The sequence below is a fragment of the Phocoena sinus genome, chromosome 15, assembly GCF_008692025.1.
Source record: "Phocoena sinus isolate mPhoSin1 chromosome 15, mPhoSin1.pri, whole genome shotgun sequence".
In the NCBI taxonomy this organism is placed as follows: Eukaryota; Metazoa; Chordata; class Mammalia; order Artiodactyla; family Phocoenidae; genus Phocoena; species Phocoena sinus.
The window spans coordinates 71,362,418-71,432,700 of record NC_045777.1 but is presented as its reverse complement, the minus strand read 5'-3'; the positions used below and the strand labels follow the sequence as shown (position 1 = coordinate 71,432,700).

General features: G+C 51.8%; 2 protein-coding genes across 3 annotated transcripts; both read right to left on the bottom strand.

Annotated features, from left to right (window-relative positions):
• Nucleotides 1–24,721: 24,721 nt before the first annotated feature.
• Nucleotides 24,722–49,395, bottom strand: SBK1 (SH3 domain binding kinase 1). 2 transcript variants are annotated; one of them, XM_032606777.1, is made up of 5 exons: nt 48,568–49,395; nt 42,967–43,157; nt 30,682–30,914; nt 29,039–29,241; nt 24,722–28,297 (listed from the first exon to the last, which is right to left on the bottom strand). In XM_032606777.1, the coding sequence occupies exons 3-5, from the start codon at nt 30,905–30,907 to the stop codon at nt 27,464–27,466; spliced, it is 1,263 nt and encodes a 420-aa protein (XP_032462668.1). In that variant the 5' UTR covers nt 30,908–30,914; nt 42,967–43,157; nt 48,568–49,395; the 3' UTR covers nt 24,722–27,463. The 2 variants fall into 2 exon arrangements, with proteins under 2 accessions (XP_032462668.1, XP_032462670.1); XM_032606779.1 differs by lacking the exon at nt 42,967–43,157.
• A 13,075-nt stretch (nt 49,396–62,470) lies between these two features.
• Nucleotides 62,471–62,934, bottom strand: LOC116740748 (protein transport protein Sec61 subunit gamma-like). Its single transcript, XM_032606633.1, has 2 exons — nt 62,853–62,934; nt 62,471–62,622 (listed from the first exon to the last, which is right to left on the bottom strand). The coding sequence occupies exons 1-2, from the start codon at nt 62,932–62,934 to the stop codon at nt 62,498–62,500; spliced, it is 207 nt and encodes a 68-aa protein (XP_032462524.1). The 3' UTR covers nt 62,471–62,497.
• Nucleotides 62,935–70,283: the final 7,349 nt, after the last annotated feature.

The window sequence follows — 70,283 nt, the reverse complement described above, 5'->3', positions numbered from 1 at the left end:
AAGACTCCCCGAACCAATCACTGGCCAGGAGAATGCCATGTGCTGACTGACTTAGGCCTGGGTCATATGCTCCCCTCTGAGGGAGTGGAAATGGGGAAGGCACCGGAAATGGGGAAGACACCCAGAGAAAATTAGGGGCTATTGCTGGTAGAAGGGAGGATGGCTGTTGGGATGCATTTATTCCACATTTATTGTGTGCCACACTCATGATTTCACGGAGTCTCACAACACTCTGGTCTATAAGGTATAAGGAGCCCCTCTTGTAGAGAAGCGAACAGGCTCAGGGAGGTTAAGTGATTTGCTTAAAGTCACACAGCAAATGCCAGAGTTATTTATGGAAATGCAGCCTACTTTGGAGTGAAGGGAGGGAGACTATGTTAAAAGTTGGTGCAAAAGGGGAAAACAAGGAGGCAGACCCAAGGAGAATTTCCACAGAGAGCCAATTCTGCTTTGCATAGGCATTTTTGCTAAAACTTTTGGGAATAAGGCTCTCTCTCTCTGCTGGGGCCCCTCAACAGGGAGGACACATGGGCCTGGAGCTGCCAGGGGCCACCATGTGAAGGGCACCTGTGAGGGGGAAGATAGCACAGAGGTGAGCAGCGCCAGGTAGGGGGAAAATGGTTCCTGAGAACATGGGTTGAGGTCCTGGATCCATACATTCCTGAAACTGGCACCACCCATGAACTGCTCAGTTACATGAGTTAATTAACACCCTTCACTTGGCTCTGCTCCAGCTGGGTTTCTGTCATTTGCAAATGAAAGGGCCCTGACTCATCTGGACAGGATGCTGTGGATCTTCGACCTTCAACAAGGCCCACTTTCAGGCACTGACATAGGCCACGTGAGATGTCACACGGTTCACACATGTTTGGTTGCTACCGTGACCCTGAGTAAGTTCTTCTCATTATCACCCTTTTACAAATGAGGAAACTGAGGCTCAGAGAGGGCAGGTGGCCAGACCAAGCAGGGTACTGGCTTCCCCTCCCCAAGTGGTCTAAGCAACCCCTGTTCCCAAGTGCCTCCATCTATCTGTGCCCGCCAAGTCCCCCCTCAGGCCTCTCTGTCCACCTCTGTCCCCCAGTGGGGCGGGTAGCCAAGGCCATTCAGGGCTCACTCCCCTGCCGGACTTCAAAGGGGCTGCAGGCTCTGGGCTGTGGGCAGCTGGACCTGAGCCAAGTCCCTCTTCTTGGGGACACACGGGCTATGTGAGCCTGAGGGGTGGACGACTGGAGCATCTGTGGCCCTGTGGGGGCTGGGAGCCCCCTGAGCCCCGAGAAAGATGGGGACCTGGGGCCCCTCCTGCCTCCATGCTCGGGGTCCCTGTCCCCGTCTACCTCCTTGTATGCCTCGGCTGGGCCTCTGAGCTCTCTCTCCCTCTCCCACCTGGCTCTCAGGCTCGCCACTTGTCTTTCTGTTTCCGGGTACCCTGTGGCACCCCACACACCAAGCTCCGACTCGGGGCCCCCTCTCTCCCCATCCCACTTGCCACTTTCACTTTTGCCTGCACCTTATTCTCTTGGCCTCTCCCTTCCCTCGCTCCTCGTCTCTGTGTGTCTCTGGATCACCCGTTCCCTTCCTGACTCTTTGTCTCCCTCTCTGTGGGCCTCAATCTGTTTCTCAGTCTCTGTCTTGGAAGCCGTATCTCTCATCTGTCTCTCTGCCCTGTCTCCCTCTGTCTCTGTGGCCGTCTGTCTCTCTGTGATCTCTCTCGCATTCTCTGTCTCCCTCCTCCTCTCCCTGCCCCACCCTCCCCACATCCTGAGTTGTCTTTGGGGAACCGGAAATTTGGGGGATCAGAGAGATACCAGGAGGCTCAGCTGCTGTCGCCTAAAGATAATTGGTGGGGGGGGGTGCCTGGGTTGGCTGTGGGGGGAGCCCAGAATCCGCTGCGTCTTCCTCCCAGCCCTGGTGCACGCAGAGACAGACAGGAATTATGTCACCCCTTTGGGGCTCAGGCTGACCCTCCGTGGACTGGGCCTGATGAGCCCGCCTCCCTCTCGGGGTTCCTGTGAGAATTAAATCAAGTAGCCCAGCCGGAGCGGGAGCCCAGGAAGATGGGGCGAGTGAGGAGCGGCAGGGAGGGGGCAGGGCGGGGTGCCCAAGGGCGAGGCTGGCTGGGGTTGGTAAGGGGCTGAGGGAAGGGAGGCTCCCAGGTGCTCTGAGCCCATCCCTCCCCCTCCCTGCACCTCAGGGCTTCCACCTGTACCACGGTGGGCTTATTTATTTAACAGATGTTTGGCAGTCCTGTTTGCTATTCATTGCTTTAATCCTCACAATACCCTGAGGAAGTGGGTTCTGTTATTTATTCTATTTTAGAGATGGGGAAACCAAGGCACAGAGAAGTTGAGTGACCTGCCCAAGGTCACACAGCTGGAACCCTCGACGTGACAGGACTCTGGCTGAATTAGTCTGGTCATTGCCAATGTCTGGGTACATTGTATACGTGCCGGTTTTAAACAGTGGCAGCATTAACTCACCTTAAATCTTGGGGAGAGAAAGTAATTTTCTTCTCAATTCTGATTATGGTTATGGAGAAAGGCTCTTTGGGTGCTATTAACTGTCCTTAGACACTTGCTAATCTCCCTTTGTGCACAGAAAGGAAGCCTCAAGCTCAGTGCCCTGAGCAGGCAGTGGATGGAATTTAACCATCTTGATTTTGCTGGATTTGTTTTTTAGGGTTTCCTTTTATTTAAGGAAAGAAATACAGGATTTCCATTTAGGAATGTGGCATGTAGTTGCCTATTAAATGAATTTGAGGTTTTTTGTTTTGTTTTGTTTTGGTCTCACTGCATGGCTTGTGGGATCTTAGTTCCCCGATGAGGGATTGAACCTGGAGCCCTGCCGTGAAAGCCTGTGTCCTAACCACTGGACCACCAGGGAAGTCCCTGAATTTGAATTTTTAAAGGAAGTCATTTTAAAGAAAAATAATAAGATTGAGTACAGGCAGTTATGGATATGGTAAAAGTCCTGAATGTGGATTCAGAATTGAATTTTAGGAAACCCAGAGCCGGTCGGTGACTGAGAGCCCTTTATTTGCTCTGCCAATGTCCCTCCCAGCCTGGCCGAGCCCGCGATTGCTTCTCCCAGACCTCATGGCCAGTCAGTAACAGAGGTGAGACCCTAGCAGCCATCGGAGGGGCTGTATGGGTGGTGGTGGAGGCACTGCAGCCTGGGAGACCCTCCAGATCCTGCAGAGCTCCTGGTAGCAAGCAACAGAAACCAGCTGAGACTGTTTGCTTCAAAGAGATTCACCAGAGGGGGAGCCAGGCCCAGAGGATCACAGGAGAGGGCTGAGGCGGGTTTGGAAAACCAGCAGGAAGTGAGGAGAAGGTCTGAGCACAGGTGGCCGTGCTCAGACATTCCCAGCCCTGCCATCAGGCCACTGGCTTGACCCTCAACTGTCCCTCCCAGGCCCCACACCCACGCCCAGGCTGCCTGGGTGTTGGGGGAGGGTTCTCCCTATATGGGAAGCAGGGCCAGGGCCCTCCAGTGTCCCGTCACTCATGGCTCCTCCCATGTGAGTAAGGATCACGGGCTGTGGACTGCCCCCTCTCCCAGGCCTCCCCACCCCTGACCGGGGAGTCAGGCACCCCTCATCACCAGGCCTAACTCCTGCTCTGCCCTGGCCTTACTTGGAGCTCCTTCTCTGCTCTGGGCCTCAGTCCACCCATCTGCTGAGTGGGGGTGATGGGGCCCAAGCAGATCAGTGGTTTTTAAATTACCCCAAGGAACTAATTCAGAGATTTGGCAGACAGTGGATGTGTTGAGGCAGATAGGAGATTTTGAGGGGCGTCTGTTGACCCAGACTTTCTCTTGGACAAAATAATTGTTATAATTTTTTTTTACCATAAAAGATAATGGTATATCTGAACTCACGAATCAAGTTTATGCTGATTGAAAAAAAATGTTTATGCTGATAAAAGGCTGCTTTTTATCTGTTTCATGTATGTGGGCCTGCTGGCAGAATTTCAACCATTTACCTCCCCCTTGCTCTCTGAGCCAGTCATGCTGACCTTCCTGCCCCGTCTTCCTCAAACAGGCCAGGCTCATTTCTGCCCATGGGTCTTTGCACTTGCCTTTCCATCTGCTTGGGGCCCTTCTCCCATGTCCTCACATGGCCCTCTCCTTTTGTCATTCAGCTCCTCAAGTAATCTTGTCCCGCTCCCAGTCACCGGTCATCGTAACACTGATTTTTACGCATTTGGTGTTTATCGTTTGTCTCTCCTCTAGATCGTGAGCTAGTTCCCCCCTCATCTCTCTCACTCCAGGGCCCGGCATTGATCTTGGCACAGAGTAAGTGCTCGGTAAGTATTGTTGAATGAATGAATTAAAAGAGAGCTGACGACAAGCATGTGAGCCCCTAAGTGAAAAGTTCCCCATGGCCCTTGCAGTCCTAACACGTGGTTACACATCCAGCCTGAGGCAAGCACTGTCTAAGAGAAGGGTTGCAATCTGGTGGCCCACTGCAGTGTTTAATTTTTTTAAATTGTGGTTAAAAAAAAAACATGTAACAGAAAGTTCACCATCTTAACCATTTCTAAGTGTACAGTTGAGTAGTATTAAGTATATTCACCTTGTTGTACAACAGATCTCCTGAACATTTTCACCTTACAAAACTGAAACAACTCCCCAGTCCCTTTCCCCCAGCCCCTGACAACCACCAGTCTACTTTTTGTTTCTATGCGTTTGGCTTTAGCTACCTCATACAAGTGGAGTCGTACAGTATTTGTCCTTCTGTGACAGGCTTATTTTACCCAGCATCATGTCCTCAAGGTTCATCCATGTTGTAGCATGTGACACGATTTCCTTCATTTTCAAGGCTGAATAATATTCCATTCTTTGTATACATAACATTTTGTTTATCCCTTCCTCTGTTGAAATGTCTATACAAGTCTTTTGTCCATTTCTTAATTCGGTTGTTTGTTTTTTTGTTGTTGAGTTGTAGGATTCTTTATATATTCTAGATATTAACTCCTTATCAGATATATGATTTGCAAATATTTTCTCCCATTCTGTAGGTTGTCTTTTCACTCTGCTGATTGTGTCCTTTGAGGCACAGAAACTTTTAAGTTTGTTGTAGTCCCTTTTATCTGTTTTTGCTTTTGTTGCTGTGATTTTGGGTGTGATATTCAAGAAATCATTGCCAAATCCGATGTCACGAAGTTTTCCCCTTATGTTTTTTTTCTGGGAGTTTTATAGTGTTAGGTGTTTAATCTATTTTGAATTAATTTTTGTATATGGTGTTAGGTAAGGGTCCAGCTTCATTCTTTTGCAAGTGGATATTCAGTTTTACCAACACCATTTGTTGAAAAGACTATCCATTCTTCATTGAATGGTCTTAGCACCCTTGTTGGAAATCATTTGACCATATAAGTGAGGGCTTATTTATGGACTCTCTATTTTATTCCATTGGTCTATCTGTCTGTCTGTCTTTATGTCAGTATCACACTGTTTTGATGACTGTAGCTTTGTAGTAAGTTTTGAAATCAGAAAGTGTGAGTCTTCTAAAATTTGTTCTTCTTTATCAAGATTGTTTTGGGAGACTTCCCTTGGTGGCGCAGTGGTTAAGAATCCTCCTGCCAATGCAGGGGACATGGGTTCGATCCCTGGTCCGGGAAGATCCCACATGCCTCGGAGCAACTAAGCCTGTGTGCCACAACTATTGAAGCCCACATGCCTAGAGCCCATGCTCTGCAACAAGAGAAGCCATTGCAATGAGAAGCCCACACACTGCAACAGAGAGTAGCCCCCGCTTGCTGCAACTAGAGAAAGCCTGCATGCAGCAATGAAGACCCAATGCAGCCAAAACTAAATAAAATAAAAATAAATAAATTTATATTTAAAAAGAAAAGATTATTTTGGCTATTCAGGGTCCCTTGAGATTCCACATGAATTTTAGGATGGATTTTTTTCTATTTAATTTTTAAAAATTAATTGCTGTATTAGTTAGATTTGACTGAGACCTGACTATAATAGCTCAGGCAAATAATAGTCTAATTCTTTGTGCAAATTAGAGAAAGATATCCTATTCTCCACAGACTTTATTTCCCCCTGTTGGAAAATTGTTGTGATATGCTGATTTTGTTCAAATAAGACATTCCATTGTTGTATTCCAGAAAATGGTCACATGCACATATAAATCTGCCATGTCCACCACGTGAATATGTCCTGTGAGGCAAGCAGCCCCCGGTCCAGGGAGGTGTGCCAGCTCCACGGCATCACCAAGGACCCAGCTTCCATCTACATTTCCTAGTCACCATCTTCAACTCTTACCTCCATCCTCAGAGTCACAAGATGGCTGCCAGTGCTCACATCTGTGTTCCAGCAGGAAAAAGTAGAGCTGGGAGGGGCAAACTGGTGCCTCTCCCACCAACTCCAAGCCCCCGTTCCAGATTTTATGCATCTCCACTCAGGGAGATCACAGCTTCTATTTCACTAGCCAATCCTAACTTCAGGGAGGCCAGGAAATGCATTTTTTTTACCTGATCACATCTTCAAATCAGAGTTCTGTAACTAAGGAAGAACCAAGTAACGAGAGGGCCACTATGGGTTCCCCACTGTTGCCAACATGAAGAACACAGGTAACTTCCATATGAAATTCAGTTCCAGCTTCTCCTGAAGACGTGACATGTCTGGCAAGGCTGGCTCTGCATTACCACGTGGCAACTACTGGCCAGAGCTGTGTAGGTCTTGCCCTGTTCTATTTTATTATCAAAGTTTTAAAATGAAAATGTAATATGTTTTTAAAAATAGGTATTGCATTCCTGTGCTTCAAAATCCCAAAGGTACTAAAGGGTATACAGTGGAAAATTTCACCTCTTACCTCATCTCCTGCCACTCAGTTCCTGACCCAAGGCACGGTGGGTGTTATGTTACCCAGAGATTTTTCTCACACATATAAGCAAATACATGAATGTGCATATTCTCCACCCCTCCTTTTTTACGTAAATGGTATAATTCTACATGATCTTCATATGTCGGTTTTTTTCATGTAACAATGTATTGGAGATTATTCTGTGCATATCCTAAAACTTTGCTCGTTCTTTTTTTTTTTTTTTGCAGATTCGTAGTTTGACATTATATGGATGTACCTTACCTAGTTCTTCAGTGACATACATTTAGATTGTTTCCAATAATTTACTTTGCACACATCGAGTTGCGGTAACGATTTTATACGTGGGAGTATCTCTGTATAACGAATCCCTAGAAGTCGAGTCATTTGATCAAAATGAACGAGCAAGTGTGATTTTGATAGATATTGCCAAATTCCCCTTCGGGGGAGGAGGGCAATTGACACTCCCACAAGCAATATCCCACAGCGCCTGTCTCCCCACATCCTTGCCAACTCAGTGCTATATAACTCTTTAATCTCTTGCCAGACTGTCAGTTAAAAATTGACATCTAACTACAGTTTTAATTTGCATTTCTCTTATAAGAAAAGATGAGCATCTTTTCATGTGTTTAAGGGTCATCTGTATTCTCTTTTCTGTGACCTGTGTCCATCACCATTTTTCTGAGTAGTCTTTTTCTTATTATTTCTAGGAACATTTTATATATTAGGAAAAGGAACTCTTCATCTATGACATGAGGAGCAAACATATTTTCCCAGTTTGTCACTTCTCTTTAAAAACAAAAACTTTCTGAAGTACAACATACACAGCAAACTATTAGATCAGAAGCGTGCAGCTTGGGGAATCTTCACAAAGTGGACCCACCTGTGTCCCCTGTTGTTTATCACGTTTATCATCATTTATCCTAGGCTTTGCTGTGAGCAGTTTCATATTTTTACACAGTTGAGTTTATCAGTCTCCTATTTTATGACTTCTAGGTTCTGTTGTCATAGTTAGGCCTTTCCCACACTGAGATAAAAACATTTTCCTGACTTTATTTTAGCATTGTTGCTGTTTTATTGTTTCCACTTAAATCTTTAGTGTAATTTATGCTGGTGTTAAGGTATGATCTATGGAGCAGTCATTATTTTTTTTCTAGGTTGGCTAAACCGTGTCCCAATGCCATTTATGAAACAGTCCGTATTTTCTGTCTATGGATTATATATATAATCATATCTGAAATGGTGCCATATCTTGTACTAAATTCCCCGGGACTGTTTCTGGATTTTTGGTCCATTTGATAACATCTGTCTCTTCCTGGGCCATTTCAGTTGTTGATTCCTGATGTGGAGGTTTTTTGAGCACTTCTGTGCTATGTGCTATGTGGTTTACACATAAGAGCCTTGAGCCCTCAGAATTACTGTGACCTCAGTGACCTTGAACGAGCGACTTCATCTCTCCGCCGCAGTTTGTTTCTTTTTTTTGGGGGGTGCCGAGCTGCACGGCTTCCAGGATCTGAGCTCCCTGACCAAGAATTGAACCTGGGCCCTCGGCAGTGGAAGTGTGGAGTCCTAATCACTGGACCGCCAGGGAATTCCCTCTGCCTCAGTTTCTTCATCTACGAGGTCAGGATAATAATAGGACTGACCTCATGGGTTGGTTGGGAGGATTAAATAACTTAATATATTATGTAAAGTGCCTAGAGCAGTCTAGGACATATAATACTAAGTGTGAACCAATTTTTTTTTGGTGGGGGGCTGTGCCGTGGGCATGTAGGACCTTAGTTCCCTGACCGGGGATCGAACCCGAGCCCCCTGCATTGGAAGCTCAGAGTCTTAACCACTGGACCACCAGGGAAGTCCCTATTTTTATTATTTAAGGCCATGTTTAATCCTATTGGGGATGAGGAAAATGAGACTTTGAGCCACGAAATGACTTTCCCGGGACCTTGCTGAGTGGCGGCACTCGTTCTAGAAGGGGCCCTGCCCGCTCCTGAGCCCCACACGCAGGGGCCTGGCCGCCTCAAGCAGACAGATTTCTCTGAGTTCCCATGGGTGGGAGGGGCCCCCTCTTCCTCCCTCTCCCCCAGCCCCGAGGCTGTGGCTGATCCTCAGAGAGGAAATGTCACACGCGGCCTCAGCTGCGGGGGGTGGGATGAGGCTTCACCCGGTCGGCTGCAGCACCAGCTCCTGTGTGAACAAACCTCGTGGGCTGAGGGGCCCGGAGCTTCCTCAGCAGCTCAGCCCCTCCCTACAGGGCCTGCTAGTCTCTGCGGGGAAACCAGGTCTCCGCAGAGACGGGAGTTTTCTCTGGGCAGCCCCAAGTCCTTGAAAGAGACTCCCAGCCCACCACTCACCAGCTGTGTGACCTGGGGCGAGGCCCCGATCTCTCTGAGCCTCAGTGTCCTCATCTATCAAATGGGCAGGTTGTAGGGAGACTCTAAGGGGAGGACGTGTGCAGAGCAGGATGGCATGGAGGGGTTGATCTGTGGCGACATCAAACAACGTGTTGTTTTCTACCACCTCCCCCAAAGGCAGCTGGAAATGGAGACGAAGAGCCTAAACTGCCAGTTCAAAAGCCTGTGCCAGGTGTGCCACAGAGGGGACCAGGGAGGGGAGGCCAAGTGGGAGAACAGGGTTTCTCCTGCCAGCAAGAGGGCAAACGCACCCCATCTGGAAGGGGCTGCGGAGGGGGAGTTTGAGATGCTGAGGAGCCGGTGGAGTTTTTCTTCCCTCCCTCCCCTTAGGGCATCCAGGGGCAAGGATGGGGTGGGAAGAGGGCGGAGGGAAGGGAAGGAACCACAGAAAGAGTCCCCCAAGGAGTGAGGGGTCTTTGAGAGAGAGGGAGACCAACAACCCTCTCCTTGGCTGGATTTGCTGGGCCAGGTCCCTACAGACAAATCCAGCCCCACAAGCTGAGCTGCCAGGTTTGGCAAATAAAAGTATAATATCTGGGCCATACTTATACTAAAACATTATTTGTTGGTTTTCTGAACTTTGAATTTAACTGGGTGTCCTGTATTTTATCCGACAAGCCTACCCATGGGTGTGAAACGGATGGGGCAGAGAGGGGAGGGGAGGGCATTTCTGGGGGAAGGGGCAGGGGTATCCCATGGCCTATGCCTAGGGGTGATGCGACCTTGTAGCTGAGGGCTGGTGCCAACCGGGCATCGAGCAGAGACTTGAGAAGCCTCAGCAACAGTGAACACGGAGAAGAAAGCCTTGAAGCTGCAGGGGAAACCACAATGCTCCCACTCATCCTCGCCCCAGGGCAGATGGGAGGGGGTGGGGCAGAAGCACCAGCCGGGCCCCAGCGCAGTCCAACCTGTCCTCTCCCCCTGTGTCATCGGGCTCCTAGCCGCCCCTCAGTGGCCCTGTGGCCTGTGGTCCACGGCCCAGCCTAGAGGCAGGTGATGGGGGAAGAATCTCGTGACCACTGGCGTAAAACGGCTGGGACTCAGAGTCTTCACCGTGACTAAAAATCACCAGCGTGGACTGGATTTCCCTGAACACCTCTCAATTATATCATCAGAGCTGATGGGGTTCGGGGGGTCAGAGTCAAGAAAATTAGGTTCGGAAAACAAGTTTATACTGTTTTCCTCTGCTTCTGGATTCTGTGGTTTTCTCCTGCACGGAGTGCCTGGCATGGAGAGGGACACCCAGCCCCGGATCTGGGACGGAGGCTCAGCTGGGAGCAGGGCCTTGAGGGCGATGGGACAACCAGGGAGTGGCATGAAGGACGAGGTGGCCAGGGAAGTGCTCCCTGTGACCTAGACCTTGAGATGGCTGGGGCAGGGAGTGGGAGCCGGCCAAATGTGGACACTTGAAGGGGATGCAGCTGCTTATTTTATTCCAGCAACCCTCATACAGCATGGCTGTGGCCAGCTCTCCTTAAGTGCTCTATAAATAGCCATTCGGTTAATCCTCCTAAGAGTCCTTAGAGGTAGGACGACTGTTATCCCCACTTGGCCTGGAGGCACTGAGTTGCAGAAAGGTTAATTTAAGTGACTTGCACGAGGTCACGCAACCAGGAAGAGGCAGTCCCCCGCCCCCCGCAGGGTGAGCCCTGCCCTCCTGTTCAGCCAGTGCTGGGCCCCAGCCCACTGCCAGGGAGCTGGACTGTGGTCATTCATCCAATAAATCAGGTATGTGTTGAGATGTCCTTCAAGGTGGGCTCCATGCTGGGCTCTGGGATTTCTTCTCTTGTAGCACACTCAGTCCAGTGGGAGAGACAGACACAAACAATTGCAACCCAGTGTCCACAACTCAGTGCCATAAAATGAGCCCATTTAATGAGCATTCACCTTGGGCTGGGCCCTGTCATAAGCACGTTGCCCAGTTTATTTCTTCATCTTTGAACAACCCCTTGAGATATCATTGGCCCCATTTTGTAGATCAGTAAACTAAGGCTTAGAGAGATTCAGTAATTTGCCTAAGGTCATAGCAAGCAAATGCCAAATTTGGGACTCATTAGGGGAAGTTTAGGGTTCCATGGGGGCATATCCCAGAGGGCTTCCCAGAGGAGGTGCACTGCGCTTGAGTTGTACCAGAGAGGGGATTGGTCCAGTGGAGAGAAGGAGGAGGGTGATCCAAGCAAAGGAAACCACCTACAAAGGCCTGGAGGCTGAGTAGCCTGGCAACCTGGGGGAGCTGCACGCCATTCTCAGGGGCTCTGGCTGGCTGGTCTGGAAGGACAGGATGAGGCCCAGGCAGGGACCTAGCGGTGTTGGTTCTGATACTGATCATGGAGGGGAGGGCCAGGGGAAGCCAGCAGGGCAAAGAGGAAGGATTGTGTAGTGAGTCTGGGTGTGGACTCGGGCCACAGGCTCCCTGAGTTGGATTCCCTGCTGTGTCTCTGGCTGGCTCTGTGACTTTGGGCAAGTCATTTCCCCTCTCTGAGCCTCAGTTGCCTCATCTATCAAATAGGAACCATAGTACCTCATGGGTTTTTATGAGGATTAAATGTCTTGATTGATGCAAAGGGCTTTGAGCAGGGCCTGGCTGGAGTCAGCACTCCAGAAGTGTCAGCTGTTATTAGCGCTGAGGCTGCGTTTGCCTGATAGGTTCACTGCTTTCAATTAGGTTGAGGGAAGACAGTAGTGGTTATAGGGCCAGGTGCCCACAGCCACCCTGCCCACATCTCAGGACCCCGTCTCACCAGCCCCACCACCGAGCCTCCACCACACTTGGGGCCAGAACCCACTGTGGGTAGCACTGGCAGCCCTGGCTGGGGACGCATGGGGACGCATAGGCTCCTGGCAGTCGGGGGAGGGGTGGAAACCAAGAGAAGTGGTGACTAAGACAGAACCCGAAATGCACTCACACAGAGAACGCCTCCAGGGGGTGGCTTCTTTCATTCTGGCTCCCTCCGGTGACTCATGCGGGGGCCAGTACGAAAGATGTGGGGCACAAGGGGTTGATGCGTGTCCCTCCCAAGAAGCCGGTGGTACAGTGGGCTATGGAGGGCTTGTCGTTTCTCCCAGACTCTGGAGTTTGGGGGTGGGTAGATCCTGTGACTGAGAGGCCTGGAGTCCGAAAGACCTGGGTTTGAATTCCGGCTACTTCACAGCTGTGTGAACTTGTGCAAGGAACTTCCCCTCTCTGTGCTTCAGTTTCCTCACCTGTAACATCAGGCTAATTAAATCCACCTCCCAGCACTAAACCCTTCCTATGGAGTCCTATGGACTCCCCACCTCAAAGACTAGCAGTGGCTCCCCCTTGCCCACACAACATAGTGCAGTCTTCTGTTAGGGGAGACTTTGGACAAGAGGACAAGGAAGAGGCACGTTGGTGGAATATCTGCAGACACTGCACAGCCTTTATCTTATTTAAACCTCACACAAATCTATTTACAGCTGAGAAACCCACCCCCAAAAGTGCCCAGGCTGAACCCTGGTAACACAGATGAGTAATTTATAAATGTACCTTAGTTTGGCTCTCGGGCCTTTGGCATTCTCTGTCTTCAAAGTTACATGTATGTTACATTACCTTATTTTTTATTTATTTATTTTTTTTGCGGTATGTGGGCCTCTCGCTGTTGTGGCCTCTCCCGTTGCGGAGCACAGGCTCCGGACGCGCAGGCTCAGCGGCCATGGCGCACGGGCCCAGCTGCTCCGCGGCACGTGGGATCCTCCCGGACCGGGGCACGAACCCACATCCCCTGCATCGGCAGGCGGACTCTCAACCACTGCGCCACCAGGGAAGCCCCATTACCTTTTTTGTACATATAAAATTGTAAAGGCACCAGGCCCTGACAGTTTCAAAGATGAATCGTCAGATAGCTGAAATTGATAAAAATAAAGGTAAGTCCAATGTTACTTAAACTATTCTAGGTCATAGAAAAAGATGGGAAAATCTCCATTTTATTTTTTAAATTTTATTTATTTTTGGCTTTGCTGTGAAGCTTTTGGGGATCTTAGTGCCCTGACCTGCGATGGAACCCCGGGCCCCCTACAGTGAAAGCGTGAAGTCCTAACCACTGGACCACCAGGGACTTCCCTCCCTTTTATTTTATGAAGGCAGCATGACCTTAATATGAAAATCTGATAAACATAGTAAACCAGCAAACAAATTAAAACCATAAAAAAATACATAACACAAGCCTATAAATTGTAGACCAATCTCTCTATGACTTGGATGCAAACATTCTAAATAAAATGCTAAAAAGTAAAATAAAATTGTATGTCGAAAGAATAACATGCTTTGAGCAAACAGAGCTTTATTTCAGGAATCAAGACAGGTTCAATATCACGTAATTGATCAACGTAATTCTTTACATCACATTAAAGGCTAGTAACAATGTGATCATATCAATTGATGTCGAAAAGTTAGTTGAAAAAATTCAATAGCTTTTTCAAAAAAATTACTAAAAATAAATTTTAAAAAGGAATAAACTACTGAACTATGATAAAGGTTCTTTGCCAAAAACTGACAGCAAACTTCATTGTAAATACTAAGGCTATTTCCCTTGAAATCAAAATAAAACAGTATTTTGGAGGGCCTATCGAATACACCAGGATTTAAAGAATGAAATCCTCACTATTGAAAAAGAAGGGACAAGATAATTCGATACTGTAAGAAATCATTGGTAGAAATAGAAAGAAGAAAATATTTTATTTGCATTTATATTATCAGTGGATAAATTTAAGAGGGAAAATGCAGATCTCTATGAAGAAAAAAATGTGCAGAAGGATAAAGAGTTAACCTCAAAAAAAAAAAAAAAGAGTTAACCTCAGAAAATAGTTGACTTAAAACATCAGAAAAACATGAATGCCCCCACATGCAGCTCCCAATGGGGAGCTTCGAAAAATTAGATAACAGGGGGACTTCTCTGGTGGCACAGCGGTTAAGAATCCTCCTGCCAGGGCTTCCCTGGTGGCGCCGTGTTTAAGAATCTGCCTGCCAACGTGGGGGACGCGGGTTCGATCCCTGGTCCAGGAAGATCCTACCTGCTGCAGAGCAACTAAGCCCGTGCACCACAACTACAGAGCCTGCACTCTAGAGCCCACGAGCCACAACTACTGAGCCCACGTGCCACAACTACTGAAGCCCACAAGCCTACAGCCCGCACTCCACAACAAGAGAAGCCACTGCAGTGAGAAACCCGTGCACGGCAACGAAGAGTAGCCCCCGCTCACCGCAACTAGAGAAAGCCCACATGCAGCAACAAAGATCCAACTCAGCCATAAATAAATAAAAAAAATTTATTAAAAAAAAGAAAGAATCCTCCTGCCAGTGCAGGCGGAGTCTTATCTATAATCATGACAAAAGTGGAACTTCAAATCAGTCAGAAGAGGGCCTTTTTTTTTTTTTTTTTTGGCCATGCGGCCTGTGGGATCCTAGTTTCCCCAACCAGGGATAGAATCTGAGGCCCCTGCAGTGGAAGTGCGGAGCCCTAACCAGTGGACCGCCAGGGAAGTCCCAGAAGATGGCTATCCATTTGGAAGAAAGAAAGAAAACTGGATCGATATTCCATACCACAGAACCAGTTTGCAGGCCAGAAATAGAGACATAGATGTAGAGAACAAACATACGGATGCCAAGGGGGGAAAGTGGAGGGAGGGTGGTGGTGGGATGAACTGGGAGATTGGGATTCACGTATATACACTAATATGTATAAAATAGATAACTAATAAGAACCTGCTGTATAAAAAAATAAATAAAATTCAAAAAAAGGTAAAATAGGTAAAAATATTAAAAAAAGAGAGGGTGTTACTTGAAAAAAAAATTCCATACCATAGGCAAAAGTAAATTAGAGATGAATTAAGGGCTTAATAAAAGTCTTAGAAGAAAACTTAGGAAACTAGACTTACAATCTAAGGTTTGGGGGAAATTTTTTAAACCAAGAAAAGAAGCCCAGAGGCCACCAAAAATCTTTTAGATGAGTCTGACTATGGTAAAATTAGAGGGAAAAGTATAGAAAGATACTGTCAGCATAGTTAAAGATGATATGTATTTGCAAATATGGCAGATGAACGGTCCAGGCTTGTTCTGCACAGGCAGTCCTTACAGATTGACAGCAAAAAGACCAACAGCCCCCCTAAAAATGTCAAAAGGTATGAAGAGTCAGTTCACAGAGGAGTAAATCCAAACGGCAAATACATCAATTAAAGATGCTCAATGTCCTAGTAAGCAGGGAAAGGCAAATTAAAGTGCCAATGAGCGGGCAGCTTATACCCAGCAAGTAGGCAAAAATGAAAGAACTGGAGGGGTTTGGGGTTCGTATATCGCTGAGGGAAATGCAAACTGTTAAAAGCTCTTTCAGAAAGCAACTTGGCAATATGTGATAAGAATTTTTGCAAGATTTCATGCATGCTTTATTGGGCAACTACAAAAGAACGTGCTCCACCAAAACAAGAGAGGCAATCGAGGAAGAGAAACATAATTTAATACAGAAATAGGAGCTCCAGCATAGAAAAGAGGGAAGGGACTCCTCTGGGATATAATGAGAGACAGACCCCAGGATGACAGGGACTTCCCTGCTGGTCCAGCGGTTAAGACTCCGCGCTCCCAATGCAGGAGGCCCGGGTTCGATTCCTGGTCAGGGAACTAGGTCCTGCATGCTGCAGCTAGAGATCCCGCACGCAGCAACAAAGATCTCGCATGCCGCAACAGGTCCAGAGAGCAGTCAGTTCACGTTGGAGCAGGGCAGGGGGCTCCAGCAGAGATTTTCTTCAAGATTAAATTTGTAAACCACTTAATCCAACTGAACATCTTGAGAAACAATTTAAACAACTAGTGGAGAGTCTGGGGTTGAACTAATAACACGTACATAGATTTGTCTAAGCAAATGGAAAAAAAAGAAAGAGAATTAGGGCTTCCCTGGTGGCGCAGTTGTTGAGAGTCCGCCTGCCGATGCAGGGGACACGGGTTTGTGCCCCGGTCCAGGAAGATCCCACATGCCGCGGAGCGGCTAGGTCCATGAGCCATGGCCACTGAGCCAGTGTGTCTGGAGCCTGTGCTCCGCAACGGGAGAGGCCACAAGAGGGAGAGGCCCGTGTACTGCAAAAAGAAAGAAAGAGAATTACAAACACCGGTAAAACAAAAAGTGTAGAAAGGAAAGGTAATCATAATTTACTTCATGGCTCAGTGCTGAGTACAGTTTACATGTCTTAGTTATGTTTGCTAAGATTCTTGGATGGACAGAATAATCTCTTTCATCTAATTTAGGAAGTTTTCAGCCATTATCCTTCACATTTTTTTTCTGCCCCAATAAGTTTTTAAAGGATGGTTATTGCAGCAGGGTTCACGGAAGCAAAAACTGGAAAGAAAGTGAATGTCCACCCAAGAGGAGATGGTTGAACGAACTGGGGAACATCTACACCATTGAATACCACGGGGCCGGGAGACAGAATGAATTTGATAGATCCCTCCCAGCTTTCTTGGAGGGATTCCATCAAATGCTCTTAAATGGAGAAAGTAAAACAAACAGAGAGAAGTGTGGATAATAGGATTCTAGTCTTGTAAAACAAAAGTAAATCCCCTTTCTAGGCATATACATGCTTGGATGTGGTCGTATGAGACAGGGAAGGTACAAGAGGTGACACACCACATTGTTAGCTTTACCTCGGAAGGAATGGAGTGGAGGAGAGACCTGGTGGGAGATAAGCCCAGAGAAAAGAAAAGGCTGCCCGTGATAAGCAGTGCCTATGTGTTAGGACCCCGCCTACATACATCGCTATGCTTACACGTGTCTAGCCTCGTAAAGGAATACCTGAAGAGTGGTCACCAAGTGAGATGACAGTTATTTCAGGGCGGTGGGATTCTAGGGGATTTTACTTTCTTTCTCATATTTTATATATTATTTTAATTCGTTACAATGTATATGGATCATTATAATCAGAGAAGTTAAGTGAAAATGAAAAGAAAAGCTGAGAGGTCCTGAAACCCTGGGGGGAAGGAGCCGTTTTCCTTGACCTTGGCCCTCTGGAGCCAGGGTCTGTCTGTATTTGGGAGAGGTCCAGGGTGCAATACGTGTCCTTGCAGTTTAGTGCTTCTACCGGCACCGAGGACCAGCCTTGTTCTCAGGGACTCTGGGAGCCGAGCCATCACAGGCTGGCACTTGTCACCCCAGGACTGCAGGCTCACATGGGGTTTTTTTAACAGATCCTGGTGCCAGGAATCTGATTTAATTGGTCTGGGTGGTGCCTCGGTATCTGTTATTATTTATTTATTTATTTGGCTGCGTGGCATGAGGGATCTTAGTTCCCCGACCAGGCATCGAACCTGCACCCCCTGCATTGGAAGCGTGGAGTTTTAACCACTGGACCTCCAGGGAAGTCCCTGTGTTATTATTATTATCTGTAAATGATTATGAGATTTTGTTTCACACAGCTTTGGGGAACCAAAGAATTTAGGTTTATTCAGAATGATCAACACATGAGGTGGCTTCTGGTTTATAATTTGATAATTATGCTTTCCTGGTGCAGACATTGGTGCTTGGCCATGAACCATTTTCTATGTCATCCATTTTGCCAAGCCTCCAAAGGAAAATATCTTTTTTAAAGCTATAAATTAAAAAAAAAATCAGATCATGTCACACCCTGCTTAAAACCTTCCAGGGCTTCCTCACGCACTCAGGATAGAATCCAAGGTCCTTAAACGACCCAGGAGGGCTGATAAGAGCAGGCTCCACTCAATTAGGCGGCAGCCATACCTTCTCCCCAGCTTTTTATTTTTTAAATGTTCAAACACAGAGGAGTTGAAAGGATGGTATAATGATTACATCATCTGATTCAATAATTAATAATAATTGCTGTATTGCTTGGGCCATGTGTGTGTACTTTGCTAAAATGTTTGAAAGTTAGTTGTAGACATCATGACACTTAACCCCTAAAGACTTCAGCATGAATCTGCTAAAAATAGGGATATCTTCCTCCATAGCCTCAAGCTCTCATCATACCCAAGAAAATTAACAGTAATTCTCTAATATCTTCTATTTTTTTAAAATAAGTTTATTTATTTGGTTGGTTTTGGCTGCGTTGGGTCTTTGTCGCTGCGTGCAGGCTTTCTCTAGTTGCGGCGAGCGGGGGCTACTCTTCGTTGCGGTGCGCGGGCTTCTCATCGTGGTGGCTTCTCTTGTTGCGGAGCACGGGCTCTAGGCGCATGGGCTTCGGTAGTTGTGGCTCACGGGCTTAGTTGCTCTGCGGCATGTGGGATCTTCCCGGACCAGGGATTGAACCTGTGTCCCCTTCATTGGCAGGTGGATTCTCAACCACTGTACCACCAGGTAAGCCCAGCAGCATGCGGGATCTTTTTTTTTTTTTTTTTTAATTTATTTAATTAATTTATTTTTGGCTGCATTGGGTCTTCGTTGCAGTGCACAGGCTTTCTCTAGTTGCGGTGAGCGGGGGCTACTCTTAGTTGTGGTGTGCAGGCTTCTCATTGCGGTGGCTTCTCTTATTGCAGGGCGTGGGTTCTAGGCCCACGCGCTTCAGTATTTGTGGCTCGTGGGCTCTAGAGCGCAGGCTCAGTAGTTGTGGCACATGGGCTTAGCTGCTCCGCGGCATGTGGGAGCTTCCCGGACCAGGGCTCGAAACCGTGTCCCCTGCATTGGCAGGCGGATTCTTAACCACTGCATCATCAGGGAAGCCCCACGGGATCTTTTAGTTGTGGCTTGCCAACTCTTAGTTGAGGCATGTGGGATCTAGTTCCCTGGCCAGGGATTGAACCCTAGCCTCTTGCAATGGGAGCATGGAGTCTCAGCCACTGGACCACCAGGGAAGTTCCCCATTTACTTTTTTTTTTATTTTAACAGAACTCTATTTTATTATTTATTTTTATTTATTTTATTTTTATTTTTATTTTTATTTTTTTGCGGTACACGGGCCTCTCACTGTTGTGGCCTCTCCCGTTGTGGAGCACAGGCTCTGGACACGCAGGCTCAGCGGCCATGGCTCACGGGCCCAGCCGCTCCGCGGCATGTGGGATCTTCCCGGACCGGGGCACGAACCCGTGTCCCCTGCATCGGCAGGCGGACTCTCAACCACTGCGCCACCAGGGAAGCCCCCCCGTTTACTTTTTGAAGAGACCAGTTGTCATGTAGAATACCCTACATCTGGATTTCCCAGATTCTTTCCTCATGGTGTCACTTACCTTGTTCCTCTATCCTTAAATCTTTTTTAAAAATCCTGACATTAGTGATGCTAGTGAACAGCCAGGTTAAGAGCTGCTGTGACACACTTCTGGCCTCAGCCAGCAGAGCTCTGAGACCCCTTGAAGTCCAGGAGTCCTCATGGAGCTCCGTGGCTGCATCCTCAGGTCAGGACCACAACAGACACCATGGATGAGCTGTTAAGAAAGAAACTCCTCTTTCCCCATTGCAGACCAGCACAGCACCTCCCAGGTCACTGAATGGAAGTTACTTCAGATTGTTTTTCCAGGGGTGGGAGGGGAAGCAGATGATGGCAGAAAAAGTTGGGGCATCTTCTGAGCCTGGGAGGAGTTGAGGGACCTGGGGACCCTAGTTAGAGAATGGCTGCAGGACCTCAGGTCTGCAGTTGATGGAGAGGGCATCTCTGAATCCTTCCAGGACAGCAGGACCAAGATACAGACGATGGCCCTCACATTCCAGGAACCTACGCCTATCCTCAGTTCTCTGGTATCTCATAAGACTCAGGAGTTTTGCATGAATTATGGATTTTATTTTATTTTATTTTTAATATTTATTTTGGCTGCACTGGTTAGTTGCAGCATGTGGGATCTTCGTTGCAGCATGTGGGATCTTTAGTTGTGGCATGTGGACTTCTTAGTTGTCGCATGCACGTGGGATCTAGTTCACCAACCAAGGATCGAACCCAGGCCCCCTGCATTGGGAGTGCAGATTCTTACCCGCTGGACCACCAGGGAAGTCCCAAATTATGCATTTTATAATCCAGTTGCCAGGGGGACTTGAGAGAGGGGAGGGCTTCCCTGGTGGCGCAATGGTTGGGAGTCTGCCTGCCGATGCAGGGGACACGGGTTCGTGCCCCGGTCCGGGAGGATCCCACATGCCGCGGAGTGGCTGGGCCCGTGAGCCGTGGCCGCTGAACCTGGGAGTCCGGAGCCTGTGCTCCGCAACGGGAGAGGCCACAACAGTGAGAGGCCTGCGTACCGCAAAAAAAAAAAAAAGAACATGGAAGGGAAAACTTGGGGTGCTGTCACCCAAAGAGAGGGGAGTGGGTGCAGAACAGGAAATAGCAGATGTCCACTATGTCTTATGTTATTCTTAGCATCTTGTGGTCCTTATCACAGCTGTAATTAACTATAACCCCCAATCCTCCACCTTCTGCAGTCACCCTCCATTTTTCTTTAACATCAAGATAAAATGACACGAGCCCCTCACCACATATTAAGGATAATCAGGTTCCTCCGTGATCTCTCTGAGGATCCCCAAGTTGGGGCTCACTGTCTCTCGAGTCAGGCCATGCTCAGCCTACTCCTTTTTTTCCTTAGCTTTATTGAGGTATAATTGACAAATAAAAATTATATATATTGGGAATTCCCTGGCAGTCCAGTGGTTAGGAGTCTGCACTCTCCCTGCAGAGGGCCTGGGTTCAATCCCTGGTCGGGAAACTAAAATACCACAAGCTGCATGGCACAGGGTGGCCAAAAAAAATTGTGTATATTCAGGGTGTATAACTTGATGTTTTGATATATGTGTGTGTATATTGTGAAATGATCACCACCATAATTAGCTAATTAATATATCCATCACATCACATAGTTAGAATTTTATGTGGTGAGAACACAAGATATACTTTCTTGGAAATTTTCAAGTATATAATACAGTAGGTTAATTATACAGCCTACTTCTTGGCTCTCCCCATGAGCTCTTGGCCTCTGAAGCCACCATCCACTTTCTGCCCTTCTTTGGCTCCAAATGGAAACCCCTGAATTCCTCCATTGTCCCAAAGCTCCATTAACCCAAGGCTAGGTGATGAATATTCTCCTCCCCTCAACTGCCAGTAAATACCTCAAATTTGCTTTCCTTACACCCACATTTCCACCCCCAGACTAGTCACTAGATGGCTGGGTAGGGCTTTACATTTTTGAGACAGAGATGCTGTGAGGGGACTCTCTCCCTTAGTGATGCAAGTTGAGTAGGCATCCATTGCCCTGCATGAAGAGTATAATGGGAGGTTTGAGGTTGCCCCTTCCAATATTCCTTGTCTTGGCATACTTAGCTGTCACTGGCGAGGAGTTGGGAAATTTTGCATGGGGTTCAAGGAGCACCTTGGGGAAAAAGGAATCAAGAATACAATTTCTTCTCTTCTGAAGCTCAATGTTGTAGGAAACTTTTTGAGAGACTGAGTAAGTCTAGACTGAAGACTGTGGACCGGAAAGGACACTAAGTGCTCTGGAGCAGGAACTCTCCATGATTAAAGGGAGGTGGCCCAGGCTAAACAGAAGGATCTAAGGGGTTCCAGGGGTCGGTTGGGTTCTGAAACTCGTGTGTGTGTGTGTGTGTGTGTAAACCTTTCTTGTCAAGCCCCTTTGTTCTGGCAGGATGATGGCTTTATCACCCTGGAGGATGCATGAGTTCAGCCGTGATGCTGAGAGGCAGACAGAAGCAACAGCGCAGGAAACCAAGGCCCCCTAGTGGTAAGTCCTGGCATTCTCTGACACGTTGGGAGTTACAAAGAGGAGATATTTGTACATTCATAGATTTCCCCTCCGTCCCTTAACAATCCATTAAAATGTTCTGTTAAATAAAGTGATTATTGCCCCCAGGTATCCGCCCTTATGATTTCAGACAAGTGGCAGATATTTTGAAGTGACAGGGTTTTGATCAAATTCTTGGGTAGGAGTCCTTCCCCCTCTGATCTAGTCTGGGTGGATTTTGTGTTTTCTCATATTTTTTCCTCCCTCTCTCTCTTTTTTTTTTTTTTTGCGGTACGCGGGCCTCTCACTGCTGTGGCCTCTCCCGTTGCGGAGCATAGGCTCTGGACGCGCGGGCTCAGCGGCCATGGCTCACGGGCCCACCTGCTCCGCGGCATGTGGGATCTTCCCGGACCAGGGCACGAACCCGCGTCCACTGCATCGGCAGGCGGACTGTCAACCACTGCGCCACCAGGGAAGCCCTTTTTGACAAATTCTTGAATGTCATGTGCCAGGCCCTGTACTAGGATTGAGGTGGGGATGGGGAGGAGAGTAGCAGTTTGCCAAATACTGACTCTTCTCTTATGGAACTTACGTTCTAATGGGGAGAGATGGAGAACAAACAAATACTTGGTATTGCGAGCGGTGGTGAGTGAAGCAGGGTGAGGGTCATTTGCTGCAGGGAGTCGTCTCTGACCATTGAGATTTTTTTTTCACACACACACACTGTATTTTATTTTTACAAGAGATAAATAAACTGACACCAAGCATTGTAAATGGATGACCACAACAAAAGCAACAATGTTGCAATTACCGAACACGAAACACGCTCACACTGTGTCATAATATTGACACTCAGTCCGGGAATCCTCCACTGTAACCGCTCCTTTACTTTGCAGTGAAAATTGATTTGTATATGTTTTCCCTCTGAGTCCTTGTCGGATTTTTTTTTTATTCAAACAGAAAGTCACAAAAATTATAATCATCCTCATCAGTTCGCTCAGTCCCGTGTAATTAATTTTTTTTCATCTTGGTCTTTTGTGAGCACTTCTATGAATTCATCAGTTTCCCATTAGAGTTCGGAAAATGCTTATTCATTCAGTTCAGCAGTACAGTCAGTTACCAGAAACCTGTGCTTGTCAGAGTCTTTTCCATGAATTCCTTGAAGATGAAACCCTTTTACAGGAACATTTTTGCAAAAGCATCAGAGTACACCCAGAGCTGTCTGTAAATGACAAAAGACTTAAAAATGACCACGGTTAAAGATTTGATGAAAGTTCATAATGATGCAATTGACAAGGAAATTTAGTTATTTCTGAGATATACATTTTAAAGCCATACCTAAAATTATGACTTATAACATTATACCAGAACATATAAGATTTTTAGAAATTTCATGTAATGTCTAAACATTTATATTAACATATTTCCATACAAATAACCTAAAGAAAATTTAGTATTAGTTGTTTTTGTTTGTTTTTTTATACTGCAGGATCTTATTAGCCATCAATTTTATACACATCAGTGTATACATGTCAATCCCAATCGCCCAATTCAGCACACCACCATACCCCTCTCCCCCCAACCCCCACCTCCCCCACCCACCCCCCACCCCCCCACCCCGCGACCACTGAGATTTGAGCAGGGACCTGAAGGAGGGGAGGGAGGGGGCTCCAGGGAGATTTGGGAGAGTCCAAGGCAAGGGTACAGTCCCTGAGGGGAGCGTGCGCTTGGCTGTCCTAGAGGCCAACATGGCCTGAAGACAGCACAGGGGTGGAGTAGGGGATGGGGCTGGGACCTTGGAGACCACTGTAAGGACTTCAGCTTTGATTTGGGGTGAAATAGGGAGCTTTTGTAATGTTTCCAACAGAGTGACAGGTGGTGTCTATGGGAGGACTCACTTTGGTTGCTGTTCTGAAAAAAGCCTGAAGAGGCTCAGGAGAGGAAGCTGGGAGACCAGTGAGGGGCAACAGGCAGAGGAGGGCTGCCGGCTTCCGGTGGGAGCAATGCCGGCGGTGAGCGAGCTCAGATTCTGGGTGGACCTGTGTCTGAAGGCAGAGCCAACAGAATTGTTCTGTTGACACAAGTAGGTAATTAATAAATATTTGCCGCATGAATGCACAATCATGAAACTCTCCACAGCCGGCCCCAGCTGCCCTGCTTTAGAACGGCCATTTGCCCGCTGCCTCTGAGTCCGCAGCCACTGCCAATCAGCTTCTTCACACCCTCTGTGCCCGATGCCCAGACAACTCTGCCGAGTCCTCTGGTCTCCGTCCTCAGGGAGCTCCTGCCGCCTCCAAACTTGAACAGCTTTTCAGTTATGTAATTTCCCAGCACCCAGTCTTCCATGTGGGTACTGTCTGCTCCATCATTAGATCGCTGGCTGCCTGAGGACAGGGGCCCCATCTGTCCTGTTTACTGGCGCATCCCCAGGCTCCGCTAGGAAGACAGGCGCACAGAATGCACTCTGTAAACATTTGCTGAGCAGCGGCTGGATGAATCGCCTACTCTGTTCCCCTGGGCTTTCTGTTTCTATTTCCTGCCCAGTCTGAAGGGCTCCACGCCAAAGCTGGACTCCAGTCCAGGGACAAGTCCCTGCCTCTTCCCCCAGAACGTGGGTCCTTGTTCCCTTCACACTCAGTCCCTGGGCTGGGCCTACTTTAGGTCACATGAGAGGTCACAGGAGCCCTGGAGTAGCTGCGCTTGGACTCTGCAGACCCCACCTTAACCCATCTGTCAAGTTTTCAGTTTCCAGAGTAATTCTGTGTGCCTCCCTCTCTACCCCATATCTGAGACAAGACAGCCACCCAGTGGTAATTTTTCTAAACTTTTGTTTATTTTATAGCAATTGTCATGATTAGAGAAGTAAATAACACATTTAAAAACCTTCTCAGGGCCAAAGGATGCCAGAGTATTTACAAACACATGGTGGGGGACGGTGGCAACATAAGGGTCTGGGGCTCTGGGGCTGGGATTCCACCCAGGCCCTGAGCCAGGCTTGGATGCCGACGCCAGCCATCATGACTGTCCTGCCGGCCACAGAGTGGGCTCGGGGAGCAGTGGCAGCCTTAGGGCTCTGCTCAGCTGGCCTGGTGGGAGACCCTCTAGCTAACCTGTGGCCCTGCCTCCCCTCCAGGGGCTCCCCACACCCCACAGGCCAGCTCAGAGGGGCCTCTGGGAAGCACCGAAGGACGGGGGCAGTGTGGGGGGCACAGGGCTGGGACAGAGGGCAGGGATGACCCGGCCTGCCCGGGGGAGGACAGAGATGCAGGCACACACGCACACACACATACACCTTCACAGAAGAATCGCGAGGGGTATTTTTTTTGTTTGTTTTTTTTTGTCTTCTAAGTCTTCATGTTTATGATGTTATTTTTTGCTGTTTATTTTTTCTTCGACAGTGACATAAACTGAGGTAAACATCTGTGACCAACACCTCTCCTAAGGGGCACAGGGTCCCAGCCCAACCAGCAGAGGTGGCGGCAGCGGCAGCGGCAGCAAGGCCCCAACGGGGAGGGCGCAGACCCGGTTCCAGTCCTGCTTCCTTGTTGGCCGCTGCTGCCCCTTCTCTATGCCTCCGGAAACAGGGGCTGGGCTACAGAACTACGATCCCTTCCCCACTCTAACATCCTAGATACTACGAGGGAGAGACTCTCAGACAGGATCTTAACAGAGAGAGAGAGAGAGAGAGAGAGAGAGAGAGAGAGAGAGAGAGAGAGAGAAAAAGAGTGAGAGGGCGCACGCAAGGGGCATCTACTTGGAATCTTGCTTCCTTGTTATTGCAGGAGAGACAGGATGTCAAGAGGCCTAAGGCAAAAGGAGAAGTTGCGGCTGGGAGAGGTGCCCAGATGGGCTCCAGGTGGGCTGGGGGCAGTGATGGGGGGGGCCTTCTCTGAGACTTGGCCCTTGGTGGGAGGATGGGTTTGCTACTTACCTGGCATGTGGAGGGCCCCAATGCCCACTGGGGAGGTGGGTCTCAAGAGGGGTGGGCACACCAAGGAGGGGTGGGGGCCAGGCCCTGGGGCAACCGCACAGTTTGTAAACTGGACCCGGGCAGGGCAGGGGGACCTATAGCCCTTTTGCGCGGTGTGAATGAGGGTGAATGGAGAGGTGGGGACTTCAGGCCAGAGGGGCCCCTCTGGTCAGCCTGGCCTGTCAGGGAGCCCCCTCAAATGGCCGAGAACCCCAGGAGGAACCCTGGAAGGTGTGGCCCGGGACAGTGGATGGGGCACTGCCAGGCAGAGGGAGCAGCCTCACCCATGTTGAGGTTATTGCGGGGTCCCAGGCCTCCACGGAGGGGGCGGGGGTCGTGGAGTCGTGCTGGGTGAGGCTGGGTCCCTCTGGTCTGTTTTGCTGCCTAGGGTCCTGAACCAACCTGCAGGTGCCTCCTTGCTGGGCTCCCTGAGGGGTGTGCTGAACCGCAGGCCTGGAAGCCCTCTGGCAGCTGCCCGCTGAGAATCCCGGGGTGGAGTTACTGAGGCGTCTGGATGCAGCCACTGAACACACGAGGCTACACGCACACATGTGCACTCCACATGCACTCACACTGCACACATACCTATTCAATACACACTCACCCCCTCCCACTTCCAGGGCCTCCCATTCTCACACCCACACCCCAGTACCAGAAACTTGGGAGACGTGGGGATGGGGTCAGCCCTGGGCTGACATGCTAGACCCCAGCAGAAACCCGGGAGAGATTCCTGGCACAGATCACCTGGCCGCCTGCCAAAAGCCCAGGCCCCTGAGTCTGGGCTGGGGCAGCGAGGTTTCCCGGGCCTGGGGAAGGTGCGGTGGGCAGGCGGGCCCGGCCCTGCACTCACTCCCTTGGCCTAGGGATGTAGGGGTCCCTGAGCCCTTCAGTTGTCCTGAAATCCCTGTGGGGGAGGGGAGGGCCGCCAGAGCTCCACCTCTCTGGCTGTGTGGTCTCGGCTGGCTGCCCTCCTTTTGGGGCTCAGTGTCCTCATCTGGGGACTGGGTGGTGGGGAGTCGGGCCCTGTGTCTGCACATACACACTTCTGCAGCCTCCAGACATTTGCTACATTTTGCAGGGGGCCTGGCCCCTCCCCTCCAGCCTCCCAGGAAAGGGGCAGGTGGCCGCTGAGCGACGCCCCCGCCCTCAGCTCATCTCCCTGCTCCCAGCCAGTGCCCAGGGGCCCTAAGGCCCTTCTCTGCCCCAGCACTTCAGCCCCTTTTCGTGCCCAGGGTGGGGGTGGGGGCGGGGAGGCCGGGAGGGCAGGACCGGGGGTGGGCCTGCAGGATCTGCCAGGGGGTGCAAAGGGCCGGGAGCAACTAGTCAGGGTTCCAGGGTTCAGGGAGGTGTGGGAAGTCTGCCGGCAAGCTCCCTTGCTCCTGGTGTCAGGGGGCCTCTGAATCCTCGGGCCTGGGGAGCTTGGCTCCTTTTGGTGGCGATCTCACCAGCCCGCCGCGGGCCGGGCGTCTACCACTACTCCCTTCTGCCTCCGCGGGGGGCTGGCCGGTTCGGCCCAGGGCGTCTTCCCGCGCCCCGGCCTGGCTGCTGCACGGCGCCCCGGGCCCGAGGGCGGCGGGGGCGGCTCAGACGCAGATCTCGATGGCCGTGGCCAGCACCACCTGCCCTTTGCTCTTGTCTGGGCGGCCGTCGGTCCTGCCGGGGGGCCCCGGGGGAGCCAGGCCGGGCTCGGGCACGGGGACCGGCACGGGGACGGGCGCAGGCCCGGGCCCGGGCCCAACGGCGGGGGCCGCGGGCCGGGAGCCGCTGCCGCTCTCGGTCAGCACCGTCCGCTTGAGCGGCCCGGGCGCCTCGAGGCGCAGCGGCCCCGCGGCCGGCGGGCGGTCCCCGGCGGGCTTGCGCGCGCGGTGCGAGGGCCGGCGCCGCAGCTCGGACGTGAGCTCGTGCTTGAGGAAGCGGAAGACCTCCTTGGCCGGCCCGCGGCGCTCGGGCTCCAGGGCCAGGAGCCGCTGGAACATGCGCAGCGCCGGCTCGGTGAAGCGGCGCCACTGCGACGGCAGCCCCGGCAGGCGGCCCCGCTGCCAGCGCACGAACTCCTCGAAGAAGGCGTCGGCGCCCGAGGCCGCCTCCCACGGGAAGTTGCCGGTGAGCACGCAGAAGATGAGCACGCCGAAGGCCCACACGTCCACACCCGTGTCCACCGCGAAGCCGTCGGCGCGGCCCGCCTGGCACACCTCGGGCGCCGTGTACGGGATGGTGCCGCTGACCCGCTTCACGCGGCAGCCCACGCGGCGCGTCATGCCGAAGTCGGCCAGCTTCACGCGGCGGCACTCGCGGTCGAACAGCAGCACGTTCTCGGGCTTGATGTCGCGGTGCACCAGCTGCCGGCCGTGCATGAAGTCCAGCGCCAGGCCCAGCTGCTGCACACAGCGCTTCACCGTGTCCTCAGGGAGCCCCACCTGCGGCCGGCCAGACGGGAGAGCCGATCAGGGGCGCCGGGCGGCCACAACCCGGTCCTCTCCTTCCCGTCCCCGCCACCGCTCGCCTGACCTCCCTCCGGGTCCCTTTCCTGGGCAGACCCGGTGCCAGCCACCCTCCCTCATCCCAGGCTCCCTCCCTGGCCCCGTGGCTTCCCACTGTCCTCACCTTCCCCGCATTTCCCGCAACAACTGTCCAGAGCGCCTACACTGCGCCAGGTGCTGTGCTAAGCGACCTATCCCGCACGACGCAACTCCGCAGCACACGGTACATGCCCGTTTCCCTTGCACCGAGGCCTTGTCACTTACCCAGTGAGCGGCAGAGCAGTTTCACCCTGGCCGACTGCAAAACCAGGTGCCTGGAGTCCCCCCGGGCACTCTCCCCACTCCAGGGCACCTCCTCTGGTGGCCCTGCCACCTCCCCTCTTGGGTCCCCACCTGTTGCTATGCAACTGCAGAGGAGGGGGCTGCTGGACTTCATCCCATCACCCTGGCTGCTCCTCATCTCAGTGCATCATCTGGCTGACTGTGGAGTGTCTGTTTCCCCCTCTAGGACCAGAGCAGGACGTCTTGTTTGCTGTGTATCCCCAGCCCTCCGAACAGTGACTGACATACCGTAGGGGCCTAATAAACGATTAAGTCAGGAGGCGCCCGACTCCTCCTCGACTCTCACTCTGGAGACCCAGAAGACAGTCTCCCCTTCCTCAGCCACCACCCATGTACCTGAGGAGGAATGATGTCAAACAGGTCCCCGGCAGGTGCGTACTCCTGAGCAAAGACGTAGCAGTCCTCGGTCTCAAACACTACGTCGAAGACCTTGATAATGAAGGGGCTGGAGGAGAGGCTGTTGGTGATGCTCACCTCCCGCAGGAAGTTCTTCAGCTTAGTTTTGCTCTTGTTCACAAACTTCAGTGCCATCTTTGTGCCTGGCCAGGTGACAGTGACAGTGGTGAAGACCCCTCTCCCTGTACCCCTGCACCTCACACACCCGTGCCTGTCTGCACAGCCTGCCCCAGCCACAGTGCACGATGATGGCCTCAGCAGGTGTGACTCTCCTCATCTCACAGGTAGGAGACTGAGGCCCAGAGAGGGGAAGGAACTTGTCAAAGGCCATGCAGCAAGTCAGGGGTCAGCCTGGGTCCTCCATGCCCAGCCTGAAGCCCTTGATGAGGAGGGCCTGTTGCTTCCTCCACCCTCTCATTTTCTTCCTGACGTACTGTGTACCTATTTATCTGTCTGTCTTGCCCACCTAGAAGGCTGCTCCCTGAGTACAGGGAACCTTTGTCTTGTCTGCTTCTGTATCTCCAGTGCCGACAGAACAGTCTGATGCATAGTAGGTACTCAACAGATGTTTCTTAAATGGATGAATAAATAAGAAGGCACTAGACACGGAGAGATGAGGACCTGCAAGGCGCACGTCCCTGACTCTGAGCTTGAGCAGGCATCTGTAGCCACCTGGGTACATAGCTGTGTGACACACGTGTATGTCCACAGAGCACTTACACATCACAGGTCTGCCTTCTGCACTTCATGTGCACAGCTCACTCTTCATTAGGACCCTCTCAGCTGGGCATTAATGCTACCTTATTTTACAAAGGAGGAAACCTAGGCACAGAGAGGTTAAGTCACTTGCCCAAGGTCACACAGCAAGCAAGTAGCAAAGCTCAGGTGACCCCATGTCCAGTACTCCTCCTGTTGTCCCTGTCTCCTCTGTGTGCAGCTGTGGGCGCTCATGCAGCCCCTGTTCCTGACTGGCTGTGTGGGCACTGCTGTGAGCCTACACTGTGGGCAAGGCATCAAGTTCAGGGGTTAAGCAAGAAGGCCCTGGAGCTGATTACTGGGGTCTCATCCTAGCTCACACCCTCTGTAGCTGCACGACCTTGGCTGAGTGACTGAATCTCTCTGGGTCTCAGAGTCCTCAGTGACCTGAGAAATGGAGACGGCCACACTGACCTCACAGGGCCCTCTCCTACCCGTTGTAAGCATGGTGCCCTGTTCCCGAGGACCCCCCTCAGCTCGGTCTACCTTCCTGGGGGCTGCTATCACCGATATGCTGGTGACTCCCCAGACACCACCGCCAGCCCTGACCTCTCCCCTGACTCCAGATGTCCCCAGGCGCATCCCCTTGGCTGTCCCAAAGGCACTCTGGATGGCCCCAAAGCAGCCCACCCTCCAGTCTGGGCACTCTGCCCAGAGATTGCTCCCTTGTCCCATCTGCCTGGTCCCCTCCTCCCTGGGCCACTTCAGGCCACATTCTCTCCACGTGGACCACTGACTCTGCCTCCTGCTGCCCTCCTGGCCCCTACAGAGAGCCCCAGCCAAGTCCCCACTCCTGTCTTAGAGCTGGCCACCCTGCAGACACTCACCTGTGCCCTTGTAGGCTACCAGGTCAACCTTCCCATAGGTGCCCTTGCCCAGCTCCCGGACGAGTTCGTAGTGCTTGGTGACGTCGCTTGCGGCCAGCGTGCGGAGGGTCAGCGCTTGCATGTCTTCAGTGAGGAGGGGCACGCCTGCACCCAGCCCAGGGGCGGTCCCTGGCCCACAGCAGGGCAGGGAGTGGGGCGGCTCGGGCTCTGGGCAGCCCACGCTCATCTTCTCCCTGGTGTGTGGCATAGAGTGTGACATCAAGCCAGGGCCTACTCCTCCCTCCCCGGGGCCCAGGTTCCCCAGGGCTGGGTCCGAAGCCAGGCCGAAGATGACCACGAGGGGGCAACAGGCATCTTTGCTGCATCACCTTTCCCCCAAAGCTTCAGGGCCAGGCCTGAGCCAGCACTCCCCAGAGACACAGCCACTGCCTCCCAGCCCCCACTTGGGTACCGCTGGCCTGTCTCGTGCTATCATCCAGACACTGTGCCAGGCAAGGCACACGTTTTTATGTCACACAAAGACACGCCACATACTGAGTTCACACGAGTGCTCCAGTGCACAAGTACTGATCAGCACCTGCTGTTCGCCAGGTGCTGTTTGGAGCCCTGGGGACAGAGCACTGAACACATAGACCAGACTCCCACCCTCACAGGACTTACGTCCTAGGGGGGAAATGGACAAAACACAGTGAACCCATGAATGATATATTATGATAAAAGGTGACATGCGCCATAGAGAAAATAAGGCAGGGGGAGGGGCAGACGAGGTCTGAGGGCAGGGGTCTCAGACGAAAGTCTGGCAGGGCGGTGCAGGTGTGGCCACACCCCCATCACAGCATTAATCCCTCCCCCAACCTCAGAGGACAACACACAGCCTGGCTCAGGTACACACAGCCACAGCTGTAGCCCCAGGGTCCCACCCAGGCTCCCCAGACACAAGGACAGAATGCCTGTCCTGCAAAGATCCGCCCTCCCTCGCCCCTACCCTCCAAATTCACCGACCAACCCCTTCAACGTTCACACGAGCTGGGTGGGGAGGCCTTCCTGGATACACCTACCCCGTCGTGGGTACTGAGTTTGCCTCTAGATGGTGCCGGGGAGTGGGGCAGAGAGCTGCAGTGGGGAGAGTTCAGGGCTGGGTGACAGTGAACGCCCATCTGGAGTCTGCATTCCTCGTCTGTCTAATGGGGGAGGCTTAGACCAGGGCGCTGAGGCCCTGTGAGCAGGTGTCCGCGTGTCCGTGTCTGCGTGCGCGCCAGCAGGGGAGGCCAGCGCCGAATCCGCTCTAGGCTGGACCCTCGGGAGCTGCCTCCTGCTGCAGCTCCTCTGCCCTCACTGCCTTCTCCCTCCAACCCCAGGTGGCCCACCCATTGCTCTCAGCAGCCGCAGCCCACCCCTCAGCCGCCACCCCTGCAGAACAACCCCGCGGCTCTGAGGGAAGGCACAGGCTTGGAGCCAGACTGCCGAGTTTGAAGCCTGGCTCTATGACTTGCTATTTGGATGCCCTCGTGCAAGCGACTTCACTTCTTTGTGCCTCGTTTCCCCGCCTTAGCAAAAGGATAATAGTATCTTTTCCCTAAGGGTCAAAGGACGCGAAGTGCTTGGTGCCTGGTGCACAGTAGGCACTACCAGTGTCAGGTGTGGACGCGTTCTCTCGCTCGGATGACCTCCATGCTCGCCTGCTGAGCACGGCTGGAGGCTGGGGTCAGGGGCGAGCCTGGCATCTTCACCCTGGCCCGGCCGCTCCCCTCCCAGGCCCAAATCCTCTTCTCCTCCTCTGCCTCCCGTTCCCCCTCGGCACGACCCAGCCTCCCACTTCACGCGGAGAGGAGGAGCACGAGGAGGGAACCTCCTGCCTCCCACCCAGCCCCGAACGGAGCTCCATCTGCACGTCCTCCCGGCTGGCTGGCGGGGCAGGGAGCCGTCCCCGCCCGCTCTGCTCTGGCTACCGCCCCCTTCCGCTTCCTCAGGATCCTGCTCCCCCGTGCGGGCCCCTCCCCTCCATTCATGAGCCCGCCAAAGTCCCACACGATGTCCTCAGCGTCTCCAGCGCATTTCACAGACCTGAAGATGGAGGGATGGCGCCAGGCCCACTGACACCCAGCCCTGCTTCCTCCACCACCCTCAGTGTGTTGAACCCAACCCTGCCTGGCACTGTCGTAAAGCCTATGCAGTCCCTGCTCCGGGCTGGACAGCACTGGGGCCCTCCTGCTGCAGGGCTAAAGTGGGGTGACATCTCCCCACAAGGCTTCCTCTGGTTGCAGGGCTGGAAGGGGTCAGCTCTCTCTTCTTATCAAATGTCCACCCGCTAGCTGGGGGGAAAGGACACCGAGTGAGAACGACCTGCTCTGAAGTAGCCGGGAGAGGTAAGGCTGTTCCTGTGGAGTGTGGGGCTACCCCACCCCACCCCACCCCAGGGGTGCTGAGGAGCGCACACCCTCTTCATCTGGAACTCTTCCCCCTGCCCACCAGGAAGAGTTCCCGGCGCTGGGCTGCTATGCTGACCTACTTCTCCTGATGTGTGTGGACTCCCCAAGGACTGCCGAGGCGGGCGGGCCGCGCGTGTGTGGGCACATGTGTGCACACGTGTGGCAGTGTGCCCACTTCGGGCTTCGGCCCCTGTCAGATCAGCTTGGGCCGTTTTCCACATCTCCTGGGAGCTGGACTGGCAGCCGCAAGTTGCTAGAAGCCCTTCTTCCCTCCCCACCTCCCTCCCCCAGGGACTGTCGGTGCTTGGCTTATCTCTGCTGGTTTGGCCTCAGAGTTGCCCTGGGCAGGCACCGGGCTTGGTAGGTGGCACACCTGCTCCCTCACCCCAGGCTCAGCCCATGCTCTGACCACTGCCCAGCTCTGCCTCTCTACAGCTTGAACACGCCTCTCCAGTGCCCTCCGCCATTCCTGCTGCCTGCCTTCGCTGCCCCCTGCCCCACACCCCACCTCCTTATCTCATTATCCTCAGGTGCCACTCCTCCAGGAAGCCTTCCCTGCTGCCCCAGGTGCCAATTTCTGTCTCTGAGGGGCCCCAGGGTTCAGACAGGGTCTGTATGTCTCTCTCTCAGGGCCTCTGTTGAATATGGTGATCTCAGCTGTGTGTCCCTGTCTGTCCCCATCAACAGGCCAAGAGCGCCCTGGGGGCTGGTATCACATCAAATTCAACTCTTCCTTGTCCCTTCCCTTGGTTCCTAGGGTCCAGGTTGGGGGATCCTGTATATTGCCCCCCCTCACTCCTTCAACCTCCCTCTCCCCTCAGGCCTGTTCTCTGCAAGGTGTCAGCAGGAGACAAGGAATTAACCCGCACCCTGTCCCTGCGGCTGCGTCATCCCCCCAGGTACACACTGCCTCCGTCCCAGTTACTACACACGTGACTTAAGAGGCGCAGTGGGGAACGATGGAAATGGCACGGGCCTTGGGACTCGGCAGGCTTGGCCTTGATCCTAACGTGCGCCACTGTTTAGCTGGGTGACCTTGAATAAGTCACATCACCTCTCTGGGCCTCAGCTTCCACATCCATAAGATGAAGAAAATAATAACAGTAATAGCAGCGGCTAACACTTAAATGTACTCACTACGTCAGGCCCTGTTTGGAGGATGAACTCATCTCACTTTCACAATTCCATGAGGTAGGTATTATTATCATCCCCATTTTAGGGGTGAAGAGAATGAGGCACAGAGACTGAATAACTTGCCCAAGGTCATCTAGCTACTGCTGGCATTGGCTCCAAAGCTGGTGCTTTTAACCATTATTTTTTCCCCCAAGTCAGAATGTGTGAACACCGCATCCGTATCCCTCAGTATCTGAGTGGGGAAATGGAGACCCAGAAGAGGATAGAGCCTCAGCCAGGGATGCGCATGCCGTCACGGAGCTCCTACGGAAAGCCAACTGGGTGCCAGGCACCGGTCCAGGTGTGCCACGTGTATGAACTCAATCCTCACAACAGTCCCTGAGGCAGGTGCACCAGCTCCTTTTTCAGGTGGGGACTTGAGCCCAGAGAGTGAAGTGAGACACATCAGCCTCACTGGTGGTTGAAGGCATAGACGTCTGGCATCAGGGGGAACTTGACCTAAAAGTATCTTACCTTCATCTTTGTCACTGCCTCCACCTGGAGAAGCAGCCGAGGACCTGACGGCCGTGAACTTCCTAGCACCAGGCAGCAGAGGTCCTGGCCAACCTCCATTCACCCGGTGTAGCTGGTGCTGCATCTGTGCACACTCGAGCTGGCTGTGCTGCCCCAGGGGACCCCACGTGACCTACACTCAAGTGTGTGCCCTCACTGGCCCCGAGGGAGGCCCTCGATTCCCCATCTGGGGTGCGGAAGGCAGGAGGGCGTCACCCTGTCTTCATGGCAGTGGTCGTGGCCCTGACCACAAAGGCTCTGGCCCCATGGGCTGGGTCTTCCGCCACAAGCTGGGAGGGCCACGGTAGTGGGGGGGAGAGTTTTCCAAGCAAGAAGCAAGACCGAACCATCTACCACTTCCTGTTGGCAGGTGGCTCAAGCTGGGTGCCACTTTCATGAAAACAACACCCAAAGCGTAACCCAACTCAGGCCTACTTTGGGACCCCCTTCCCCACCACATGCACACACGCAAACACACACACACACGCAGTGCCAGTCTGGCAAAATTTCACTCACTGAGTCCTCATAAGTACCCTGAGAAGGGGGCAAGATGCCTCCCATTTTAAAAATCAGCTTAATTGAGGTATAGCTTGCATATCACAAAACTCCCTCATAGCAAGTGTATAATTCAATGATTTCAGTAAATGCACAGAGCTGTGCAACCATTGCCATGATCAAGTGATGCTTTCTACTTTATGGATAAAGAGCAGAGCCCCAAGAAACCTCTGACTTACTATGGTTATGGCAAAGATGACTTATGCCATAAGTCATGCAAACCATGACTTACTATGGTTATGGCAAAGATGACTTATGCCATAAGTCATGCCAACCATGACTTACTATGGTTATGGCAAAGATAGCCAACTGCCCATCAAAGCTTTGTGTTCTCTCTTCTATAATTCAGAGCTGTTTTGGAGGGTGGCTGTCAGCAGGGAATTACATTTCTCTTCTCGCCTGCTTCCAGGTGTGGTCACCTGGTGTGGCCACCTGTGACTGGTTTTCCCCAGTGGCATGGGAACCGAAATGAGGTGTCACTTCTAGGCTGGAGCTTTTAAGAGTGGCTAAAGTTTCTTTCTCTTCTTCTGTGGCTTGATGCAGAGGACTCCAAGACTCTAGAAGATGGTGGTGGAGCTACAATATAGGAGGAGCCTGGGTCCCCTGGGTATGCGAGGCCTCCTGTGGATGAGGACTACCTGCTCTGTATTTTGTGAGCCAGAAGTAAACTTGTTAGGCTGCTGAGATATATGGGGCTTATTTGTTACAGCAGCTAATACTGCCCTAATTCAAGAGTTATGTAGCAAGTAAACAAAAGAGCTAAGATTTGAACCTCAGTGTTTTCGACTGCCTGGAATGTGGCCAGACAAGGTAACCTGGATGGTGATAACACTGGCAACCAAGAATCCAGTTATAGGAGTAGGTGGAAGGTGATCAGCCTGTGAAGGGAAGGGAGACTGCTCTTACCCCGTCTTGTGGGAGGATAATAATACTGGCAAATATTTACTGTTTACCATATGCCAGGTGGTACGCTAACAGTGGATTAAATAATTTAATCGCAAGATGTCTCAGAGGCAGGTGCTACTATTATTATCCCCACTTTACAGAAGGGGATACTGAGGCACAGATGGGCTGAGTAACTTGCCCAAGAGCTAATAACTAGCAGAGTGGGATTTGAACTCCAGCTATCAGGCTTTAGATCCCATGCTCTTATATGCTGTGTCCTGCGAGGCTCCTACAGGCAGACCCAGGCAGACAGCAACTCAAAAATGAGACAGTTCTCACAGTCTCACAGTCTCACACAGGGAGGAAGTGCGTTCTCTGCCGCTGGGAGCAGAGAAGCAGATACTGGAAGCCCATCTGTTGGGGGAAATCAATGCGGGGTGAGGCTGGACCGAGTCAGCCAGGCCTTACTTACTCTCACTCTGGGAGTCTAAGATTCTCTGTCCCCATGCCTGGGTCCCCTCTCTCAGGTCGCTGGACCCATGCTATGCCCTTAGCACAGGCAAACCCCAAAGGTATCCTCAACAAAGCCCTGGCCTGGAAGGATGCCATTAAATAGTGATTGTGCCTGGGTGGGTCCCCTCTCTGGGTCTACTCTATTATTAAAAATCCCTGTGAAAAAGCAGCCACGAGGTGGAATTTCAGGTACCGAGTGGGGACACGGAGCCCCTCTGGCTTCTCTCACCTGCTTCATTTTGCTTCGGTCAAGGGAGGGGCTGGAGCTTCATTCCCTCAGCCTGCGTGGCTGAGCCAGCTCCCCACACCCTGCATTCTCCGCGTGCCCACCTCCCTGTTTCTCCCCTCTAGCCCTCCCCACCTACGGGGTCAAATAAATTGTCTCAAGACCAGATTTGACCTGATCCTTGCCTTGTTCTGCATTTTCAGTGGTTCCCTGTATCGGCCTGTGGTGTTTTCTCCTGCCCAGCATCACTTTCCCTTTCCCCAGGGAACGGTCCCTCTCTCAGTCCGGTGGTTCAGTAGGGCTGTCCCCACTCTGGCTTTAAGCGCAGGTCTGACCCAGGGCCGGCCAACCAGGGGATCCATCCCATCCGCCAGGTCACCGTTGACTGGTTCAGAGATGAACACGTGACCAAAGGTGACCCACTGAGATCTCGCCTTAGGACTTTTGCTGAACTTATCAGGAAAGAGATACCTTCTGACTCCTGGGCTGCAAAGCTGGAGGACATGGGCCCGGAGCTGCTGGGGGCTGGCTGAGCCACCATGAGAGGAGCACCTGACCGAGAATGAAGCAACAGAGACAGGCAGAGCAGAAAGATGGAAAGACTTCTGATGGTCCAGAGCCCCTGGCTCCAGACATGCCGAAAGCCAATTATATTCCTGAATGTTTGTTTCATGAATCAATACATTTCCTTTTTGGCTTAAGCCAGTTTGAGCTGAATTTGGCTTAAGCCAGTTTGAGTTGAATTTGTGTAGCTTACAGCCCAAGGCCTCCAGACAAGCATATCTATTTGAGCCCAGGCACTGTGCTGGGTGCTGGCACAGGGTGAGTAGGTTAGATAGAGGGTATGAGATAGAGGGTATGAGCCTACAAATCAAGGAGGCAAATAAAGGACTCATAATCACGAGGCCAGGAAGGCCATGATCAGTGCTCCAGCATTTCCAAGAAGGGTCCTGGCAGTGGGGATCAGGGTACCTTCCCGGAGGAGGTGACACATTCATGGGCCTTGGAGGGGATTAACAATCTAGCAAGAAACCCAAGAGCTCCTTGAAAGCAAGCCCCATGCCTTAACCATCTCGCTATTCCTAGCACTTAGCCGGTGTGTGACAAATGCCCGGTGAATAATTCTTTATGTGTTTGGGAAGCTGTAACTTTTTATATCTTGGCTTTCCCAAATGTGACCCTGCAGGCACATAGCTATTTTCCCAGGGGCCTGCGTGAGAGATCATTAGCCGCATTTTACAGGTGCAGAGACTGATGGCCAGAAGAGACAGTGATTTGCTCAAAATCACATATAAAGTTAGTGGCAGGGCTGGGCTAGAAGCCAGGGCATCTGCAGGGCAAGGTGCGGTCTCGCTCTAACAGCCCCAGCCCCAAGCACAGCAGAGATGGGAGTGGCTGTGAGTGACACTGGCCACTGTGAACAGAGAGGCTGGAGTGCTGTGATGAGAATGATGAAGACAATGGAGAAGAAATTTACAGTAAGAGCTAACACTTAAGGAACCCCTGTCCTGTGCCAAGTCCCTCAGGTAAATTAACTCGTCAAATCCTCACAACATCCTGTGACATGGGGACTGCTATTCACTCCAATTTACAGACAAGGAAACTGAGGCACAGAGAAGTCATGCCACTAGATCAAGACCATCCATCAAGTGGTAGAGCCAGGATTCAAATCCAGGCATTATCACTGCAGTGTCCAAAAGCTTAGCCACTATGCTTTACTGTCTCTAAAATGATAGTTAAAATTCTCATTTATTTTCTCAGTTGCCAATTCTTTACATCGCTGCTGCCATTCAATCTTCACAGCAACCCCATTTTACACATAAGGATGCTGAGGCGCTCGGGTTAAGCAATTTGCCCAAGGTCGCTCAGCTGGTAAGAGGCAGAGCCAGGAATTGAACCTTGAAGGACTCCTGCTCTATCTCCCTTTTCCTACTCTTGGTCTCTGGTTTGCAGCCAAGGCCTCCCTCCAGCCCCATGTCTTCAGCACCACAGGTGTGGACAGCACCCGGGCCAGCCCTGCACAAAGTGCAAGGCTAGGGGAGGCCCGAGGAGGCTGGGCAGAAGGATGGAGGAACGGCTGACAAATCAAACCCAGACCCCCGGGGCTGAAGAGGTATGTATGGATATATGTACTGCCGCTTATTTAACCAACTGATAGATGCTGGGTGTGCGCAACCTCTTGCTGCCACAAACAATGAGTAGCCTTGTACATCAGTCATGTTGCAGTGTGCAGGTGTGTCTGTATGATCACTTCTAGAAATGGGTCGCCAGGTTAAAGGATGAGTGCATTTGAAATTTCTGCAGAGAGCTCGATGTCCCCCAGAGGGCTGTTGCACTGGCCCTCCCCCAGCCATGCAGGGGAGGGCTGCTTCTTGGTGGAACATAGCAGCTGCTGCCTGCTCCCTCACCCTCTCTGGGCCTCCATATCACTTTGTTTAGTACGTTACTTTGAAGTGGGGGAAAACAGGAATAAGTTCCTCATTTGCTTGCATGTGCATAAAGTAACTCTGGAATCAACCAGACACTAATGAAGGCGCCGACCACCCTCAGCACTCACTCCCACTGGCCTGAGTCGTCAGCAGCAACCTTCTAACTGCTCCCCCCCGCCCCCCAACCCCAATCTCTTCTTGACACAGCAGCCAGGGAGCCCATCAAACCCCAATCAGATCATATTACTCCCCAGGTCAAAACGCTCCACTGGCTCCCATCTCATTCCAAAGTCCTTACAACGGCCCTCAATTTACCCCTCTGACCCGCCTCCTCCCTCCCTCTGCTCCAGACACACTGGTCTCCCTGCTGTTCCCTGAACACGCCAGCTCCCCGCCTGGTGGCTGTTCCTTCTGCCCCCAGACATCCACATGGCTCATTTCCTCCAAGTTCTGCTCAAACAGCACCTTCTCAACTAGGGCTGTCCTACTGCACTCCCTTTTCCTGCTTTATTTTTTTTCCCCAGTAGGGTGTATCACTGTCTAATGTAATGTCTACTGTGAATGTCTCTTTTCCCACTAGAACTTAAGCATTGGGAGGGCAGGGACTTTGTCGGGCTGGTCTTGTTCACTGCTGTACCCCCAGCAGCTAGCACAGTGCCTGGCACATAGTAGGCACTTAATAAATATTTGGTGAATGAATGAATGAATGAACAAATGAATGTCTGAGAAGTGGGAGCTGAGCAAATAGGGGCAGGGCGGGAATTAAACTTTTCACTAGGTACAGTCCTGTTGGGTCTGGGGGGGTGTAAGGAATCAGGCATGGCTGGGGGTCCAGACAATGCCAAGGGAGAGTGTGAGGAGAGGTTGTGCCCACCCACCCAGGCTCAGCACCCCAGGGTGGTGTCCCCTGAGAGGGGCCTGGGGAGGAGTGGTCCAGCTTGATTGCCCTGAACTTCCACATGGAGCTGGCCTGTGCTCAGGAAGGTGGGGGCAGCTGGGAGCCCCCTTGACACCCACCCCTGATGGGAGCCCTCCCCCTACATCCCCAAGGCCACTGCCCAGTCTGGTTCTCTGCCACTTAACACCTTCTCGGAAGGGTATCCCTGACCCTCATGTTTTTTACCCCAGGGCAGAAATCAGTTCACGTGTGGGCTCTCCTATTTGCTGCCAGGGAGTGGGGGGTCCAGAGCTGGGCCCTCTCACCCCAGAAAGAGGCCTGTGAGTTGCTTGGGTAAGCTCTGGCCTCTGCTGCTGGTCCCCAGGGAGCCCTGTCCAGCTCCCCCCACCCATAGTTTTCCAATCTGTGAAACGAGCCATTTCATATCCCTTCATGGGTCACCGAAGTCTCAGTACGCTTTCCCCTGAAAAATGTCCCCAGCCACCACATTCACACTTCTACATACAACACCAGGGGGTCAGGGCCCCAGGGAGCCCATAAGAAAGTCCAGGTAAGTCCTCTCCCTCCCCTTGGTCCTTTGACACAAATACAGACTCTGCCAAACATTCTACTCCGGGTCAAAAGGAGGAGGAGAATATTCTCAAATCTTTTCGTCTTCCCTCATGGTGCAAATTCTGGCTACATCCCCTCTCGCTGTGTGGCCTAAGCTGTGGGCTCATACACCTGCCTAAGCCTCAGTTTGCCCATCAGTAAAATGGGGTGAGAATGCCTGTTTAACATGATGGGTTTCTGTAAGAATTAAAGGGGCACTTCCTACAGTGCTTGGCACAGAGCAGATGCTCAGGAAGAATCGGCTGGGTAGAGGGGCCTGAGACCTTGGTTCCGTCCTGGACCCTGACAACTCTGCACCGTCTTGAGTGAGGCTGTACTCTCACTGAGTCTTGGTTTTCTATGCTGGACATGGGGGCCGTTTTGGCTTTGCTAAATCTTACCCCCAGAACCTGCCTGAGCCAGGAAGGACCTTGGAGATCACGTGGGCCAGCCCTGACATTTCCCAGGTGGGAGACTGAGAGGGGGAGCTGAGACTTTCCCAAGATCAAGCAGCAGAAGCTGGAAACAACATTCTTCCCACTGCCCTGCCCACCAGGGGCAGCCTGGGGTTCCCCGTGCTGCCGGGCTCCGCTTCTGGCTCCAGCCTCTGTCTCAGCCTCCCCTCCCAGCTGGTGCAGTCTGCCCCTTCCCCAGGGCACATCCTTGGTGGTTATTAATAGCTGATGCTGCCGCCCGCCTGCAGCTGGTGCCCAGAGTTGGGACAGACCCTCCAGCCAGGCCCTGTGGGGAGGTGGGAGCCCTGGGCCTCCTCGTTCCCAGCCTACCTGTGGCAGCCCCCGTGGGTGTGGGAGGAGGCATGAGCCTTGTTGCTGGGTGACGTGGGCAGCCCGGCACTCAGGGGCCTCGGCTGGGTGTCCACCAGTGGACAGGGGCCGGCCAGTGGGGAGATGGCTGGGTGAGCAGAGGCTCCCTGAAGAGATGAGCCCTTCCTTAGCTAAGGCCTTCACCTGTCCCCCGTTCCCTGAGCCCCTACTGAGGGATGGAAGTGGGGATGTAGCCTAGCTTAGGAGCCTGGAGCCCAGATTCAGCCACCCCTGGGTGGAACCAGGTCACCAGCATGAAATTTTGGGTAAGTCACTTACTTTCTCTGTGCCTCCATTTCCTCATCAGTAAAATAGGGTTAATAATACTTTAAATAGGTTGAAGTATTATTAATAATAGCTGACATTTATGAGCCACCTAAAGTGTAAGTATTTTATACAGATTGACTCATTCAAACCTCATAACCATCTTAGGAGAAGCTGCTATCGCTATTCCCATTATATCCCTCACAGCTCAGGAACCCAAGACTCAGAGAAGGGACGATTAAGTAACGTGTCCAGTGGCACACAGCTAAGGCGTGGCTTAGAGAGATCTGCCTGGCTCCAGAACATTCAGTAAATATTTGCCAAGCACCTACTATGTGTTTGGGTCTGGAATACATTCACGAACCAGACAAACAGCCCTGTCCTCAAGGACCTTATATTCTAATTTGGAGACAGACAATGATAAAGGTAAGTAAGAGATGTCAGTCAGACAGTGAGAAGTCCTAAAGGGAAAAACAAAGCAGGGAGAGGTGAGGAAATGCCGGGGGTGGGGAACAGGATTGTAGATGGTGGGGTGAGGGGGGTCAGGAAAGGTCCCTGAGAAGGCTACAAGCACGTGGAGACTGGATCTTGTAGGAGAAGAGCCCTGCTGGCAGAGGCAAGGGGGGGATGGCAAGGGCTGTGCTTGGTGCGCTCATGGAACAGTGAAGAGGCCGGCATGGCTGTGGAGAGGCGGGTAAGGGGCAAGGGGCAAGGGGCCAGAGCGGAGTGTAGAGGTAAGGGATGGGGGGCAGTGGGCAGGGCCTTAGAGGCCATGGCGAGGACCTGCCTTTCACTTGGAGATGCATGCCAGACTCCGGACCTGGGCAAAGCCTTCCTGAAGCCAGCCCATGTGCCAGGCCCTGAGAGGCCAAGAGACAGCAGGAACCCGACTCCACTGCACTCGGAGACCCCCAGTCCAGCCCCCAGCAGCATCCCACCACTGTCCTTGGAGGGGCTGAGTGAGGAAGGAATAGGGGAGCCTTACAGACTTCCTTCGAAGATTCCTCTGTGCTGCAGCTCTCGGCTGTCGTGGCCCCAGGTGAGAAGAGGTGTGCGGGCAGTATGTCCAGGAACGCAGCCAGGGCCCAGGTTAGGTTCTGCCGGGTCCTTCTGGCTGGCCGTGGCCTGTGGACTACGTGTGAATGATGGAAGAGCGGGCAGAATCTTCTCCGAATCCTAGATATGGAAGCTTGAGTAAAGACCTTCACCCCGAGCCTCCATTTTTTTAAAAAACTGTACAAGTGGGACTACCATTTCTGCTCAGGGCTTCAGGGGACTGATAGTAACAGCAAACCATAGAGGGTACTCGGTGCCATTCATAGCACTCTACAAACCCTCATCACTTAATCCTCACTAAGAGCCTACAAGGCAAGTACTAGTATCATTCCCTTTTTTTAGTTGAGGGATCTGAGGCACAGAGGCTAGGCACCTGGCCCAAGATCACACAACGAGTTTAGAGGCTGTGCTTTCGGCCACTAACCCATGTTAACTGTTGGCCCCACTCCCTCCCAGACACACTTGGGGTCAGGGCTGGCAGGTACCCAAGCTCTCGGGATGGGATGATCTCCCTGCAGGACTGTGGGCTCCAGTTCGAGAGTAGGAAGCCTTCCTGCTATGTTGGGGGGCCCAACAGACCAGAAGCTACCCTGGGGCAGGGATCTGTGCAGCTTCAACAGGGCCTGACCAGGAGGAGGACGAGGCAGCTCTGTCCTGTCCAGTCCCCACCCCTGCCCCTCCGGGCCATCCCAACACCCAGAGGCAGGTGGAACATTCTCTGCCTCTCCCAGGACTGGCTAAAGCCACAGGGAAGGAGAGCAGGTGCAGTGGGGAGTCGCAGTGGCTGGACCCACTCATTTGCATACCCCGCTGCGGGTGGCAGAAGTATTAAGCAAACACTTAAGTAGCAGGCAGAGCTAAAAATGCTTTATCATTTAATCCTCCCCACAACTCCAGGAAGGAGCTAGTATTGATATTATTCCCATTCTACGTGAGCAGAAACTGAGGCACGGAGGACACTGCCTCATCCAAGGTCACGCAGCTAGTGAGTGGTCGAGGCAGTCTGATGCCAGTTTCACCGAAACATTTGGGGGTTCACAGAGCTGGGCTCAAATCCCCACTCTGGGTTAAGGAGGTGCTGCTCTCGGTGCTAAATGAGAAAGGATGTCCAGTGGCCAGTGTGGGGCACTTGACACTGAAGAATGCTTCCCTCCAACCCTGATATTACATGGTTCCCTGAATGGGGCTCAGCGGGGAGTCTGGACTTGCCCCCTCTCCAGACTGTGGCCAAGCTATATGGTGGGTGGAGGGGAGGATGGGGAGAGGGTGGACAGGAGAGGAGAGGGGGCTCTAATGGGCCCCACCAGGCCTAACGCCACAGCTTCCTGAGACCTAGAAGGGGGACCAAGGGAATAGGGGAGGGAGGGGGTAGTCTGGAGAAGACTAGGTCTGTTGGAGATGCTGGTCCTGGCTCTGGCCAGAGGCCCATCTGCCTGGAGGAGGAAGCCTGGGGACAGAAGCCTGGCAGGCACCTCACCTAGAAAGCAGCTCTGGGCAGGAAGAGGACCTCGACTATAGCTGCCATATGTATGTCTCACCCCTCAGGCTTGACTCTCACCCTACCCCACCCGTAGCAGGAGCAGGTAGGTCCTTAAGCACCACACAGAACTGCCTCTCAAACACCTGCTTCGCCTTTCCTGGGGGACCAAAAGCCCTCTGGCTCCCCCAGAACAGCTATAGGAAGACCAAGAAGACATTACCACCAAGGGTTACTTACCCACTTGCCAATGTGCTCTCTCCAATAGGAGCCAATAGTTTCTGAGCACTTTTTACATGACAGACCCTGTCCTAGGCCCTTTTCATGCTTTAGTTCACTTAATCCCCCTGTTGACCCTGAGGTAGGTATTATCCTTGTTTTCCACATTAAGTAAAATGAAGCTCAGAGGGGCTTCCCTGGTGGCACAGTGGTTGAGAGTCCGTCTGCCAATGCAGGGGACACGGGTTCGTGCCCCGGTCCGCGAAGATCCCACATGCCGCGGAGCGGCTGGGCCCGTGAGCCATGGCTGCTGGGCTTGCGTGTCCGGAGCCTGTGCTCCGCAACGGGAGAGGCCACAACAGTGAGAGGCCCGTGTACCGCTAAAAAAAAAAAAAAAAAAAAAAAAAATGAAGCTCAGAGAGGTTAAGTGACTTGCCTGAGATCACACAGCAGCTAAATGGAATTCAGACCCAGAAGTCCAGAGCCTGTGCTCTCAACTATAGTGCTCTGCTGTCTCCTTTGGGCTCAGGCTGCTGTAGACCTTCATCCAGGAAGATGGCACACTCCCTTCCAGGGCCATGCCCAGGGGCTGGGGCCCAGTGCTGACTCCTGACCCCTGGCTCAGCTACTTAGTATCACTCACTGGTTTCCTTAATGTTTAGGGTATGTCAATATTTTTGCATGACTTCTGCATCTAGGCCCGCATGTCTCCTGCCCGACCAAAACTACAGCAGTTTGGACTCAGTCCTAGAAAGTTAGAACAAGGAGGAAGATTATGGCTGAGAGAACCTCTAGTCCAATTCCTCCCTGACACATGGGTAAACTGAGGCCCAGAGGGCAGACCTCCCCCAAGAGTCCTCAGTAGGACCTGGGTCTAGAACCTTGGACTTTTGCTCCCGGGCAAGTAGGACAATTAAAACAGGTTTTTGCTGGCTGAATCCTTCTAATCTAGAGGAGGGGGCACAAGATGGGGCCCAGAGTGGAAAGTGGGACCAGGCTGGAGATGCTTCTGGCTGGAGGAATCCAGGCTCACTTCACCACTTAGCCCTAAAAGCCTCGGAGGGACACTGCTCTGTACAGGTTCTAACTTGGCCATGGGGGAGGCAGGAAAGACACATGTGTGCAAACACACACAGACAAAGGTCACCCTCTGAGCAAACATTTTCTGGCCTCTACCCTAGGCCTGCAAGACCAGATGCCTATAAGAGGGGCCAGCAGGTCATGGAAATGAGTGAACAGGCCAGGTGGGGCCTGGGTCAAGCTGCAGGGTGATAGCCAATCTAAAGAAGGTTGTCATTCTTTGGTTCTCGCCTGGGCTTATCACAGCATCTGATTTTTCGAGAGGATCCAAAAATCAGTATTTGTGTGTGGAACTGTATGTTTGTTTAGCATTGGCACCAAATACACACATGAGAAAAACACTGTTTGGATCAACAAAATGTGTCTAGCAGTTGTGTTTTACAACATGTGCTACACAATATGCTGGGCTCTGGGTTAGACAAAGCCGATGCAGCAGGGAGGGCGCAGACCTGGTCCCGCCTCCTGGAGATCGGAGATCGGAGTCTGGATGTGGAGACACACTCTCACAGCACACATAGACACGGGCCACCGTCTCCCAGCCACCAACCATCCATCAGTCTAACTCTACTCTCCACTCTGTGCCAGCCCAGGTCAGATCAAAAGGGGAGGTGGAGAGCTGCCCTTGAGCCATCCTATAGTGGGGCTTTCCAGGTCGGGGGAACAGCACATGGTAGAGGGAAGGACAGACATGAGGCAGAAGTAGAGGCTTGAGAGTGAGGAGCGGGAACTGGCACTCAGGAGGTGGTTTTGGGTCACACTGCAAAGGGCTTTGATGCCGCTTTATTCCAGACTCAACGGGGGGCCTCTGCAGGTTAGCGAGGAGGGAAGATCTTACTCCCTTGTCCCCCTCTGGCCTCTTGATGGTTCTCCCTAGTCACAGTGACTCAAATCTCCACTCTTTAGCCTCTCACTCCACTCCCTTGCTGGTGGGTCGTCTGACAAGGCCCTGGGCTCTTGGGAACCCCCCCGGGGGAAATGAACTCCTTTAGAGATGGAGAGGACACACCTGGATGCTTCTGCCGCCCAAGGGCGATCCACATCCACCCCACCGGCTGCAGAGTGAGTGGCCCACTGCCGTTATCTCTGGGAGATGCCACATGCTTGCCCAAGGTCACCCAGTCGTCAGGGCAGTTGGCTCCCCCCACAGCCTGGGCTGAGGGGGACTGTCTCAACTGTCCTTGAATTTGAAGGTGGGGCTGCCAGGGCTCTGGCCTGGAGCTCCCCAACCTCTTCTCCGGCTGATCACATCCTACCCCTTAGGTCCATGCCAGCAGCAGGTGGGGGTGGGGGCACTTGGTACTGGGAAGTGGGGAGAGGAGTAAGCTGCTGCCCAGGCTCAGCGCCCCCAAGTCTGCAGCACTATGTGGGCCCCAGGGTGGAGTGTGGGACAAGGCTGGGGATGCAGATCCTGCTGAGGATCAGGTGCTTCAGGAGTGGGGTCAGAACCGGTCAGCTGGGCCTGACCAGACCCACCTCAACTGATCCAACCAAGCACAGCCTGGGCAAATTGAGAACAGCCCAGACATCTGATGAACAGGAAAGATCAGGAAAGAGGATGAAGTGGGAAAAAGGACCTTGACTCCAGGGCCTGGTACATCACAGACACTAGGTAAAGGTTTGTTGAATGAATAAGTGAACAAAGGAACTCCTGGTGGGGCTACCTGTATTCAGAGTCCTACCTTCTTCAGCATCACTGCTCGCCTGCAGAGGGCTCAGAGAGAGGAGGCTGGTGGAAACGCCAGCAGCCCAGAGTGTGTTCCCTCGGCATGGTCCAGTCCCTTCTTACAATCTCTGATCCAGAATTCCAGGATAAAACATCCCCTGGGCCTCTCATCTTCCCATGAGCTGCAAGGCCTGGGGTTCAGGACCTCACTGAAGGCCAGGCTGGGGTACTGCTTTGTATACCACCTATAAAGCTACAGTGAGAACCTAGAATGGTTCCTTGGTTGTCCAGGATACACTGACCCCACCTGAAGTTTGGCCCTGGGTGTTCTGGAGGTCAAGAGCAGAAGGGAGGGCCTTGGGTTTGCTGTCCCTGGGGTACATGGGGACAGAAAGGTGCCCTGACCTGAAATGGCTTCTTCTTCCAGACTTCCTCCCTTCCCAGAAACCAGAGCCTCACTTTGGAAAGGGCTTGTCCCTTCCTGTCCTGAAGGGAGCACGAAGCATGGCCTGGGTGAAGACACCCCTTCCCAGCCTGGGTTGGGGGCAGTGGAATCACAGAGAAAAGAAGGGAATCCCACCCATTCTCTCAAACACACCCCTTCCCTGTCTCTTGCAGACAAAGACACACACCCAAAGCCCCATCCATCACCCTAGGGCCACACACTGCAGGCCCCCTCACCTGTGGACACCTCAAATCTTCTCTTCCCAGGGGGGGACTTCACTTGAGAACTCAGCCTGGCCTTTGGGGGGGGGGGGGTATATACACTCCAAGGACCAAGGATCCAACAGCTCCAGGCTCACAATTTTGGGGGGTGGACTCCTCACCCTCTTCCCCCTTCTCTGTGGCGCAAGGGTCTCTGCCACCACTCCCCCGCAGGGCCGGGAAGCTGTGCCCAAACCCCAGGGCCAGGGTGTGGGGTGGGGGAAGGGAGAGGAGGAGGGGGCGGCTCCTCCAAGCGAGACACAAAGAGACGTCCTTCAGCCTCGGCTCCATGGCGACGCTGGGGAGGGGGCGGTGCGCACCCAATACTTCCTTCCCCACCTGCAGGGCTAGGGACCTCGGCGGCCACTCACCTGGGCCCGGCTTACCTGGGCTGGGGCCGCGGGGACGCCGCGGCAGGGGGCCTGGGCGCCGTCTCGGTTTTCGTCGTCAGCCCGGCCCGGGGGGCTCAGGGCGCCACAACCATGGGCTGGGATGAGAAGGGCGCCGCGAGGGGCTCAGTCGCCCCAGTCCTGGAGCTTCGAGGGGGGGGTCCCAGAGGCCTCTTGCTGGTGAGGGATAGCTCTTGCTGTCCTCGGGTCCCTAGACTTGGGGTTTCTGTGAGCCGGAATCGGGGAGGGGGGGAGGTCTAATACCCCTGATCTAGGGGCGTTCTGAGCTGGGTCTTCGTGTCTTGAGGTGTGGAGTTGTAATGGCCAGGATCTTGAGAAGGGGTCCCCACAATCCCGGACAGGGGGGTCACTGCGTTCTAGGTCTTGTGGGGGCCCAGACTGAAGAGGGGGTGTCTTCGCGGAACCGCAGGGAGGTCGCTGTCTTCTGAATACGGAGGTAGTCTCCGCCTTCCCCGGCTGGGGAATAGCTCTGTGTTGGATCTGCAGGGGCCACCCGCTTTCCTAAGGGTCTCTGGGTCCTGGATGTGGTGGGGGGATCCCCACGCTCCCCGGCTGCGGGGGCTTGCAGAGTCCCGGCCACCGCAGGAGCTGGGAGGAAGCCCCTCAGCCGCTGGGGGGCTCCGTCGCCGCTGCTACGAGCAGCCCGGCCCGGCGGTCCCGGCCCCCGGCCTGGTCCGGGCTCTGGCTGCGGCTCCTGCTCGCGCTCCGCCTGGTGCTCGGGCCCCGGCCCCGGCGCCCGCCCGGGCTGCGCTCCATCGCGGCATCGCGGCTCCGCCCTCCGGCCTGCGCGCACCTGCCCGCCAGGCCCGCGGCTCCGCCCTCTGGCTCGCGCGCCGCCGCCCGCCCCTTTGTCCGCCCCGCTTGGCGCGCGCCCTCGCGCACGCGCACTAACTCCGGCGCGCTCGCGCCCTCCCGCCGCGCCCTCCAGCCGCGCGCCGCTGGGCGCAGAGTCTCCCCTCACGGCGAGAGTAGCGCGCGGCACCCCCACCCCGCCTTCCGGCCGCGCTGGGTCCTAGCGCCCGAGGGCTGCTTCTTTCTCCTCCCATCCCCGTCTTTTCTAGGTCAGAGCCCACAAGGGGGCGAGAACGAGGTTAGAGAGGAGTCGGGGGAGTCTGAGAGGGTCACCTGGTCCAGCCTCCTGGCTCCTGCGGGACCAGACTGCCCCAGACTGTCCCAGTCTGTTCTTGTGGGGCGGAGCCTGTCTTTTTCAAGGAGGGAAACATCTAAACCCTGCAATCCGATGTAAATCCATCCATCCATCCATCCATCCATCCATCCATCCATCCAGGCAGAACGTCAGAGAACTAACTCAGGAAAGTCTGCTTAGGAAAGAGGTTGTAAACTGGGGCCTTGAAGGTCATGTCCAGCCCAGGTTGCATTTTTGACCCCGGTTGTAAACAGGTAGTGGCTAGTCATGGGATGCAGCTGGGATTCACAGTGCTCACCAGATACAAGGGAAGAAAGGGGATTCCAGGCAGCGCTATGTGCAAAGGCACTACCCAGGTATGAAGGACTATTGTCTGTTTGGTAACTGGAAATTGTGACCTGGAAGGAAGTGGGGTGGATGAGGATGGAGATGAGATGGGGGCAGCTCAGCCTCCCAGGCCCTATTTTCCTCTTTCTCAGCCTCACCCACACTGTTTCCCTGAAGAGAAAGCCCCTAACACCCCCTGCACCTTCCCTATTTGTCCACCTAGCACACTCTTCCCAACCACTGCCCGCCCCCCGCCGCCCCCCGCCTGTTTCTAGAAGTTTTAGAGCCAGGGATTGCAAACTCAAGTACTTATAGGTAATATAGTGACTGGGGTCAGGTGTAACGTGATAGGGAATGGTGGAGATGAAGCAAACGATCATCATGGGCCCTGGGTGGACAGATGATTTTTCAAGCAGGAAATCCATATTCTAACATACAATTGTCCAACTTTTAAATGTTTGAAACTAATTCCCCAAATTCAAAAATACCGAATGGGCCAAATGAAACATTCTTTGGGGCCAAATCTGGCCCGTGGGCTGTCGGTTTGCAACCTCTGCTGGGGAGAATATTGCCTTACTTCCTAACTTGTCTCCCTCCAGCCTCTATCAAAACTTAAAAAAAAAAAGAATCCAAGTCTATGTGATCATCAGCTCCATAAAGTACAAAGTAGATTGGGTTGCTCCCCTACATAAAATTGTCAATAACTCCCTGTTACCGCCAGGGTAAAATTCTAACCTTATCTGGGCATTCCAAGCCCTTAGCCTTTGGGGTCTCCTACCTTTCCCCTGCTGAGGCCCCCTCTTCTCCATTCAGCCTTGACCTCAGCCGGTATTCCTAGAACATCTGCTCTCTTGTACCTCTGTGCCTTTATACATTTTGTTTTCTCTGCCTTGAACATCTTTCCCCTCTTCTTTGTACTCCAAACAGCTTTCCTCCAAGATACCTCCTGTATGTCTGTCTACCTTTCCTCTCTGCTCCCTGTCCTGGCAATGTTCCCGAGTTTCAAATTTCATTCGGTGTTCTGATCCTCTCCAAGTAAGGCCTTATTGTGCCAAACAAATGAATGGAGGGGTTTGAGTTATTGGGCAGGTAGTAGAGGGAGACTAGAGAAAGAAGGAAGGGAATATCTTCCTTCATCTAACAAATGAGTCCCAGAACATTAGCATTTAGAGAGTAGTTCCTCTTTTTACAGGTGGGGAAACTGAGGTCTAGAGAGGAGCAGAGGTAGAATCAGGCCTTGAAATTCTCCCAGCTATGGTTATCAAGGGTAGTGCTGTTCAAGGCCACTTTCCGAAGAAGCCTTCCCTGATTCTTCAACTGGGGATTTGATTCCCACCCCTGTGATTAGTAAAGCTTTGCCAAAATGCATTGTGCGTAATCAACACCCCAGCTCCAGCTCTGCAGGGAGGGAAGTGTTGGTCCCCAAAGGGGGCACACTCTTACCAGGGGACACAGCAAAGGTCCTATTAAAATTTAAGCTATGGCTGCTTGCCAGGGTACTCTGGACTCCGTGTGTTCTGGGACCAGCAGGCAGGAAGAGGAGTCACTGTCCTGGCAGAAGTAACTGACCCTCATTTGTTATTAGAAGTTACTAGAAGTACCCTGATCAGTTACTAGAACAAGGCAGGGCTGCTTTTACAAAGTGGGAGCAGGGAGAAATACATGTGGAACCCAGTGATCCATTGAAGTGATCCATTGGTTATGATAACTAAGAGTTTGACCCCTCAGGACCGAAGGGTTGGGTCACACCATCCGGTGACTCATCAAGACCTGCCAATGTAACAGTTGAGGGTGTGGATAATTGAGAATGGATGGTGGAAGGGGAATGGGATGAGTACCAGTTATGTCCCTGAGATCAAGTGCAGCAGAAGGGAGGGGGGGCTGTAGTTGGTTCCACTGATCTCCCTCTTCAAAGTTTCCCCTTAGAAAGAGAGGCTCATGACATCCACAGAAGAGCCATGTGGCACAAGGGGTGGGATGTGGCAGCCCTGAGAATGCACCACCCAGATCTCTGACTGCAGGGATGGTGACTCCGAGGGCAGTAGCTGTGGAGTCTGCAGGGTTCACAGAGAAGGCTCCTTTGCTTCCCTCCAGCCCATCCCAGCCAAAGACTGAGCGAAGCAAAGACTCTAAAGCACCCAGTTCCTGGGAGATACAGGGCTTCTCTGATGGGCAACTTGAGATCAAGGACTCTCCATTGGATTTGTCGGAACTTTCTTAACATTGCACTGCAATCTAAGACTCTTCCTATCCCACCTTCCTTCCTTTCTTTCCCTTTTCCAAATATTGGACCTATTTCAGTCTGACAGTTCTCCCAGCCTCCTCTGGCTCCTTCCCTATGTTCCCGCCCAAGCATTTTCCCCAATAAATCTCTTGCATATCTGACCCCGTCTTGGCCCACTTCTTGGAGGACTGAACCAATACAACGTATGCGAAGAGAGGAACTAAAGCAGCTCTGTGTAATGCTGCAGCCCTTTTTCCCTGACACCCAGAGATAATCCACTCTGGCCAGCTCACATTTTGCACCCACAGCAAATGCTGCCTTTGCAAGAGAGGGTCTTGATGGGTGTCACTTGGATAGCAGGACACAGACGTAAACCTTAACTGTCACCTCCATAGCGACACGGGAGGAACACTGGAAAACAGAGACCTCCACTGAGGTTTCCTCTGCCCACACCCCTCTCCAATGCTGACACATCCTCATGGTCTCGGACAGTCCGTTGCTGCTCCCTGCACAGGGAAGCACGTGAGACCTGGAACCACAGGACTTTTGATGATTTTGCATTTTTCCCTTGGCTGCATTTTCTATTCATTGATGTGTCAGAAATTTCTGTTACTGTTGGGGGAAACAGGGAAGGAATTGAGAGTCCCTGTCCTCTAGAATCTACATAATGTTTCAAACTATATGGGTTTGGGTACCTCTACCAGCTGCACTGAAAGGGCTCTGTTGAGACCTTGTCTTGGCCGTGTTGATCATCTCCATCAATGAACAATGACGGCCTTTGGGGGTTTTCCCCAGTGTACTCTATGTTCTATGATGGTCCTTATTGCATCTGGCCCCAGTCATGACCGGGAGAAGACGTTCCTGGCTTGTTGGTCTGCATTATGATGGTCTTGTACAGGAATAATTTCCTCCCCTGGAGGGCCACCATCATGCCCAGGACATTGCTGCTGGCGACTGGCTCACGCAGCATGATCAGGGGCCCTGGTGGCATTGGTGACTGAGGAGCTCAGAGACCTGATCAGGCTTAGGATGCCAAAGACAATGCCATTTGGGGCAAAGGTACAGAAGCTGCCCACAGCCAGGAGCGGGAGCATTCAGGGCCGCTGGGAGACACAGGTCAAGTTATAGATGATAAGGAAAACCAAGAATCCACCTGAACCCACAATGGACCAGAAAGCAGACAGCGGGGCAGCCCCAGCTGTATGGCAGCTGGAGGCGATGGATCTTTGAATCTCTCAACACCTTTTTAGAGAAAATATTCTGAAGTGAGAAACACAGTGTGTTCTAGCAAGAGTCCTGATGGGCTCTCCACCTCCCGGGTCGAAATACAACTCTGTGTCCACGGCCAGCAGGATGCCACTGATGATGGGCAGTACAGAGTGATGGTGGTGCAGAGGGGAAAGAACCCTCTTCTTTGTGACACCTCAGAGCTGCTGAGTTGTACTTGGAGCTGCTTTGAAGGGAATTCTGTCCCTTGCAGCTGAAAGCGTGCCAACCGATTTGAGAAGACTAACTGTGGTTGCCCTTGGGGATGGAGTCCAGGAAATGGGACTGGGGCGGGGACAGATCACGGGGATTCACCTTTGCCTGTCATGTTTTATTATTTTTTTATTGAAAACATCTGACACAAATATGATAAAATGTTAACATTGATTCTAGTTGTGGACATGCACAGGGTTAAACTTTTCTCTATTTTTTTAAACTTTTTTTCCAAAATAATTAAAAATTAGTGAGAGCGTTTTTAAATGGGATCTTGAAAAAAGAGAGGAAAAAATAATTTTTTCACTGTGTGACTCTGTTTTCTAAAGCCAGGTCTAAGAACCATCTGAAATGATCTCATCTCTCACTCTCTGAGGAGCATGGGAGTGAGTAGTACATTTGGCTCCCTGGCCCCCTGCCACCTGTACCTACTGCTCATGGCGGATCTGAACGCCCGTGTTTCTTAGGGATGGATGTGGCTGTTTCTCTGGGACATAGTGGAGTGAGGATCTGATAGGTCTTTGCCCCTCCCCCACCATGCTTACTGCAGGGGACCTGGGAGCATCTTCAGAACAGAGGCTACTCAGAGCCTTGTCAGTCTCTGTTCCTTCCTCAGGGATGGGTCACCAAAGCCAGCCCCAGGAATGTAATAGACATTTGAAAGGAAGAAAGTGCTGTCTTGTACACATCCCTGGAGGGTTGGCTTTAATGATGTTCTAGTTTGGGTTTCCCAGAAACAGACCCTGAGAGAGGGATTCGATATCCTGTGGGGTTTTTTTGGCAGGGGATCCCAGGTAGGGGGGTAGAGAAAAGAGACAGGAAGGCAGTGACAATTCACCACTGCAGGCAACTGGAGGTGAACACACGGGAGCACTCTCAGAGACAGTGTAGAACGTGCACGGCCATACACTGAACATGTATGATATCCCAGCTCCTGTTGGTCACTGGTGAGAGCTGCTGGGCAGGGGTGCAGGCCCCTGTGGATGTGGGCAGAGCAGGCTGGAACAGGGAAGGCCCTCAGGAAGAGGGGCCAGGATACTGGCAAATAGAAGTTGGGAAGGGGCCCAGGGAGATCCTGGCGGGGAACGGACAGTGCCTGCCACAAATAACCAGCCCTTCGAACAGGGCCCTGGGGGTGGCTTGATGCCCATCTATTCCAAGTAGAGTGGAATTCTGTTACACAGCATCATCTGTCCCCCATTTTTAGCAACAGAACCGCAGTTTTCCTTTGGGCACTCACATTCCTTGACGTACCCTTCCCTACTCATTACGGCTTCTGAAAGTGGGGCTCACCTGTTCAGCTCTAGGGGTGGGCTTGTGACCCAGCTCCCACCAATTAGCATATACCAGTCCCCTGGCCACACTGATTGTTTCTGAGACGTGTCTGTGCCCCATGCCAGGCTGATACAATAGAACTCTCTTTCCATTGCCCCGGAAGAGGGTGGGATATAAGCCTGGAATTGCTCCCACGAGGGAGAACCTCCCAGAGGAAGAAGCTGACCTAGCAGAGAGCAGAGCCAAGAGATGGAGAGCGTCAGAATCCCATTGTCATCATTTGAGCCCCTGGATCTAGCCATACCTGAAGACCCTGGACTTTTCAGTCGTGTAACCCAAAAATCCCTTTTGTGCTTACGTCAGTTTGAATTGGGTCTCTGTCACTTACAACCCCAAGCTCTTTGCACTATGTGTAAATGGGGGTTTCTAAAGTGTTTAAGAATGCAGGAGTAAATGAAAGGTTCTCCCTTCTGTCCCCCATAATCACTATTTCCTCCGAATCCCAGGTTGTCTGAAGAGATTCTCAGAGGGAGCTCAGTGTGTCCAGGGGCAGGAGTTTGGAATCCTTGGAGCCCAGCTCCTGCCGCCTTAGGCTGGTTGTTCTTGGGGCCACGTGAAGAGCTGGGGGGATCATAGCTGAGCAGGCAGGGTGGATGCCTGGGCTGCCACGTGGGGCCCCTTTCCCTCTAAGCATCAGGAACCTCTGTGTTCCTGGCCAAGGCACGCAGGCGTGCATTCACGCATTCACATTTATTCACTGGCACCTGCTGTGTAAGGGCACCAGGATAAAAGGGTGGGCTAAACAGACAATCCTTGCCTTCAGGAGCCTCCAGTCTAGTGCGGGAGACCCTATACCAATCACACCAGTAAACGTCAAATTGTGAGCTAAGTAGTTCCAGGCCCCATCTCACTCCTTCCTGCTCCTTGCTGATCGGCCATCTCTCCCCTGGAGCCCGCTCAGCAGCTCAGACACAACTTTTCTCCTTCCCGCATTTGGGATCTTGTACTCCTCAACCTGGAAGCCCCACCTCCTGTCTAACCTGCATCCTGCCTGCTTCTGGTGCAGCCCACTTTCTTTACTTTGGTCCCAGGGGAGGTGAAGGCCGTTGAACACCTTTTCAGGTCACCTCGCTACTCAGGTATGAGGCTCTAGACATTTATGAGGCAACTAGGATGCGCCAGGTGCTTCCACAAGGCTAGACCTTCCCCCAGATGGAGAAACTAGGGCACAGAGCATGGGGGTCCTGCACGAGCAAGGCCAGCCTCTCCCACCCGCTGGAGTAGGAACAGGACGCTCTGTCCTGTGCCCTTCTTGCTACTTGTCCCTCTAACCTCTCCCAGGTCAAGGGTCCCTCCCAGTTGGCAGCCTCTGGTTGCAGTTCCCAGGCCCACTCTACTGCTGGCCTGGGTGGGGGTGGGGGTTGTCTCCCTGACACCTACAGGCAGCACCCTCCCCTCCCCTCCTCCAGCCCCTCCTCCGCAGGGAGCCTTTGCCCACACCACCCGCTTATTTGACGAACACAGATTGGTGCCAGATTTTAAGCATTTGACACAGGTGAACTCGTTTAAATTTCACAACAACTTTACGGTGTGGGCGTGCTCTCATTTTGTACCTGAGACATGGAGGTGAGAAGCTGCTGAGGTGGACACACTGGCTGGGCCTGAACCCAGGCAGGCTCCGGAGACCAGGCCCCGGACTACTGCGGTGCCCAGCCCATCAGCCCCAGCAACCTCGCCTCCTCTCACCTGCTCCCGCTATCTCAGTTCCATCCCTCTCCCTACCCACCTCCCTCTCTTGGTTTCCACTCCTTTGCCCAAGAGCTTCTGCCCGGGAGGGGCTCTGCGCTGGGACCCCGGACTGGAGGGAGGGACACAGGGTGGAGGCCTGGGCGCTGGAGGGACCGAGCGCCACCCCCATCCGTTCGCAGCCCGGTGGAGGCCTGGCTGAGCTAGGGACCTGGAGGACGCGGGCAGGGTGCAGTCGGAGGGGGCCAGGTGGAACCGGGCCTGCAAGCCCTAATTAAGTTAGTTAATTAGGTGGGGAGGAGAAGCCTGTGGGAGTTAGTGAGCTCAGCTAATTAAGTGGATCCTGGAGAATGGCTCAAATCCTAGTGGCTCGGGAGGAGAGATGGAGGCTTAGGCAGGACAGAGGGAGGGGGGATAAAGTGCCTGGCACCTCCCCACCGTCACCAGGTCTGCAGCCACCGTGGGGCTCTGAGGCCACTATTGAGACCATCGGGGTCAGCAGCCACCCCCAGGGTCTGGCCTGAAGTTACCATCAGGGTGCGGTGCCCTCACCAAGGCCACATATGCTCTGGGATGCTTGGGTTGAAGTCACCATGGAGACCTGATTGCCTGTCACCCACCACTCAGGGCTTAAAGCTATATCACCCTTTGAACTTTTGGGGGATGGAGGCAGAAAATGAGCCCTGACCCAGGGACCCTGCAAAGCAGCCACGACAATCCCTGTGACGGGCTGGGAACCGTGACCACCACCCTCACATTCCCCCAGGTTTAAGTTGGCAAAGCACTCGCTGTCGTTGCCAGAGGGAAACCTGCAGGGCTCTCAGTCCCAGCTTACAGATGTGGCAACTGCGGCCAGGATGGAGGGGTGTGCCCTGGCGCATCCTCAGCCCCCGCTCACAGAGCGGATGCGAGGCAGGTGGTGGGTGGCAGGGGAATGTTCGCTTCCAAGCTGGTCCCCTGGGAGGCCAGCAGCTGGCCCAGGAGCCTGGGGGCTTTCCCCTGCTGGGCTCTGTTTCCCTCTAATCATGGGGTCTTGAGTAACAACAACAGCACCCGTGGCTGGAGCAGGTACCACGTGTGAGGTGTGTGTCCTTGACACCGGGGCCAGCTACAGAATGTGGGGCTTCTTGTTCAGAAAGCAGAAGAGAAGCTCTTCCTTCCTACCCAAGCCTCTCTCTCCGCCTGCCATTAATGTCATGCTGCCTTGGGCACAGGGATACTCCTGGGGCCAGTGCAGGCCCTCATGGGTGCCTGGGGCCACCTTGATGCACACCTGACACAGAACCCTCCTGCACCCAGGCCACTGCCAGACAAAGGATAGCAGCCTTGACTGGCTGGGGGCAAGGAGTGGGTGGCCAAGACACACCCAGGGGATTTGGGAAGGGAGGTGGGATTCACAGTGCATGCGCCATTGTTAATCAGACTTCATTACACTTCAAAGATGAAATGATTAAGAATTGCAAGATGCTGGGAAGTCCCTGGCAGTCCAGTGGTTAGGACGCTGTGTTTTCACTGCTGAGGGTGAGGGTTTGATCCCTGGTTGAGGAACTAAGATCCCACAAGCCACGCAGCGCAGCCAAAAAATGAAAAAAAATGCAAGATGCCAACCACAGAGCACTGTAGCCCAAGCTTGGGGCCCTGAATGATGCACACTGACTGAGTCCTCACAGACACTCTGCTTACTTGGTACCGTTACTGCCCTCACTTCACATATTTGTTCATTCATTCATTCACTTGCAAAATATTGGGTTGGCCAAAAAGTTCGTTTGGGTTCTTCCCTAAGATTTTATGAAAACCCGACCGACATTTTTGGCCAACCCAATATTATTGCATGCCTCCTTCATGCCAAGCACCATTTGCGATGAACAAAACCTAGAAAAATCCCTGCCCTTGTCCATTGTAGTGAGGGGAGAAGACAAAATCAGGGTACATGAGTAAATGATTATGCTTCAAGGGATTAGTGGGAGGGAAGAAGTAAAGCAGGGAGGGGACAGGGCATACAGGAAGGTCCTCACAGAGACGGTTACATTTGAGCAGAAACTTGAAGGAGGTGAAGGAGGGAGGGAGCCATGCAGATGTGGAGGCAGGCGGGCAGGTACAGTGGGCTGGGCAGAGGAAACAGCCAGTGCAAAGGCCCTGAGGCCAGAGTGTGTGCTTGGGATGCTCAGGAACAACGAGGAGGCTGATGGAGCAACGGAGGAGACGAGAGGTGACGGGGAGAGTTTGTTCAGGCCCACTGTAAGCCTTTGCCTTTGACTCTGAGAGGGGTGGGAGTCCTTGGAGGGTTTTGAGCAGAGGAGGCAGGAGGCGGGTTGTAGGTTTTAACAGGCTCCCTTTGGCTGCTGTGGGGAAGACAGACTGTGGGGGAATGGAAGTGAGGAGGCTCCTGTACCCAGCCAGGCAAGAGAAGATAGCAACAGACCAGGCAGTAGGAACAGAAGTGGTGAGAAGTGGCAGGATCTGCTGGCCGATTGGCCAATGGGACGGGCTGTGTGTGTGTGTGTGTGTGTGTGTGTGTGTGTAGAGTGCCCTTGGCCCCTGGACCATGAAATTCCACAAACAGCTGAGGACACTAAGCAGCTCTCTGCCCCCCAAGATTCCTTGCCCCTGAGGGTCTGCTCTCATTTCCGGGGCCCCCACCCCTCTACCTCTGCATTTCTGCCTGCCTTGGGCCAGTGGCTACAACAATGACATGTTACATGAACCCTCTTAGGCACAGTTCCCCCTTCTTGGGGTCGCAGACTGAGATGCTCACGGGAGCCAGGGAGGGACTGTGAATGGGGTGCACGCCTGGGTGGGGACCATGGTGAGCCGGAGAGCCCTGGCCCACCTGAGTGACGGCCTCCCCTCCCCTGTGGCCCCACTGCTGTCATGTGGGAACATGAACTCAGGTTTGCAGAGCTTCCAATTCTTCAGGAGAAGTTGGAAATCTTCATCCTAAGGTGTAATGCCCTGATTTTTAAAATATTGGCAAATCATTTAAAAAATGTCAGGCAGGCTATACCCCTCTGTGGGACCAAGGATACGACAGAGGGACTGCTCCTGTGGGCCTTTTACCCACTGCAACCTCCACACCCGGGGGTCTCGGCAAACCTGGAAATGCAGACATCCCCTGGGGTGTGGCCTCATAGGTCAGCTCTTGGTTGGTTTGGGCAGGAGCCAGGAAGGAGCGGGGGCAGTGAGGAGAATGGCTGGGATGGAGTGCCCATGCTGAGCCCTTGGGCACCAGGCATCCTGTGGGTCCAGGGATGATGTGGTTACCAGGCAAGGGCAGCTGCTGGTTCCCTGGGCACCTGGAGGAGCAGGGGAAGGTCTGGGGTAAGAAGGAGAGACCGTGGCCAGGAAGGAGCCACAGGGTGAGGTTTGCTGCAAAACAAAAGAATCAGCAAGACTGAGCAGCAGGAAAGGGAGGAGCCCAGGCACGTCCCTGGCCTAGAGGCCACCCCCTACCCAGCCTCTGCTTCCTCCCACTCCGTTTCTCACCCTGGATCTGGGCTGGGCAGGGCTGAGGGGCTGCAGGAGAAGCAGAGAGATACAGAGGCGGGGGCAAACCCTTCTCCACTGTCAGGAACTGTTAGCCATTCCCCCAGTGTGGCTCAGCGCTTCACCCGCGTGACCTCATTCATCCTTTGAACCATCTCAGCTTAGAACTAACGCTGTGCCCACTGTACCGCGGACGAAACTGGGTCACAGAATGGTCGCATAACTGGCCAAGATCACAGAGCCTGGAAGTAGTGGAACCTGGAGTGAAACCCAGGGGTACGTGGCTGCAGAATCTGAACTTTGAACACAGAAACTGTCCGAAAAAGAGGCCGAAGCCTCACCACTGGAACCTGCTGGGCCGTCCCGCAATGTGCGGGCGCGGCGCTCCCTCTAGCGGCCGGTCTGCAACAGTGCAGGACAGAAGACGGGCTAACGGGGCGCTGGCCTTGCTCGGTCCGATCTCTCGGTCTCTGTCTCACACACATGCACGCGCGCGCACACACATATGTACTATCTGGTTCCCCAGGGGAAGACCACGACATCTCCATCTCCTCATCTACAACCCAGGGCATGCGGCCCCTACCCAACTGCCCCTTTCCCTGGTCAGGCTCCACTTGCAATGCAAGCCCCAAGGAACTTTCTGGTTGCTCCTCTGTGTCTCTTTCTTTCTGTCAGAGCCTGGGTCTCCTTGACCACACCCGTGGTTCTCAAACTCTGCTGCACATTATAATCTACTGGGGAACTTTCAAAAGTCCTGATGCGCAGGCCACACCACCATCATTAGAGGGGAGGACAGAGGAGATGTCAGGCAGTCTGCAGCACGCCTCTCCGTTCTCTGGCCTTTTCTGTCACCTTAACCCTCTCTGCTCCCTTCAGCCTCTGAGGCTCACACCCAAGCCTTGTAATTATCCCAACCCCACCCACTCTGAGATCTGTTTTGATCATCTCCCTCTGTTTCCCCCTTCCATCGTCTTCATCTGGCACCCAGAAACAACAGCTCTTTGATCTCATCGAGGCCACCAGCCCACTGTCCCCATCACTTTCTCACTGCCCATCAGTCTCCTTCTGCCACGACTGTCCACTGTGCCCTGTTTGGGCTCCGCACACCCTCACCATGGCCGCTCCCTGGAAACCACTCCCCACTGCTGGGCCCAACTTTCCTGTTGAAGTACCTGCCTGGAAAAATGCCAGCTGTCACCTGCTCTCTGCCTGCAACTGCACAAGCTAGCACTGGTCTGAGGGTCCCACACCTGGCTGGGAGTTTCCCTTCATGGGCTCAAAGGGGCACTCACTGCTGCTGCCCTACAACCCAAGTATGCCTGTCAGTTGCTTTTCCCCACTCTCTCTGAGCAGTGATTCTCAAACTTTAATTTGCTTGTGCATCTCCTAGGGATCTTGGTGAGGCCCGAGATTCTGCACATCTAACCAGCCCCCAGGGGGTGCTGTTGCTGCTGGTCCATGCACCCCACTCTGAATGGCAAGGTCTTCCCACCTTCTCCTCGCTCCTCAAACCGTGGCTGCCACTTCATTGAGAAAACAGATGGACCAGATGCAGTTGTATTGGCTCCCACCATCAAAGCACAAACCCACCGAGCTCCGAGCTCCTCACTTCTTCCAAAGGCTTCAGTGGGGGGTGGCCCTTCTCCTTCTGAGGCCAACCCCTCCCTTGGGCCCTGGATTCTTCAGGACATTCCCCCCCTTCCCCCTCCTCCTTTCTCCAGGATTGTCCCCCCAGCTTGCGGGCTCTGGTGTCTCCTCCACCACACATCTCCATCCATTTCCTTTCTTGTTGTTGTTAATAAATTTATTTATTTTATTTATTTATGTTTGGCTGTGTTGGGTCTTCGCTGCTGTGTGCGGGCTTTCTCTAGTTGCAGCCAGCAGGGACTACTCTGCGTTGCAATGCGCGGGCTTCTCATCGTGGTAGCTTCTCTTGTTGTGGAGCACGGGCTCTAGGCGCGTGGGCTCAGTAGTTGTGGCGCACGGGCTTAGTTGCTTCATGGCATGTGGGATCTTCCCGGCACAGGGATCGAACCCATGTCCCTGCATTGGCAGGCGGATTTTTTTTTTTTAATTATTTTAATTTACAAATAGAAAACATCTTGGAAGAAAAAAAATGAAAGAAAAACACAAAACATATAGGGAAATTTTCACTCCATGAGCGTCTCAAATCCTCATTTGTTCACCAGTCCCCAAGATGGAAAAACACTTTTCTAAAAAGGTACTCAGCCACCAACAATGATGTTATTAATAGGAATATGGATCAATTTCACAAAAAAGCCAATGAATCCCATTATAGCAAATCCTATTGCTGTTGCCATGGCAATCTTCTGGAATTCTTTTCTATCAACTTTGGTGCATCTTTTTTTTTTTTTTTTCTTTTCTTTTTTGCGGTACGCGGGCCTCTCACTGCTGTGGCCTCTCCTGTTGCGGAGCACAGGCTCTGGACGCGCAGGCTCAGAGGTCATGGCTCACGGGCCCAGCCGCTCCGTGGCATGTGGGATCTTCCCGGACCGGGGCACGAACCCGTGTCCGCTGCATCGGCAGGCGGACTCTCAACCACTGCGCCACCAGGGAAGCCCTTGGTGCATCTTTTAACCAGCCGAATCGAGGCCTTCACAAACTGCCGACTTGGGTCAACGAACTGCATTACCTGATCCATGATGTCCGCCGTTCGCTCGCAAGCCAAAAACTGGCAGGCGGATTCTTTTTTTTGTTTGTTTGTTTGTTTTTGCGGTACGCGGGCCTCTCACCGCTGTGGCCTCTCCCGTCGCGGAGCACAGGCTCCGGACGCGCTGGCCTCAGCGGCCATGGCTCACGGCCCCAGCCGCTCCGCGGCATGTGGGATCTTCCCGGACCAGGGCACGAACCCGCGGCCCCTGCATCGGCAGGCGAACTCTCAACCACTGCGCCACCAGGGAAGCCCCTCACTGTTGCTTTAATTTGCTGTTTCCGGATGACATATGATGTGGAGCATCTTCTATATGCTTATTTGCCATCTGCAGATCATCTTTGGTGAAGTGGCTGTTCAGATCTTTTGCCCATTCTTTAATTGGGTTGTTCATTTTCTTATTGTTGAGTTTCACCAGTTCTTTGTATACTTTGGATAACAGTCTTTTATCAGTTAAACATTTCTATATCATATCAGATGTCTTTTGCAAATGTTTTTCTCCCATTTTATGGCTTATCTTCTCATTCTCTTAACAGTGTGTTAGAGCAGAAGTTTAAAATTTTTAATTTCCCTTTTCTGCACAAAAGTTGTTTTTCTTGGATTTAATAACTTTTTTGGGGGGGGGTAGGGCCTGTTTTTCTATCTGTTTATGTCTAATTCAACCCACACTCTCTCTTTTTGTGTAAATTTTTCAAAAGTTTAAGTATATTGGGCATCCTATCAGTTTCATCTCCTTGAAGAAACCTTTTCTAGAACCTTCTGACTTATCCAATGTGAACTGCCTGCCCTCCAGGCCTGCTCCTCAGAGAAGCTGCCCTGGGATCTCCCTTCACCAACATCTGGCAGATGCCCTTCAACTCTCTCTTGTGTTGGCTCCCTTGTTTCCTGCATCCCAGGTTTACTCCTTCTTGGTTTACTTCCTTGTTTTAGGAACACATCCTCCAGTAGCTTTCTTAAGAAAGGGTGCGTGGGAGGTAAATTTTTGAGCCTTAGTAAATCTAAAAAGATCTTTTTTGTACTTTATTAATGGTTTGGCTAAGTATCAAATTCTAGACCGAATATAATTCTTTTATACTTTTGAAAATAGCTTCCTTGTCTTCTGGTTTCCAGGATTGCTGTTGAGAAATCTGATGCCATTATGATTCTTGATCCTTAGTAGAATATGGTAGAATGTTCTTCTTGTCTCTGCGTTCTGAAATTTAATAGTGACTGGCTGTGGTGTGGGTCGAACTTTATCCATTTTTTGGACACTCAGTGGGCCCTTTTTTTTTTTTTTTAATAAATTTGTTTATTTATTTATTTATTTTTGGCTGTGTTGGGTCTTTGTTGCTGTGCACAGGCTTTCTCTAGTTGCAGCGAGCAGGGGCTACTCTTTGTTGCGGTGCGCGGGCTTCTCATTGCGGTGGCTTCTCTTGTTGCGGAGCACGGGCTCTAGGTGCATGGGCTTCAGTAGTTGTGGCTCGCAGGCTCTAGAGTACAGGCACAGTAGTTGTGACACATGGGGTTTTTTTTGCTCTGCCGCATGTGGGATCTTCCCAGACCAGGGCTCGAACCCGTGTCCCCTGCATTGGCAGGCGTATTCTTAACCACTGCACCACCAGGGAAGTCCTCAGTGAGCCCTTTTGATCTGAAAACTCAGGTCCTTCCATTCTGAGAAATATTTGAAATATTTCATCGACTTATTTCCTCTTCTCTGTTTTCTGTCTTCTCTTTCTGGAACTCCTTTGTTAAGGTGTCAGATTCTTGCACTGGTCCTCTTTCTTACTCTTTCTTTCCTATTTTCCATGTGTGGCAGCCATGTAGGTGCCCCTCTGGGTTCTCCCTTCAAGAAAGAACTTGTTACTCAGCTGTGAAGAGTGCAGTTGGTTGACAGCCTCCAACTACAGTGCCTTTGAGACCTACCACAGCCTTTGAGTCAAGACCAAGGTCTTCTTGGGCAGCCCAGCCAATGACTGAGCACAGCAGGGACACCAGGACCTGGCCCTTTCTGCCCAGTGTGGGGCTCCTCCAATGGACAGTCTTTGCTCTGCAGCCCCCACTGGGTTGGTCAAGACTTTGATCTACACCAAAGTCAGGCTCTCTCTTCCCACATTTATTTCCTTTCCTCCTTCATTTCACAGATGTCAGATCTACGTCACAGTCTGAAGACTCTTCCTGCCCAATCCTGATTCCTCCTCCTTTATTTTTCACAGGCATTAGCCCCCCAGGACTTCTTACACTGCTAACTCAGCTCACCGTCTGTTTACTGGAGATCCAAACAGATACGTATCATTACCTTTCTGCTTTACTTTTTGGAAAACTTCCTCAACTTTATCTTTTAACTCCGGGGGTCAGGAAACTTTTCCTATAAAGGGCTCAATGGTAAATATTTGAGGCTTTATGGGCCTTAGGGTCTCTGTAACAACTACTTGACTCCACCAATGTGAAAGCAGCCATAGGCAGTACATAAACAAATGGTGTAGCTGTGTTCAAATAAAACTTTATTTAAAAAACAGGTGACAGGAGACTTTCCTGGTGGTCCAGTGGTTAAGAATCTGCCTTCCAATGCAGGGGACACGGGTTCGATCCTTGGTCGGGGAACTAATATCCCATATGCTGAGGGGTAGCTAAGCCCACAGGCCGCAACTACTGAGCTTGCGTGCTCTGGAGCCCGTGCACCACAACTAGAGAGAAGCGCACAGGCTGCAATGAAGCGAAGAGCCCATACGCTGCAACAAAACATCCTGCAGGCTGCAACTAAGACCTGACACAGCCAAAAATAAATAAATAAATAAATACTTTTTTTTTTTTTAAAAAAAGCAGGTGACAGGCTGGATTTGGCACGAAGGCTGTAGCTTGCTGACCCCTAACTTTATTAAATAAATTTTCCATTTCTGCTATGATATTCTTTTTTTTAATTGAAGTATAGTTGATTTACAATGTTGTGTTAATTTCTGCTGTATAGCAAAGTGATTCAGCATGTATATATATATATACACACACACACACACATTCTTTTTCATATTCTTTTCCATTATGGTTTATCACAGGATATTGAACATAGTTCCCTGTGTTATATAGTAGGACCTGTTTTTTATCCATTCTATGTATACTAGTTTGCATCTGCTAACTCCAAACTCCCACTGCTATGATATTCTTAATTTTTAAGAACTTTTTTGTTTTGTTTTGTCCATCCTCAGAGGCTTTTTCCCTTTCAAAATAGCATCTAGTTTTTGTTTCATAGTTGCAATATATTTTCCTAAATCTCTGAATATAGTAATTGTAGTTTTGCTTTTAAGTTTTCTTTTCCCTGCGTATTCTGTTTCCTCTAAATTCTGTTTTTCTGTTTGTTTTTGCTCTGCCTCTCATATTAGACGTTTTTCACAAATGTTGATGGTCCCTGGTTATCTGCTCATATTTAAGAGAGTTAAAAAGCTGATAGAATAGTAGTTGCCTCTGTGTGTGTGTTGGGTATTGACTGGGGCATGATGAAAGCCTGAATGTTACCTCACATGGTAATATCTTGCTTGAGGTGTGGGTTACACAGGTGTATACATTTGTCAAAACTCATTAAGCTGGCCACTTAAGACCTTTGCATTTCACAGTAATTATGCCTTGATTAAAGAATATAAAAATACAACTTATGCAAGCAAGCTGCTGAGTAGCTCTATGCTATGGGTAGGGGGCTTGGCTGACTCAGGGGGTCAATATAGAGAATTCGCATTGGGTTGTTTCATTGGGAAATCCCTGATGCCAACCTTTTTAAGTATCCTTTTCTTGGAGAGTCTGACACTGGTGGTCCAGTGGCTAAGAATCTGCCTTCCAGGGCTTCCCTGGTGGCACAGTGGTTGGGGGTCCGCCTGCCGATGCAGGGGACGCGGGTTCGTGCCCCTGTCCGGGAGGGTTCCGCATGCCGCAGAGCAGCTGGGCCCGTGGGCCGTGGCCGCTGGGCCTGCGCGTCCGGAGCCTGTGCTCCGCGGCGGGAGGGGCCGCGGCAGTGAGAGGTCCGCGTACCGCAAAAAAAAAAATAATAAAATAAAAAATCTGCCTTCCAATGCAGGGGACACGGGTTCGATCCTTGATCGGGGAGCTAAGATCCCACATGCTGCAGGGCAACTAAACCCACACGGGCTCAGTAGTAGACAGAACTAATCTGAACAGAAAAAAAAAATCTGGAGGAAACAGAAACTATGCACGGAGAGAAGAAAACTAAAACAGGAAACAAGAGAAAAGCAAGAAAAAAAACCCAATCGTTAATTAATATTCAGAGATTGAAGGGAATAAATCTGCAGTGTCCTGCCTGGAGAGTTTAGGCTGGACTTCACTATTCTGGGAGCTGAGATGGGGAAGGAGGCCCCAGGTGATGGGGGCGGGGCAGAGCTCCCCACATTCAGGATGCAATATTCAAATAATCCCGCCAGTAGGGTATACAACTCTCCCGTCATCCTCACGGTGCCCTGTCCTCTGGTTCAGAGACTCTTGTGTTTTATCCTCTCTGGAGAATAAGCCTTCGGTCTTTGTCAGGGTGGCGGAGAGGCAGCTGCCCAGTGGTGCTGAGCAGAGAAAGAAATCTGAGAATTAAAGCCCTTCTTAGACCAATCTGCCCGTTTTTGGCCCCGGCTTTACGCTCACTTCCAGGCGGTACTTAGTCCATTAACACCAGGGCTTTTGGGGGTTTTGTGGGGGAACTGTGGTGCCCCTTGGCTTTCTCACCCCCAATTCCGGGTTCACTTGAGGTGCAGTGTCATCAGACTGCTACACCATTTACTACGTTCTTCTGCTTTCCAGATTCCAAAACTGTGTTGCTATTGTCTCCTTTTTCAATGTATTAGTTCTTGCTGATTCATGCTGTGGCAGGCAGAATAATGGACCACCTAATCCCACAAAATGTCTGGGTCCTAATCTCCAGAACCTGGCAGTATGTTACCTTACGTGGCAGAAGGGGACTTTGCAGGTGTGATTAAGGTTAAGGACCTTGAGATGGGGAGATGATCTTGGATTGTTCAGATGAGCCCAAGCTAATCGCATGAAGCATTAAAAGCAGAGAACCTTTCCCAGCTGTGGTCCAAGAAAGACATATTGAGAGAAGCAGGGCCAGAGAGACGCTACCTTGCCGGAGGGAGGGGGCCAACTGGAAAACGGCACCTTGGAAAAGACCAGGGAATGGATTCTCCCCTAGAGCTTCCAGAAAGTTCTTCCAGAAAGAGCTTCCAAGAGCAGCCCTGTCAACATCTTGATTTTAGCCCAGGGAGACCTGTGTTGGACTTTTGACATATAGTCAGTAAGATGATAAATTTGGTTTGTTTTTTTTTTTTAACATCTTTATTGGGGTATAATTGCTTCACAATGGTGTGTTAGTTTCTGCTTTATAACAAAGTGAATCAGCTATACATATACATATGCTCCCATGTGTCTTCCCTCTTTAAATTTGGTTTTAAACAACTAAGTTTGTGGTAGTTTGTTATGGCAGCAACAAAAGAGCAATAAATATACCTTAAAAACACACTTACATGTGGAGAAAAGGGAACCCTCCTACACTGTTGGTGGGAATGTAAATTGGTGCAGCCACTATGGAGAACAGTATGGAGGTTCCTTAAAAAGCTAAAAGAGTTACCATATGACACTGCAATCTCACTCCTGGGCATATATCCAGAGAAAACTCGAATTCGAAAAGATACATGCATCCTAATGTTTACTGTAGCACTATTTACAATAGCCAAGACGTGGAAGCTACCTAAATGTCCACTGACAGATAAATGAATAAAGAGGATGTGGTATATATGCACCCCTATGTTCATAGCAGCACTATTCACAATAGCCAAGACATAGAAACAACCTAAATGTCCATCAACAGATGAGTGGATAAAGATGTGGTACATAGATACAGTGGAATATTACTCAGCCATAAAAAAGAACAGATAATGCCATTTGCAGCAACATGGATGCAACTACAGATTATCATACTAAGTGAAGTAAGTCAGACAGAGAAAGACAAATACCATATGATATCACTTATATGTGGAATCTAAAATATGGCACAAATGAACCTATCTACAAAACTATTACATTTAGAATGGGTAAACAACAAGGTCCTACTGTATAGCAAAGGGAACTATATCCAACCTCCTGGGATAAACCATAATGGAAAACAATATTAAAAAAGGAATGTATGTATGTGTAAAACCGAGTCACCTTGCTGTGCAGCAGGGACTGGCACAGCCTTGCCAATCAACTCTACCTCAATAAAAATAATAATAAAAAAGATGTGATATATATAAAACAATGTATATATACAATTTTATATTTATATATATACACACACACACATACACATACATACACAATGGAATATTACTCAGCCATAAAAAGGATGAAATAATGCCATTTGCAGCTACATGGATGGACCTAGAGATTACCACACTAAGTGAAGTAAGCCAGACAAAGACAAATATCAGATGCTATCACTTATATGTGGAATCTAAAATACGGTACAAATGAACTTATTTGCAAAACAGAAACAGACAGACATAGGAAACAAACTTATGGTTACCAAAGGGGAAAGTGGGGGAGGGATAAATTTGGAGTTTGGGATTAACCGATACAAACTACTACATATAAAAGAGACAAACAACAAAGTCCTGGAACTTCCCTGTGGGTCCAGTGGTTAAGATTCTGTGTTTCGGGCTTCTCTGGTGGCGCAGTGGTTGAGAATCCGCCTGCTAATACAGGGGACACGGGTTCAAGCCCTGGTCTGGGAAGATCCCACATGCTGCGGGGCAACTAGGCCCGTGAGCCACAACTACTGAGCCTGCGCGTCTGGAGCCTGTGCTCCGCAACAAGAAAGGCCGCGACAGTGAGAGGCCCGCGCACCGCGATGAAGAGTGGCCCCCGCTTGCCACAACTAGAGAAAGCCCTCGCACAGAAACGAAGATGCAACACAGCAAAAATAAATAAATTAATTAATAAACTCCTACGCCCAACATCTTAAAAAAAAAAAAAAGATTCTGTGCTTCCACTGCGGGGGGGTGCAGGTTACATCCCTGGTCAGGGAATGGTGTGGCCAAAAAACACCACTAAAAAACAAAACCAAAAAAAAAGCAACAACAAGGTCCCTGCTATAACACAGGGAACTATCAATATATTCAGTATCTTGTAATAAACCATAAAGGAAAAGAAAACCCACTCACTTCTTTTTCATGGGGTTTCAGGACACAGAGAAATTAGATGTGTGTATTCGATCCACCGTCTTTAACCAGAAGTTTCTGCTCACACCTACTCCTGTCTCCACCCCTCCATGAAATGTTCTTAGCCGGGTCACTTTCAACTTCTGTTCTGCTGAATCTATTCTCCTTTTCCTTGGC

Coding starts and splice junctions, on each gene's coding strand:
- SBK1 (XM_032606777.1), bottom strand. CDS start 30,907: ATGAGCGTGGGCTGCCCAGAGCCCGAGCCGCCCCACTCCCTGCCCTGC. Junction 29,242..30,681: donor GGTAGCCTACAAGGGCACAG/GTGAGTGTCTGC, acceptor TCACCTGGCCAG/GCACAAAGATGGCACTGAAG. Junction 28,298..29,038: donor TTGACATCATTCCTCCTCAG/GTACATGGGTGG, acceptor GGCCGGCCGCAG/GTGGGGCTCCCTGAGGACAC.
- LOC116740748 (XM_032606633.1), bottom strand. CDS start 62,934: ATGGATCAGGTAATGCAGTTCGTTGACCCAAGTCGGCAGTTTGTGAAG. Junction 62,623..62,852: donor GGTTAAAAGATGCACCAAGG/GCTTCCCTGGTG, acceptor GATGCACCAAAG/TTGATAGAAAAGAATTCCAG.